Genomic DNA, 58,444 nt, shown 5'->3' on the forward strand with positions numbered 1-58,444 from the left:
TTGTCTCTTTGTTTCTGGGTCGTACTGTAAACACCAGATCTCATCTCCCATTATGATACACTTTAAGAAATTGGTGCTCTGTTTCGCACTAGTCAGCAAATCTTCAAAACAAGCCTTTTCTGTCTTTTTTCTGCTGCTGTGTTAAAATCCGCAGCACAAATTAATCACAAACTTTTTTATTTTTAATTTTCCAATTAAAATTAAGCTACAGCTTTCTTTTTTTTTATCCCAAGCATGTCTGAAAGCTGCTGAGTTGTTTCACGTCTATCAGCTTTTACCAAAGAATGAATTTCCTCTACATTTCCCTCATTTTTTGAAGTTAAAGTGGGGTTCATCTTTCAACGCTTTTGCGCCCAAATTTAAAGCTGTTGTATCAATCACACACTTGTGTTCTTGATAAATATGCATAACCATATACTATAAACTGATGTTCCGAGAGCAAATTTTTAAAGTATTCCTCCCGAGTTCTTAACATGCCTTCGTAGTGTAGTGGTCAGCCCGCTGGTCGCGTATTGCAGAGGTCCGTGGTTCGATTCCCGGCGAGGGCGTTGCTCATTTTTCATTTCTCCTGCTTCCAATTAACCTAATGTCTCTAAAAATTTATCTGACATGTTATAGCACGTCTAACATGTTACAACGTACGAGTTTGGCGTAAGAGATGTCACATAAAACAAGCCTGGCATAGGGAGTCGCCATTTTAAATCTACCCGGAAGTGACGTATTTGATTTATGTCATGCATAACAGATTTTACTTTCTTGTACGAAGTAAAGGAAGTATAATAGTCACGAAAAATTCCGGGTACCATATTTCAACGAAAATATCTGTTTTGATCACTACTGAATGCAATTTGAACATGTTTTTGCGTGACATCTGTACCTAAGGATAGAATAAAAGACTTTTTCCACAAATGATTTATAAAACTGATTTAAAATGCATTCAGAAAAGAATTTTGTTCGTGGCCCCTATATGTACGTATGTATGTATGTATCTCGTATAACTCAAAAATGAATAGCATCAGAACGTTGAAATTTTGTATGTGGGACTGCTATAACATGTAGATATGCACTTCCCTGTTTGGTTGCAATCGGCTGCCCAAAAGCATATAAATATATGTGAGATAAAAAAATATATAAATCAAAATTGTAATTTGGACTGGCGGATGAGCTCTTTGGTTCTTCTGCTCTGTTTTAAAAATTGTGATGACTTCCTTGGATTGCGTCATTTCTGGTTCATTCCAGTTTTTATGGCCTGCGATGACGTGGTGATTGGGAACTGAGGCTTTAACTCAAACATGGCCTTTCTCTTCGTGTGTTTCCATCTTGCATGACTAGGCTCTTCAGCTTCTCTCTCTGCTCTGCTTGGACGTAATTTTACTATGCTGCTTCCTAATAGTGTCAATAGTGCAATAGTGTCAAGTATGTAAATATTCTTGGATGGGCTCGGCTGGAGTGAAGAGCGAAATGTGGCCACAAATGTCAGTTGCAAATAAAATTGGAATTAAAACTGCCTCGACTGCCAAGTTTCTTAGATATTGCCGGGTCAACATGTTGGTGTATTGCGCAATTTGGAGGTCCTTCACCCGGTGTGTCTGTGTCTGTGTCTGTATTGCGTAATCGGACTTCTTCCTCTTCGGCAGGGCTAAAGAAAAAGAAGGGCTAGGTCATCCCTTTGAGGGGGAATGATGCCGACACGAACCCAGTTGGGGAGCAATGTGACGTCACTGGGTTCGTCACCTCGTCTTCAGAGCTTCAGAGTGCGAAAGCTTAAATCTTTACTTCTTATTTCTTTGAAAGAGGTTTCTTTGACTTGAAAATTATAGCTGAGGATATTTTTAAAATAAATTAGTGTTTGTAACGGGAAATTATTCAAAAAAATGGAGCCCTGTGCCGTTGCTACCTGCGGTAATGCGTAGCATAATACGAAACAAACAAACGTGATATTTCAACAATTTCCGTAGAGAAACCTTCAGTAGACGAAAGAATGGTAGCATAGCAAGCATACGTTTTTCTGTTTTTATTATTATTATTATTATTATTTTAAGCTCAAAGGGCTATTAATTTCGTTTTGGCATTCTGCGTTGAATCACTATAAACGCGGTATCACTTTTCAAATTATTGCCAGCAAATGTCAGAAACCTACATTATATTTAAAGAAATTAAATAATGAAGAATTTGCATAAATGTATGTATGTTTCTCACATTGTGATAAAATGACAGTACCTAGAGACATCACATTTTGAATAACGTAATCCTCCACCGAATATGGGCATCTGTAAGCCCTAATTTGGAATTTGTTTATTATCGATTTCATATTTTGTAACACTTTAATGAATTTTTGATTAACAAACTCAACGATCTCCATGCGAGTAGTGGCAACACTGTATCCCCCCCCAAAAAAATATCTCCAGCGCGCGAGAATATGAATCGGAAATTCTAAAGAGATGCTCATTTTTAAAATCCTTTTGCGATATTTCTGTTGAATTGAATTTTATGGTTTAAGAGCAAAGGTGTGGGTCCAGTATTTAATCAGTTCATCATATCAATGTTCAGTTTTCTTACTGAGTTGGCTTTACAAATTTTTTTGGCCCTTTTATTATTAACGTTTTGATGTTTACTTTATTTATCAAACATCCCCTTCTTAGCGCCTCCTACACATAAAATTCGATTCAACAGCAAAATCTCAAAATACTTAAAAACATTTTTCTTTAAAATTTTCGACAGACAGTCTCACGCGCTGCAGATAAAAATGGTTTTTTCCGTACAGTGTTGCCACTGCTTGCTTTGTGATCGTTGAGCTTGTTATTTAAAAAATCATTAAACGTTTTACAAAATATGAAATAGATAATAAAACAAATACGATATTCAAAATTCGAGCTTCCAGGTGGCCATGTTAAGGTGCAGGATTATGTTATTCAAAATTTGGTGGCTCTACGTACAGTTGTTTTTTCACAGTTCGAGAAACATGTATACATTCATGCAGATTCTTCATTATTTAATTTCTATAAATATAATACAGTGTGATAATGTTTGGTGGCAACAATTTGAAACGCATACGCCGTTTACAGTGATTCAACTCAAAATGCCGTATCGAGACTAATATCCCATTCGTGAATAATTTCGGGCCTAAAAATTAATCGAGAAAATGGAAAATTATGGAAAAATGAAAATTTATGTTTTAACCATATATACCGAAATACAAATAACTGCATTAGTGAAACAAAAGCGAATTAAATTGTTTCCAAATGGCACTTCAGAAAGCATTGTAATCAAATGATTATGCGTTAAATTGGAATGCATCCCTTGTGTCGGCAAGAAAAGTTAACCATAAAATAGGTAAATGAAAATAAATCATGTAAACTAATTCATTTTATTGTATTAAAAATAATATTTTATTATTTGGTTTATTATTCATAATGTGTTATGCGATTTATTTTATGCGTTTTTGGTTATTTATGAAACTATACAAAACAAATCATGAAATTCTGCATAGAGATAAATTAGCATTAGAATACATGCTTTTAAAATGTAAGACTACACTATTCATAAGAAAGTATATAAATGTCAATTTAAAATATTTTTATTAATTTATGAGTAATGGACACTGCATAGTAATCCTGGTGATCAATAATAATGCTTTCATAATAGTCATTGTCAAGACTTACAAAATCCTAATTAACTCATTTCCAGTGCTAGTTGAAAGACAAAATTAAATGAAGTGAAATTTGTTTGGATTTAATATATTATGAAATTTGTTGTTAGCATTCATTAGCTTTTAATCAGATGAGTTTGTAAGGACATATTCTGAAAATACGTTTGCATAATTTTATTTGATATTTCTATAACCCAACTTGTGATATTTTAACTCAAAAAGAATTATTCGTAAATATAGAAATGTGTCAATGTTTTTTATCGATAAATTACTATTTACATACATTTCCAAAAATATTGTAGAAAAAAATTAACCATATTTAATGTATATTCAACTTTAAATATTAGTTTAAGGCTTATATTTTACGCGTTTTATAATTTCATTAAATCTACCGTAGCTACATTACTAGGTCAGCTATATATCCATACACATTGTAATTTCATTAGATAAAATCTCTTCCTCATATTATTTACCGAACAGTTGTTCAAAAATTTTTGATTTTCAAACAAATACTCATGAAACCGAAGGTGGTATAAGGCACTCTTCAAAGCAGCAAGCGAACCCATCTACGTCATCACTCTCTTCTTCCGGTTTCAGCGGTGAGGAGCTGATGAGCCAGCCCTTTAGCCCTGCTCTTCGGTATGAATCGACAGTCTACCTGATTATTATTACGCATCAGCAATGTTCCGTATTTTCCTTGCTATTATATATATATATATATATATATATATTTCAATTAAATTTAAATAATTCTCTTGCGCCATTACTGCAAGGAATGAAATTTGAATTTAACAAACATTGTTTATTCGTAAAAAGCACATTTAAAGTTAATTAAATTTGAAATGAAATTGAATTACAAATAAATCATTAATTATTGCTGCGAACTAATCTACAATATCATTTAAATTCTGAGAGCATATGTAAATCAAGTGCAAGCATCAGAATCTATAAATGCATAATATATAATTCCAATAAATTTTTTAATCCTAAAAATTTATAAAAATGCATAAGTGAATAATTGTTGAGCAGGCAACAGACAGACTTACCAAAGCGAAATTGCCTCCAAAACTAATTCTTCCAATCATTCAATTCGTGTTTCGCCATCCATGTAGGCAAGTTTTTTAGTAGTACTTTGATCATTTCTTTGCCAAATAATGGCTTGCACGCCTTTGTACAATTCAGCCATATTGGACCCGTTACCATAACCTTATCCTTGAACATTCTGAATGTCGAGGCTATCATTTTCTAACTTATAAATAATTTCATTTGCTAAAACACTATCAGTTTCGTCTTTTGCTTCTATAAAATCTATAAAGCTTTCTTCAATAAATATGGATTCGTCTTTTATGTACACGTATCTAATAATCTGACACAGTTTCTCATGATGCGAAACATCTGGTGTGCAATCAAATACAGTCAAAAGTCGTTAATCCGGACTCGTCGAGACTTCGGCGATTCCGGATTATAGATCATCAATTTAAATCTGGTAAGATGGCATGCAGAAATTATAAAATTAAAAATATGAAACCGTAATTTATGAAATAAAGAACAATTATGATCTAAAGGGTATCAAAATTTACAAAAAGAAAAAGCTTAATATTTATTTGTTTACTTTATTAAACATTTCTTTCAATGTAAGTTGTTTCAGTTGCTTCGTTTCATGTGATAATACTTTCTCTTTAATTCTATTAAACAGACATAATTTCTTGTTTAGTTACAAAGTTCCGCTGTTCAAGTCGTATAATTGCTGTGTCGATAATACCGACTAATTTGTCAATCGAAATTTTTTCGTTTTCAATAACCTCTGTGTCACTTTCTTAACTATCGGAAACGAATTATAATGACGAGGAACTTGATTTAAATCATATCAAAGACGGAGTACATCGAGATGAAATACTACATTTAGTAAGGAATTATAAGCCAAATAAAATAAAAACATCTGCCCTGAAGATCAGGATAGTGCTGAGAGATCAACTTCCAATTCATTGCGCGCCGCGGCGTGAAATTGATAAACAGATTTCGGATTTCGAAACATAATTTCGCTTTGTAGATCCTTTACATATTAGTAAATATATATCGGAAATTCTATTTGACATAAACCAAAATTCAAGCTTACTTTTATAAAATTGCTCTAACAGTCTTCAAAAAATAATAAGCCGGATCCAATTCGAAGTTAAAGAACAACGCAATCTGCAACATTAACTGAATTAGATAATTTTAGCTTAGCTTATACCGTCTGTTATACATTAAACGTGCATTTGTAAACGTATTTTGCGCACACGTATATTCGCAGCCGTAAAGGTCTTACGCGCACGCGTAAATGCCTATGTGCATGCGTCAACGCGACGCATGCGCAGAAAGTTTGCTAGGTGCAACTTTGCCGGTTTACAACATGATGTCCGAAGGCACAAAACGTGATGAGCACTTGACATGGAGAGAATCTCTGAGGTGAGAAATTTATTCTGCACTATTTGAAGTTGATGTAATTGATTAGGAGAGGCAGAAAGAATAGGTCGGATATAAGTAGTATAAATATGTCTCTTGGTTCTTAGGCTAAGTCCATAAACGCTACCATAGTTCTATTTATATAGGCATCCCAACTGTTGCCATTCACAAGTTACTAAATACTAAATGTGAATGTTGCCACTAAATATTGCACTGAATAGGGTCCTGATTATTGCCCAGTTTCGTGCCTATTTCCATCACCTGGAATATAATTTCTCATGTCAAGCAGCCTGTGGCCCCATTTTTTTTTAATCTCTGACTACTTGTGTGATTGTTCATGTAAATTCTTGGGCCTATAATTGTCGTTCTTTATGTGTGTTATGCCTCAGAACTTTTTCTGTACATACCAAATTCAATTCTTCGGAGCTTGCACAGAACTTTCTCGTAAAATAACTTCTTGTCAGCAGCTCGTTTCATTCTTTGTTTACAATTATACTGCTTCTGTATCAGAAATTTTCGTCGTTATTAATTTTTTTTACATTACCAAGGAAGTTACACCTCGAATCCGAACCCTCTACCTCAAAGATACGATAGGAGGACCTCTACACACCGCGGCTTCTATTAGAAAAACTTCAGTGTAATAATCTGGCAATCTGTCATTGCCGAAAATGTCTGCGAGTTCTAAACGTACTGTTTATGTTGGTAAGAAATCAATATTATTATTTCCTTGTAAGTTATATATATAGATGAAATTATATACATTTTGATAATGGTAAAAACAGAAATTTCTGTCTGAGGGACCATTTCGTTTGAAAGCTAACATATGTAAAGCAATTTCAAATTGAAATTTTGTTTTAGATTGTAGTATGATATTAAAATTCTCACCCACCTAGTGTATAATCATTGTTAATTTAGTCGATTTTCCTTATTATTTAGGTCGGTATAGATCTAAGTACCGAAGACTTAATATCTGTTTACTTTTTTATATCAGATATTAACATTTATTTGATTCTGTGTGTCAATATGTAATATAATTATGACACGTTTTTTGTCGGAGCTGTCGACAGAAGCATTTTATCTCTTCTGCTGATTACCTTGGAGAATTTTACCCGAATTAATAAACCCATTTTCTTTTCATCTTTTCTCTCCTGCAATAAAATGTTTCTTTAGGAAGTCATAGACAGCTTGTTTTTTGAATCTTTCCATAAATTTCGCACAAGATTTTCATCTGTTTATATACATGTGGATATTTCTCATTTAAATGCGCAATATTTAACTTAAACATTTTCCGGTACAATTCTGTTAGAGCGGCCTCAGTTAAAAATTCGCCAACAACTATGCCAAATATCTTGGCTTGAGAATTTAACATTTGAAATATCATTCCTGGCTATTTTGAATATTTTTTATGTACATTTAAAATAATCATGGCACGAGATTTCTAGTTTTCATTTGAAATATCGTCACTAGTTATTTTTTTGGACACTTTTTTTTAGTGCGATGGATTACACAATTTGGCAGTTACCTAATGACGAAGAGGCTGCGATAAGATTCTTTCAGGATAAAGGAATAATTCATAGCAATAGACTTTGTTCTCAAAATCATTCAATAAACTTAACTTTTGACTCAAGCAAAGCTCCTATATGGCGTTACGTATGTTCTTGCCGTGAAAAAAAGGATTGAGAACCACAACATGTTTTGGAGGCTTACGTTTTACTTTCCTTGATGCCGCTCGTTTCATCTATCTGTGGTGTCAAGAACTGATGTCGATTGAATTTTGTAAACTTCAATTAGAAGTGAGCCGTAATACAACAGTAGATTGGAGTAACTACTTTGGAAGTATGTGCAAGTAGTTTGATGTCTCTTAACCCTTTTGCCATCCTCTCCTGTCTGTGAAAATTTCTCCCCATCAGGCCGTCTGTTTTTCGTAGCGTGTAATGTTCTTTTCTCTGTGCATCATAACTTTCCATACATAATTTTTGTAGTGAATGAATGTCAATGAATGTTAAGTAAAATTATAAGGAAATAAAGCATAATTGAAAAATAATAGGTTGATCTTTACATTATGGTAACTTGGCATTTTTTAGGCGAAAATTTGGTGACCAACTCTCCTACAGCAACCCTCTATTTTTTTTTTTCCCGCCGCCATTTTGTCTTCACGAAGTAAAGACATGTTTGTTTTCTTTTTATCTACTGAACACTTCTTCCAACAATCTACTAGCCGAATTACACTTATGCTAGAAATTTTATCTAACAAAACTGCTTAATCATGACAAATATTCACTGCAATATTGGGAAAAAGTGCACAATACCATGCTCCTTACGCGTTTTTCAAAATAACACATACACATAAACCATGTACACGCCGACTTATTTTTACTTAAAAAAACATCTCAGAATTACACAAAAATGGCATTGCGCACACTCTTCACTATATCCACGTACACTGCTTTTTTCTCATAAATTAGAAAAATTTCATGAAAATACATGACAATTTTCTGAATCTTTAAATCCGGTAAAAAGAACATATATGAAATTACCTGATCGCGAAAAAGTTTATACCCTTTCCAAATATGAACATTTCCACATATAAAATAAATAAAATATCCATAAACTTTTACCTCTAAATCATCTATTATATTATACACGTCACCAACGAATTCATACCGCAAGCATTACAAATACTTAGTGTCAAATATTTAAATTATTTCCATGCACGGTTACTTCAACTTAAACATATACCAAATTCCTACAAACATAAAATTCACAAAATAACTATCATTTAATTAAAATATCACTAAACCATGTACACGTCGACTTATTTTTACTTAAAAAAACATCCCAGAATTGCACAAAAATGGCATTGCGCACACTCTTCACTATATCCATGTACACTGCTTTTTTCTCATAAATTAGAAAAATTTCACGAAAATGCATAACAATTTTCTGAATCTTTAAACCCGGTAAAAAGAACATATATGAAATTACCTGATCGCGAAAAAGTATATACCCTTTCCAAATATGAACATTTCCCCGTATAAAATAAATAAAATATCCAAAAACTTTTACCTCTACATTATCTATTATATTACAAACGTCACTAACTAATTCATACCACAAACATTACAAATACTTAGTGTCAAATATTTAAATTATTTCCATGCACGTTTACGCAAATTACTTTAGTTCCACCTCACATTTAGAACAATGCATAAAAATAATATCCTCAAATAATTAAAAATACTAACTTACCTATTCTTCTTCAGAATCTTGATTACGTGTCCGATAAACTTTTCTTATTTCTGTTTCAGGATCTTTAAAATCATACTTATAGTTCACACCAAGGTACCAGGTAAAATAAATAACTTAATAAAACATCTTTACTTCTATCTTGCACAACCTTAAAGAAACACTTATTACTACCCCTTTCAATCCCACTAAATACCCATTTCGAATTCACTTTAGTTAGGGCCATGGGATCCAAAAATTATCGAACACTGTTTCACACAACACAGAATAAAGCCAAATACAAAATTTCCAGATTTTTTCCCAATTTCCCCCCTTTTCCGATTAAAGAACTGTAATTCGTCCATTAATATCACATGACATATCCCATGATCTCTCATTTCCCTCACACAAAATAATGCGTTATCGGAACTGAGTACTGCTCACATTATTACCAAAGTCCCAGGTAGTAACCTTTATCGCCTCCAAAATGTCACCAAACTACCAGTTACCATATTCTAAAGATCAGCCTAATAAATATCTCTGTTTATTTCTAACAGCAGGCTAATTTGATAACATCGGTTCCAGGCGGTCCACTCATATCATTTTGTTGTAATCTTTTACAATTATTATTTTTTTTTTTTTACAGTTCTTTTCCATCTTCCAACATCAATCATCAAGTTATTATGGACAGTACTCATCAAACGTATATCCTTCTTGTCTTTCCAATTCACAACCTCATTTTTTCTCTTTTGCTGCTGAGTAGATGTTGAAGCCCTCTCTCACTGTCTTGTATCTTATGTAAAATGGCGCGAATATTCCTAAAACCCGGGGTAAATTCAATTAGAAATAGATTGCCTGATTACTGCTGCCCTCTAGGAGGTATTAGAACAAACAAAAATAAAAACTCAAACAAGTAAACATTTAGAAAGCATTTTAAAAGTTTTAAAATGTAGAAGAATGCTTGGGGTAGAGTAGACTTGAAGGTACCCCTTGTATTATGGCAAAATTATTGTTTGATTTATCACCCAAGTTGTTGTTTCATTTAACGTAGTCTGAGTAGTTGAATGTTATGGAAACCCTATTGTGATGTAATCGGGTGCATGATTCTAGGAAATTTTGAATCATAAGATGTTTTGTAAGCGTTTTTGTGGTGTGTGTTGGTTTGATTCTTTAGAGGGTAGAATGGCCGAATGTAGTAAGATTAATTTGAAGTTTCTGTACGATTTGGAGCGAAAGGGAAAAGAGCTTTAATTGACTGGTGTGTAAATGAAGGTTCACTTAGTAGCCATTATAAGTGTCCTGGATGTAGGAAGGATATGCGTTTAGTCGAACGTAAAAACCGTTTAGATGGAATTTGAATGGGTTTGTAGGAAGAAAGGTTCAGATGGTCACTATGTGAAGCGTTCGATCAGAAAGAGTACCTGGTTTGAAAAAAGTCATTTGAGTATGATTGATATTTTGATTTTTACGTGGCTCTGGGTATACAAAGCGAACTCGAAAATCATGGGAAGTGAATATTTGCTTTTGGTAGTGCTTAAATGTATAAAATGTTTTTCCTTTTTTATGTAATTTTATTGTTTGGTTTAAAATGTATTTTATTGAGATTATGTATTCTTTGTTTGCCTATATTGTAGAATTTGGTGCTTCTTTGACTTTTTAAGTGAAAATATATCGATGTGTACATGGACAAAGTAAAGGGAGTGCGCAATGTAAGTTTGTGCAATTCTGGGATTTTTTTTTTCAAGTAAAAATAGGTCGACGTGTACAAGGATAAAGTTAAAAGAGTGCGCAATGCCATTTTTGTGCAATTCCGGGATTTTTTTTAAAAGGAAAATAGGTCGACGTGTACATGGATAAAGTCAAAGGAGTGCGCAATGCCATTTTTGTGCAATTTAGGGAATTTTTTTTTAAAGTGAAAATAAGTCAATGTGTACATGGATACCTAGTTTGTGCAATTGTGTTTCTTGTTATTTTGGCTTTGTGTAGCGGCGATTTTTGGCGCAAAAATAACGAGTCAAAGAATTGCACAAAATCAGTATCCATGTACCGCCCAAAATCGCAAAGTTTCACCAAGCGGTACTCTAAACTATACTTTTACCGAATGCTTGTAGTGCATTACGGCCGCCTTGTGGAAGTTTCACTAGAACGTGCTAGACGCATTACGGACGACAAAGAGGTTAAAAGATTAAAATCGGTAGCCAACAAAATCATAGAAATAGACGAAAGTCTTTTTACAAGAAGGAAAAATAACGGACGTATTATTCTGGAACAATGGGTATTTGGTGGTTTATGCTGGGAAAGCAAAAAATTTTTTCTGGTCACTGTTCCTGATCGTTATGGTATGACATTAATGGCTGCCATTCAAACAAACATCACGGATGGCAGCATTATACTTTCAGACTGCTGGAAAGGATATAAGGAAGAAGAAATGCTGGGTATGGACATTTCACTGCGTATCACAGCTGTAATTTTGTAGACCCTGAAACTTGATGCCGTATCCAAACTGTGGTGTGATTGTGGGGCAGTGCTAAATGGAGAAACAAACTGCTTGCCACCATTATTTAGAATCATATTTAATAGAATTTATGTGGCGTCGACTATACTCAAAAACTCAAAATTTTTCTGCAGTAGTGAATGATATTTGTAATTTTATGCCACCTGTTTAGACTGTATATCTTTTTTTAAATTATATATGTGTAGAATAGTTTAAGTTTGCTTATAATGATTATAAATATTATCTAAATATATAATAACCTTTACACTGAATTGTAAACATAAATTGAAATCCTGTTGACAAATTCGTTTATAAAACTATTTAAGCAAGAATTGTTCGTACTGGAAAGCAAACTGTTAGAATATGTATTGTTGAAATTAAGAGTAAAAAAAAATCTGATAAGTATAATTAAAAGAATTAATCCCTCATCACTTACAAGTTTTATATAATACTTTTGTAATCCTTAACAGAATAAAATCTAATTACCTTAAAATTTTTTTCTAATATAATTAACAAAAACGGGTAGAGTAGACTGAAGGTTTACCCTTTGTGTTATTGAAGTTGGTGTTTCGTTTATGGTAATCTGAGTAGTTGAATGTTACAAAAACCCTATTATGACATAATAAGTTGCATGATTCCGGTAAATTTTGAATTATGGGATGTTTTGTAAGGTCTTATGCTATGTGTTGGTTAGAAAATACATTTCTTGATAAGCCTTAAGTATGTGCAAGAAATAGACATAAGTATAATAAATAACTAAACTAATACAATTCAGGCTTAATTGTCTCAGTGCGCGATAGAAGCAAGATAAAATTTAATGGAACAACTTGTCGTTACTCGACAAGCTCATGATGCATAAGCAAATATGTATAGTGAAGACAGCTAAATTTGATGATGATAGCCACTAATTTTAAAGGTTTTTGGATATCGCAAAACAAAGGTGAAATTTTTCAATTAACGGATTTTGTAAAGAAATGTGGAGAAGCGGTAATAAATGAAGATGATATAAAAGAAGTTTTTCATTGTGATGACAATGCTTCTCAATCATCAATCAATTAATGAATGGCTAAATCTGTAGTATGGTTCTAGATCCAGAAAGTACAGCTACTGATAGTAAAGAAAGTGACAGAGAAGTTACTCAAAACTAGAAAATTTCGATTGACAAGTTAGTCGGAATTCTTGAAACAGCAGTTACAGGACTTCAACAATATAGCTAAACAAGAGATTATGTCTGTCTACAGAATTAAAGAGAAAGTTACTAGTACAAAAAATGAAGTAACTTAAATAACTTACATTGAAAGAAGTGTTTAATAAAATAAACAAATAAATATTAAGTGGTTTTTTTTTTTTTTTTTTTCAAATTTTGTTACCCTTTAGATCATAAATACTTAATTATTTCATAAATCATAATTTCATATTTTTAACTTTATAATTTCTATATGTGGACTTTGTTCCGTATATATTTTTTTATTACTACTATATGTACTTGGCCATTTAAACAGTTTGTCCATATAAAATGTACATATTTCAAAACTGTATTAATGTATAGATGAAATTGCTTGTTAATTTTTTCCATTATGTAAATTAAAAATGCTAGCTTAATGTAAAAGTTGTAGTAATAAGTCATTAATTTAATATATTAAGATATTAAAGCAGATAAAATGCAAGCTTAATTCAGCATATTTATTGGCAGACATGTGTGTGAAATTAAATTAAACCAGGTACTGAAATTTTGTTACTATTAAAATTGTTAATAACAACCTTATTCTGAGATCTTATTCTTGTTTAAAAAAGTAAATAACTAAAAAAATTATGCTTATAATTTAAAATTACTATTTTATGTGAATAAAGCAATTTTTTACAGGAGTTGCAGGGTTTGAATTGTTCTGCCCCTTTAAGAATCTGGATATTCATTATTATAATTGTTTCCATTGCTAATTACCCTTACCCTATCACTAAAGTCACTAAAGCTTCATGCAAAATTTCTAAAAGCATTACAAATGAAATCAGTGTTTATATCTTGTAATTTTTCAAAATTTTATTTTATTTTCAGTATCATGATTTTGATTTTTGTTACATATTTTTTTTAGGTGGGCTTGCAGAAGAAGTTAATAAAGATATTATTCATGCTGCTTTTATTCCATTTGGTGAAATAATTGATATTCAAATTCCTTTGGACTATGAAACACGTATCCTTTTATTTTTGCTCACATTATCATTATTTTTCTTTTATGCCAATGTTTCTTCTGATCAAAAACCAGTAATTTTTTACATTTGATTCAGTACTTTCCTTTTAATGACAAAGTAAAAGAAAGAAATACTTTCTTGCTAAGTTGTAAATCATCAAGTTGTAATCCATAAGAAAATTTCACGAACCTAACACATGAAAAAACAATAACTGTTTAAAAAAAGTTGGTGGACTGAAAATTTCACAAAACAGCAACAAATTAATGGAATAAAAAATGCAGCTAACATGCATAATAAAGTACTTAACTTTCTTTTTTTGCTATCTTTTGCCCATGTGAACAGAGATATGTTCTAACTGAGAATTGCACTTATTCAGACAAATATTATCACAGTTACCTAGGTACAGCTCATAAACTACTTCTAAGTTGCAAGATTTCTGTAATAATTGTTGGAAAATATGACTTATTGTAACCTTTTTACTGCATCACCTCTCCTCCTTGAAATGTTTATTAGGCTTAGTTCTTATTTTAAAGTAATATAGTAGTTACTTCTACTTCTTTTTTTCTACTGCCACTGTTTGTGTTGAGAACGGACTGTTTCAACCTAATTAAGATGCAAAAACGAAACGTGATGTTACATCATCTGGAAAGCCGAATTGTGCCGATAGCTGATTGGTTGCCGTGAGACGACGTCATGCCTACTTCTGGTATAAGTATCTCGCATCGCTCTGGCTCACCCTTCTAGTTTCTGCTTTCCTGGCTCTTGGGTGTGCGGTTTCCAGCCCCTTTTGAAGGTTGCGTGCAGTCCAGTGAATAAGTTCCTTGGTTCCTGTCCACAAGATGACTATTCCTGAATAAGCTCCTTGGTTCCTGTATACAAGATGACCTTTCCAGAATAAGTTCCTTGGTTCCAAAAGCTACAATGTGAGTGACTGCCGTGGGCGGCATCCATGTTCTTCATGAAGGCAGCATTTAAAATAAGTTAGCGGCGATTCCTCGTGCTCAACTACTGTAAGTGGAGTTAGGCCGGATTTAAGTGCTTTCAAGGACTTAATTTAAATTTCAGGTGCTTTCTTGACCATTGATCATGGACTTATTGAATATGTAGCCAATTTCATTTGAGACCGCATAATTTCTGTTTAGGACATTTTGTTTGTATTGAATGCCAATATTTTTGGAGATCAGGTAAAATATTATTTGATGAATGAAAGTTTGAAAATGATGGTTATATTATATTTTTTTTCCAAGACTCTGATACTGTTTAAATTGATTCTTTGTGTTTTTATTTTTTTTTATATATTGTTAATAAATTGGTTAAGTTTGAAACCTCTTTATTGTCTTCAATGTCTGCACAACATATAATTTCAAGGAGCTTTTATTGCTACTACTGCTAAATGTTTAATTTTATAAACTTCAAACTTTGCTTTAGCATCATTTTGGTTATGGGCCAAGCCCCTGAGTTATCTTTGGTGCAGACTTTTGAAGTTTAAAGTTAATTTAGGACTTAAGAGATTGGGGGCCGGTTTTTGTTGAAATTCAAATATGGCTACTGTTAATGTTATGCATAATATTGCTAAACTTGAGGCATGTAATTACTTTACATGGTCTAAAGATATGAAGTTTGTTTTAAATGAGAAAAATGCATGGCTTTTGGTCAAAGGTATTGAAAAATGTCCTGATTTAAATGATGTTAAGGGTATTACAAAAGAAATTATTGCCGATTATCAAAATAGAAGTCGTTTGGCATTATCTTTAATTTATATGAATGTAAGCCCTGAATATAGAAACTTAATAAGTGAAATTGATGACCCGGTAGTGGTATGGAATACGCTTGCCAAATACTTCCAGCCAGATTATCGATCTAGACATATGTCCTTGTTTTCAGAGTTCTTAAATTGTAAAATTAAGCCAAATGAAAGTATTAGTTTCGTTTCTTCTGGATTAAAACGGGTAACTGAACAATTAGCTGAGATTAATCAGGCTGTAAGAGATGTATACATATGTTTTCAGTTTCTTAGGTTCCTTCTAGATAAATATGATCAAGTAGTTTAGAATGTTTTGAGGTGGCCAGATGAAAAGTTCATATTTAAAAATGTTGTACTTGAAATACTAGCAGAGGAAACGCATCTTAATTTAAGAGAGATAGATAGGGAAAATTCCAATAAGACTATAGATGTTCAAAGTACTCACTGTGAACCCAAATTTAAGCAGATTAAAAGGCTCAAGTGTTATAAATGTGGCCGTTCAAGTCATATTAAAAAATACTGTAGGTGAAAGGTAATTTTTCCAGATCACATTCGCCTGTTTCTTCTGTTTCCTCAGCTGTATCTAGTAGTAATAAAACATCTAAGTGTAAGAATAAACCCAAGTTGTGTAAAGGTAAAAATAATTCCCATGCTCAATCCCATTTTATAGCTCAAGCTAATGTTAACAACTTGGAGGAAAATGATGATAGTTGGATTTTTGATACTGCTGCATCTCGGCATTTTTGTAAAAATCGTGAATTGTACGATACTTTTTCTCCTGTGAAAAATGAGAATGTGCTAGTAGCTATTGATGGGGTAACTTTTCCAATTTATGGGAAAGGTACTGTTAAAATGAAATTTGGGGATACAGTTATTTTGCTTAAAGATGTTTTATATTCACCTGAACTGAGACAAAATTTAATATCTGAACCTAAGGTGGATATCAATGGAGCAAGATTTTATGGTAAAAATGGGCAAATTAAAGTTACTGATGATGAAAATGAAACCTTGTACAAAGCTAAGTTGATAGGAAGTAACTATCATGTATTCCCGAAAATAGTGAAAAAGGGGGGCAAATCTGTAAAATTTGAGGCATCCACAGTTCAGCATAACAATAGTGAATCATGGCATGGTCGGTTTGGTCATATAAATTATGGTGGTATTGTCAGGGCTAGTAAGAGACATTCAGTTCAAGGTCTTCCTGTGTTAAAGCACTCGCCTAATTTGTTTTGTGAACATTGCCAAATCAATAATCAAAGACGAATCTCTATAGACCCTTAGAAGGTATTCAAGTAAAGAGGCTGCTTGAAAGGGTTTTTCTGATGTATGGGGACCTATTAACATTCCAGGTAGGAATAGTGAACGTTATTTCGTTTCCTTTATTGACGAATATTCTCATTATGTGGTAGTGGAGAAAAGTCAGGTGTTTGAAGTATTTGAAAGACATATAGCACGTGCGGAAAGATCTTTGAACCTTAAGTTGAAATACTTTAGAACTGATAATGGACGAGAATATGATAATGAACAATTCAGGTCATATTGTAATAAAAATGGTGTAAAGCATGAATTTACAGACGTATATACTCCAGAAGAGAATGGAGTTTGTGAGAGATTCAATCAAACAGCTCTCAACAATGTACGTGCAATCTTACATGATAGTGGAATACGTCCTGAATTTTGGTCAGATGCAGTAATGTATTTTGCATATTCATTTAATAGAATTTGTCATAAGGGCCAAGATAGAACCCCATTCGAATTGTATACTGAGCGGAAACCATCAGTACGTCACCTTAAGGCATTTGGAACGATTGCCTATGTGGGAATTCCAAAGGCTAAAAGAAATTCTAAGCTTGATCCAAAGGCAACGAAGGGCCGATTGATTGGATACTGTGTACGAACAAAAGGGTACAAGATTTGGTTGGAAAATGAGCAAAAGGTAGTAGAAAGCTTAAATGCTACTTTTAAAGAGTCAATTGGAATGCAGAAAAGTGGCAGTGGAGCTGCATTGGGCACCCTTCCTGATTTGGAATCTGAAGAAAGGATAGAGTTCCAATCTACTGATACTCCAGTTGGCTATTTTCCTGAAATAGAGGAAAGAACCGATACCAATGTACCTTCTTCTATACCTAGCACTAACACTCAATCTACATTGAGACAAGTAACTTGGCTTCGTAAACCTGTTCCAAGGCCAGACGGCACTCATACAGATGGATGTGTAGTATTTTGAGAGGGGGTCTAATCAAAGACTACGATCACCAAATGATGTAGAAAGGTATTGCACTGAGCATAATATTCAGTATGATCCTATCTTGTTTGATTTCAAGGGAAGCAATACTTATAGTGGTGAAATCGACCCAACTGGCACTCCTTCAACGTCATATACCCAAAATAGCTGACTAGAGGTTTCAATTCCAAACACTTATAGCCAGGCAATGAAATCCACAGAAAACCTTAAATGGATAGAGGCAATGGAAGAGGAAATGGCCAACATGTGAAAGCATAAGGTATGGCATCTTGTTCCACTTCCTAAAGACAAGACTAGGTTGCAGGTGGATTTTCAACATTAAACGTGATGAATTTGGAAACATTGTTTGTTTTAAAGCTTGTTTAGTGGCTCAGGGTTATCGGCAAATTAAATACGATACCTATGATGAAACATACTCTCCTGTAGTTAACTTTTCAGTAATAAGGCTCTTTATCTCTCTTTTAGTTGCACACCTTGGATGGGCAAATATACAATGCGACGTAAAAAGTGTCTATCTCTGCGCTCCTTTATCAGAGGAAATTTACGTGTCCCAACCTCAGGGTTTTGTAGAGCGAGATAAAGAAACTTTTGTGTGTTGTTTAGATAGAGCCTTGTATGGTCTGCATCAGAGTGGGCAATTATGGTACTACGAGTTGGATAGAACACTATGTAACCTAGGGTTTATCAAGTTTGAGTGGTGTAATTGTGTCTATCGTTTTAAAGATTTTGTCATTTTGTTGGTTTATGTTGATGATATTGTTGTGTTTGGAAAAAGTGAAGTTCAAGCTAAAAGGATATTTAAAGTCTGAATTTACATTTTGATTTGAAAATTTTAGGTAAAACAAGAAAGCTTTTGGGTGTGGAATTTGAATATGAGAACAATAGTGATTTGATTCATCAACAATTATATATAGAAGACATAGTTGATCGTTTCAAGTCTTTTAAAATACAAATTACTTCCCTTCCAATAGTTAAAGGTGTGAAATACTCAAAGTCCCAGTACACAAGAAGAAACGACTGAAATGATGAATTATCCTTATAAGAAATGTTTTGGGATGTCTCTCGTTTCTTTGTAATCGTACTCGTCCGAATATAGCTTGTGCTGTTAATATATTTTCTCAGTTCCAAAGCAATCCTGGTAAGTTTCACTGGGAAGGATTACTTAAACTTTTAGGATATGTTTCCAATACCAGACAGCACAAACTTAAACTGGTATGCAAGGAACTGAAGCTCAATATATATTCAGATTCGGATTTTGCTCCAAGCAGGGATGATATGGTGTCTATTGGTGGACAAATAGCTTTGTTGGGAGAATCACCTGTATCTTGGCGTACATTTAAAGAAAGGGGGGTGAGTTTGTCTACTATGGAAGCTGAATTTATCTCCATGACTGAATTAGCAAAAGAATTAGTTTGGTTTAAAAACATTTTGGATGAATGCATTCAGTTTAAAATTGCAAGTAACTATGTTTCAAGACCAATATTGTTTGCAGATAACATGGCTGCTATATGTTTTACAAAATCACCCATTGAAAACTCAAGGACAAAACATATAGATGTAAAACTATTTTTCATTCGTGATCTATTGAACAGGGGAATTTTTTATTTAAAATATGTTCCAAGTAAAGATAATCTGGCTGATCCCATGACAAAACCGCTGACTAAGCATAACCTAATAAGATTTTGTGGAACAATTTTCTTATGAAACTTGTTTTTGTGTGTATGTAAATTAAGAGTTTTGTTTATTTGAAAATGATATGTCTTTGTATTGTTCTGTAACATGTTGGACTTTCTTGTTATTGTAAAATTTTGAATAATGACATAAGATGTTCCCAAAGGAAAATATTCTTAAAAATTTTTGAATTGAATGAAATTGTGATATTTATTTATTCTTGTTTTGAATTTTGTAAAGATACTGGCGTTCAATTTTCTTTTAGGTTGGAGATGATGATGTGGGGGGCATTTTTTGGAAAATATGACTTATTGTAACCCTTTTACTGCATCACCTCTCCTCCTTGAAATGTTTATTAGGCTTAGTTCTTATTTTAAAGTAATATAGTAGTTACTTCTACTTCTTTTTTTCTACTGCCACTGTTTGTGTTGAGAACGGACTGTTTCAACCTAATTAAGATGCAAAAACGAAACGTGATGTTACGTCATCTGGAAAGGTTGCCGTGAGATGACGTCATGCCTACTTCTGGTACAGTCAAAAGTCGTTAATCCGGACTCGTCGGGACTTCGGCGATTCCGGATTATCGATTTTTCCGGATTATAGATCATCAGTTTAAATCTCGTAAGATGGCATGCAGAAATTCTAAAATTAAAAATATGAAACCGTAATTTATGAAATAAAGAACAATTATGATCTAAAGGGTATCAAAATTTGCAAAAAGAAAAAGCTTAATATTTATTTGTTTACTTTATTAAACATTTCTTTCAATGTAAGTTGTTTAAGTTTTGCTTCGTTTCATGTGATAATACTTTCTCTTTAATTCTATTAAACAGACATAATTTCTTGTTCAGTTACAAAGTTCCGCCGTTCAAGTCCTATAATTGCTGTGTCAAGAACACCGACTAATTTGTCAATCGAAATTTTTTTGTTTTCAATAACCTCTGTCACTTTTCTTCGCTATCGGAAGCGAATTATAATGACGAGGAACTTGTTTTAAATCATATCAAAGACGGAGCATATCGAGATGAAATACTACATTTGGTAAGGAATTATAAGCCAAATAAAATAAAAACATCTGCGCTGAAGATAAAGATAGTGCTGACAAATCAACTTCCAATTCATTACGCGCCCGCCGCCGAGCAGCGTGAAATTGATAAACAGATTTCGGATTTCAAAACATACTTTCGCTTTAGATCCTTTACATATTAACAAATATATATCGTAAATTCTATTTGATATAATCAAAAGTTTAAGCTTACTTTTATAAAATTGCTCTTACAGTCTGCAAAAAATAATAAGCCGGATGCAATTCGAAAATTAAGGAACAACGCCATCATCAACATTAACTGAAATAGATAATTATTTAGCTTATACGTCCATTATACATAAAATACGCACGCGAAAACGTATTCTGCACTTGCGCACACTCATATGCGCAGTCGTAAAAGGTCTTACGCGCACGCGTGAACGCCTCTGCGCATGTGTCAACGCGGCGCATGCGCAGAAAGTTTTTAGTTTTGATGTCCGGATTATAGATCATTCCAAATTATGGGTGTCCGAATTAACGACTTTTGACTGTATAAGTATCTCGCATCGCTCTGGCTCACCCTTCTAGTTCCTGCTTTCCTGGCTCTTGGGTGTGCGGTTTCCAGCCCCTTTTGAAGGTTGCGTGCAGTCCAGTGAATAAGTTCCTTGGTTCCTGTCCACAAGATGACTATTCCTGAATAAGCTCCTTGGTTCCTGTATACAAGATGACCTTTCCAGAATAAGTTCCTTGGTTCCAGAAGCTACAATGTGAGTGACTGCCGTGGGCGGCATCCATGTTCTTCATGAAGGCGGCATTTAAAATAAGTTAGCGGCGATTCCTCGTGTTCAACTACTGTAAGCAGAGTTAGGCCGGATTTAAGGCTTTCAAGGACTTAATTTAAATTTCAGGTGCTTTCTTGACCATTAATCATGGACTTATTGAATGTGTAGCCAATTTCATTTGAGACCACATAATTTCTCTTTAGGACATTTTGTTTGTATTGAATGCCAGTATTTTTGGAGATCAGGTAAAATATTTGATGAATGAAAGTTTGAAAATGATGGTTATATTATATTTTTTTCCTAAGACTCTGATACTGTTTAAATTTATTCTTTGTGTTTTTTTTATATTGTTAATAAATTGGTTAAGTTTGAAACCTCTTTATTGTCTTCAATGTCTGCACAACATACAATTTCAGGGAGCTTTTATTGCTACTACTGCTAAATGTTTAATTTTATAAACTTTAAACTTTGCTTTAGCATTAATAATGTAACATCAAAGATAAATTCAAGCTAGACAAATGCTTATTTTATATGCATTTGATTACTTTAATAATGAAAATCAATCTGGACAATATTTACATTTTTACAGCCCGCAGATACACTATTCATCTATCTGCTTTAAAATCTCTTCAATACAGTCTGTTTGCTTTCCCTTCTGACATTTTATTTAAATGAATTTCCCAAGATAACTCAAATAATTTGATCATTTATAAAATATAACTTCATGGGATGCGTATTCCTACACTCTCTACCACTAAGCAAAATGCCATACTTCTGAAAAATTGCAACATTTTCATTTTCATCAGCAAGCAGACTCCACAGTTGCATTATGATCTGCTACTAGAAAAGAAAAGGCAAAAAAAAAAAAAAAAAAAGAAGAAGAAATTCTACATGCTAATCACAAGCAGAAAACACACACACAAAAATAGTGGCAGTATGCCAGCACGTAATGTGCATGCAGCCATTAATGGGTTGCAAGATAAAATACGTTTATGTAAAATTTTGAGTTGCCAACTTTGCCTGATGATTCTTGTTATGATTGATCAGAAAATATGATAGTACTCATATGATTTATTCTTGCTATCGAGTCAAATTTAATAGCCCCTTTAATATATGTATGAATTATTTGACATATAAATGTTTTTCTTTTAATCTTGTTTTTAGCCTCAGTAAGTTTTCTTTTTCTTTTTCTTTTTTTTTTTTTTTTAATGCATCCATTTATATATTTTATTGCTTACATTTACTTCTACAAAGTAGCTTCCTTATAAAATAGTCACTTTTGTATAATGAGTTTTTAATTGAATCTGTTAAAATATTTTCTCATAAAAATACCTATTTTATAAAGTACATTTTGTAAATTCTATAAGTTATTCTTTAAGACCATATGTGTATGTTTTTTGTTTGTGAATGTAGTAGACTTCTATGTTAGTACATTTATATTCCCTTAATATGTGTAGAGAAACATAGAGGCTTTGCCTTTGTGGAATTTGAAGCTGCTGAGGTCTGTAGTTTTCTTTTGCCCTTTCTTCTTATTATGCATATTTGTATATTTTCTTCTAAGGGGAATGTAAACTTTCTAAGCACCACTGTGTACCGTAAACCCTTTGCAGTTTGTTTACCACCCCATGCCAAGTCATGCCACCCTGTTAAGCAAAAAATGGCTTCTTTTTACTATTATGTTTTCCGCGCGCTAAAAGTTTGTTCCTCTGAATCTTTGCTTACCAATGAACTTAATTATTTGAGAGCAGTTGCGATTGACCGTGGATTTTCTCCCGTGATTATTGATAAAGCCGTCAAAAAATTTTCAGATTCCCATCAAAGAAGATATTCCACTGTTAGAAATAATATCAATGACCTTGTCGTGCTTCCATTTTATCCTTCTGTTAGCTATAAAATTGCACGGATTCTCCAGAAATTCAATTTTCAAGTCGGTTTCTTCCCTATTAATAAAATTCACCCTTCGATTCTAAAAGATTGCGTTTCTGTCTTGAATTCTTGGGGAATTTATAGTATATCATGTCAGTGTGGTTTAAGATATATTGGCCAAACAAAAAGAGCGTTGAAGTTTCGTATCAAGGAACATGAATCTTATGTCAGAAAAGGGGAAATTAACAAGTCTTCAATAGCGTATCATAGCTGGACTTTTAACCATAATTTTGATTTTGGGTCTGCAAAAATCATCCAAAAGGCTTCTTCCATAGGCGAATTGGATTTTCTTGAGGCTTTTCACATTCACAAAGATTTAGAAAGTTTAGTTAATGATTTGAAGTCCAATCCAGTCCTTCCTAATGCCTTTAAAATTCTACTGTCTTAATTCAATTATTTTTGCCGATAGATGGCGTTACCTCCTCGCACTTGGTACTACCAGAGGGTATAAAAATCCGTTCAGTGGTTGCTTTCCATTATTTGAAGTTCAGATTTTGAGCGTAATGTGCATTTGCCCCTCGCTCCCTATTTTAACTTCGCTAATATTTCTTTATGCTTGATCAGACAGCCTGGCTCAGTAAAAGTAGGTGGCCAGTGCAACTCTGATTAAAAATCTAGTTATAACGACGTGCAGTGCTGATAAGCACCACGTGTTTCTGTGATTCCTATTTTCTTCTTTCTATGTATTTCTTTCTCCTGATGAGGAGGGACCTTTAGCTGCCCTCGAAATCGATTGAGTGTTTCATTATACCTACGCTAAATATAAGGTTGTTTTTCACGGTTTTGATTGTCACATTAGCGTGTTTCTCTTCTAGTCTAGTTTGTGCTATCAACCGGCATTTTCGAGAATATTTTACTGTTTATTGTTTTACCACGTGCACCATTTTATTTACTTCTTTCCACGTGGCCATCATTTTTTCGGATTTGGTTTATGCTATCAACCGGCATTTTCGAGGTAATTCTATATTTTTTCGGTTTACCACGTGCACGATTTTGACTTTCGTTGCTTCTTTCCACGTGGCTATTGGTTTTTCAGTATTGGATGTTTCTCTCCTTTTGGAATGTTTTTGTCATTTGTTGATGAAAATTGTCTTCATTATTTATTGGTGTTTTTTTTTTTTTTTTTTTTCATGTTATAAGTAATTACTTGTTTGGACTTTCGGAATTACATTTCTTTTATTCACTTGTTTCTTGCTTGTGCCCTTTTCACAATATGTCCACTGACAGGAACCGATTTTGTAAGTTACGCCTTAAGCGTACGAAATTCTTGAATCATCTACAGTTTCTACTTAAATGCAAACATCAAAATTTCATTCCCAAATTTATACATGTGAAATGTAGCCTTAAAGCTTCTGTTCACGTTTCAAAAATTTTGCATAAATTCAAATTGGCACTTCTTCGTCACATTATAAGGGACACACGCAAACGTTTATCTAAAATTGAATTTGAATTATATTACCTCCATTTAAAAATTGCAAATTCCACTGAAAATTTTTCCTCATTTGAACATACATCCTGGTCTAGAACCGATACCGTTTGTCAACGGCATAAAAATGTGCTCATTTCTAAATTCCAAAAACTCACACACCAGTCGGATAGTCCCAATTATCTAGCTGATCTTCCCACTGTAAACGTTAACTCCATCGTTAATATCTCCAATAGGAATCTTTCGGAGGATCATTTTAAAGTATTAAAATATAATTTCAACTTTTCAAAGACATCTAAACCTTCAATTCCTCAAATCATCGCCCCTATAGAGAAAGCCTTTAAATTCTCCAAAATTTCGGAAACGCAGAAGGATACAATCCGCCACCTAATTACTCATAACGTTAATTTTAACAATAAATCTTTGGGTTCTAATCTTAGCAAAAAGGAAAATGAGATCTTACGTGAAATTAATTCTGATACTAATATCATTATCTCTAAAGCTGATAAGGGCGGACAGATCGTTGTTATGGACAAACACACATATATTACTGGAGTCTCTAAATTGATAAATGAAGGCCCATACTGCTCGATCCCTAAAGATCCTTCAACTTCGGACCTCATGAAAGTAAAAAGTGCTATTAAATCTTCCCACATTCTGCCAACTCAGTTGAAGAAATCACTTATTCCGCCTATTACTAATTGCGCTAGACTTTATGCTCTTCCAAAAGTCCACAAAACCGGTATTCCTTTTCGACCAATTGTTTCCAACATAGGTACTGCTTCATATCCTTTGGCCAAATATTTAGTTTCCAGATTTTCTCCTCTACTTGCTAACAATATTCACACTGTAAAAAATTCTGTTGAAGTCATTGATAAACTTAAAAATATTTCCCCACTTCGTTCCATTATGGTTTCATTTGATGTCAAATCATTGTTTACTAATGTTCCGGTCGAAGGAGCACTAAATTGTCTTGAAACTAGGCTTCGGGAATTTCACTTCACACATACTGAAATTAATGAGTTGGTTTCGCTTACTAAAGTTTCTCTATGTCAAACCCACTTTGTTTTCCAAAATGCATATTTTCGTCAAGTTGAAGGATTGGCTATGGGTAATCCTCTCAGTCCGGTACTTGCTGACATTTATATGCACTATTTTGAGATGAAATTATTTGATAAATTATCTTTTCGTCTTTGGATTCGGTATGTTGACGACACTTTCGCACTTTTTGACGGTTATAAAGAGGATTTATCCGAGATTCTATCTATTATGAATTCAATTGATCCAGCCATCCAATTCACTCTTGAAATTGAATCCAACAATTCCCTCCCCTTCCTCGATATTCTTATAATCCGCAATGAAACCGATTTTAGCACCACTGTGTACCGTAAACCCTTTGCAGTTTGTTTACCACCCCATGCCAAGTCATGCCACCCTGTTAAGCAAAAAATGGCTTCTTTTTACTATTATGTTTTCCGCGCGCTAAAAGTTTGTTCCTCTGAATCTTTGCTTACCAATGAACTTAATTATTTGAGAGCAGTTGCGATTGACCGTGGATTTTCTCCCGTGATTATTGATAAAGCCGTCAAAAAATTTTCAGATTCCCATCAAAGAAGACATTCCACTGTTAGAAATAATATCAATGACCTTGTTGTGCTTCCATTTTATCCTTCTGTTAGCTATAAAATTGCACGGATTCTCCAGAAATTCAATTTTCAAGTCGGTTTCTTCCCTATTAATAAAATTCACCCTTCGATTCTAAAAGATTGCGTTTCTGTCTTGAATTCTTGGGGAATTTATAGTATATCATGTCAGTGTGGTTTAAGATATATTGGCCAAACAAAAAGAGCGTTGAAGTTTCGTATCAAGGAACATGAATCTTATGTCAAAAAAGGGGAAATTAACAAGTCTTCAATAGCGTATCATAGCTGGACTTTTAACCATAATTTTGATTTTGGGTCTGCAAAAATCATCCAAAAGGCTTCTTCCATAGGCGAATTGGATTTTCTTGAGGCTTTTCACATTCACAAAGATTTAGAAAGTTTAGTTAATGATTTGAAGTCCAATCCAGTCCTTCCTAATGCCTTTAAAATTCTACTGTCTTAATTCAATTATTTTTGCCGATAGATGGCGTCACCTCCTCGCACTTGGTACTACCAGAGGGTATAAAAATCCGTTCAGTGGTTGCTTTCCATTATTTGAAGTTCAGATTTTGAGCGTAATGTGCATTTGCCCCTCGCTCCCTATTTTAACTTCGCTAATATTTCTTTATGCTTGATCAGACAGCCTGGCTCAGTAAAAGTAGGCGGCCAGTGCAACTCTGATTAAAAATCTAGTTATAACGACATGCAGTGCTGATAAGCACCACGTGTTTCTGTGATTCCTATTTTCTTCTTTCTATGTATTTCTTTCTCCTGATGAGGAGGGACCTTTAGCTGCCCTCGAAATCGATTGAGTGTTTCATTATACCTACGCTAAATATAAGGTTGTTTTTCACGGTTTTGATTTTCTAAGCATGCTAAGAAGTTTAAATATTACAATCATTTGCTTAGTTTAATTTTTTATAGTCATCCATATGCCATCAAATTAATCACGTAAAAGATGAAATTAATATGATTGAGCCTCTGGTAGGTTAGATTTGCTCTACCAATACATCTGATAAATGCTTAGTTGAACTGTTGCCTGAGAAATCCAGAACTCTTATTTCAATGTAATTTAGACATTGTAACATGATGTATCGCTCTGGAATATACTTCTGTAACAAAATATTGTTGAGGAAAAAATGTGCCTGATCTTCAGTAATGTTTAGGTAGATAGTGGATATCAGAGTTTTTTTTAATATATATATTAATGACTGGGCACAAAATTTGCCAACAGAATAATGAATACTTTTTGATTATCTACGCCCTCCTCCAAAAAGTCACCAAATCATTGAGGATTAATTTTCTGATTTGTCGAGGGGAAACTTAAATCTGACCTTTTTAGAAAAAGCTAAAGTCGAAGGTTTATGGCCTATATGTCTTGTAAAATGCCTGCCCCACAAATTGTGCCGAAAATGTTTTACAGCGAAATAGACTGCTAAAAGCTGTCTGTCATAGGTGCTGTACCTTTGCTCAATAACGCTCAGTTTGCTCAAAAAGATTGTAGAGGTTGCAAGTCTTTACCATTTATTACAGTGTCAGTAGTAATGTTAGAATCATTGGTTGTCAGGGATAGAAGATGATGAGAAGCATGTTAAACTATAGTTGCTAAATTCATAAGATTGCATTTACATGCTTCAAATGCTTGCATTAAAATATTGCCCCTAGGAACTGGCCATTTGGCATTTTTCCCGGTGTCTTTTAGAAGTTCATGCAAGGGTGCTTAGGTTTTGGCAGCATTTGCGATGAAAAAAATAGTAGAAATTAAACATTGCTTTGACAGACAGCTTTTAGCAATCTGTTTCGCTGTAAAACACTTTCAGTACAGTTTGGAGAGCAGGCATTGTACAATACATACGGGCCATATACCTTTGACTTTCGCTTTTTCAAAAAAGGTCAGATTCAAGTTCACCCTCGGCAAATCAGAACATTAATCCTCAATGATTTGGTGACTTTTTGGAGGAGGATGTGGATAAGTACTCATTATTAATTGCCGAAAAATGTTGTAACTCTGTAATAGTTTCAGGTTTAGGGAATTTTACTATTGCTTGAATTGAACACATTTAGCTGGGATAGTTTCAATTCATGCTGTCTGAGGTGATGGAAAACATGCCTAAGATGCTTCTTGTGCTACTTCTCATTTGATGACATGATTAGAATATCGTTTAAATGGGGCATACAAAAATCTAGGCCACCTAACACCTGATGTAAATACCTCTGACAAATCTGTCCTGCATTACAGAGGTCAAATGGTGTAAACAGAGGTTCAGGTAAACAAAAGAAGGTTGTTACAGTAGTTTTTTTTTTTTTCCATAATATAACAGTTTTTATATTTAATGAAAAGAGGTTACAAGGATGCATGTAAACACAAGTTTAACTATGCTGCTAACTGATATGCTAATTTAGTTAAAGTTTCTTTAAAGTTACGGTTTTAAGTATATGAACTAATGCAGAGTTAGGTTAGAAGGTAAATAAGAGTTCAAAAGTCATGTTACAATTAAACCAACGCAGATATTTCAAACTGCTTTGGTATGTTATTTTTGTTTTTGAGATTGTTGTTAAATTGATGATTAGATCACACCTATTTATAGATGTGAGTGCAAAAATTATTTATACTCAGTTTACAAACGTACTCAACATAGTTATATATAATCATAAAAATAAAATTAACAAATTTTTATATTTATTTTTAGGAAGCTGCCGCTGCAATTGATAACATGGTAGGTATATTTAATGTATTGTAAATAAATATTACAAACATTTGATTCTTACTTATGAAAGATGATAATTGTAATTTTATATTTAGTTGTTGCCTTCAAAACATTTGTGTAATTTTTTAATTAACATATTTGCCACCCATTCTGAAGTTTACTGTGGACATTTACCTATCATCCTTTGCAATCATTTTTGACAATAAGACCTTCTGTCTCACAGCATGTTGTATTTTCTGTAACATTTAGTTATATTAAAAGGGAAAAAAAAAAAAAAAAAAGGCACGCAATGAACTGGAAGTTGATCTGCAGCACTATCCTTATCTTCAGGGCAGATGTTTTTATTTTATTCGGCTTTTAATTCCTTACTAAATGTAGTATTTCATCTCGATGTACTCCGTCTTTGATATGATTTAAATCAAAATCCTCGTCATTATAAATATCACAAATACACATCAAATAGTTTTCTGGTTGCAATTTTCTAATTTCGTCTATGCATAATGTATGCTTTACGCTTGCGCGCATTGAAAGAAATGTTTAATAAAGTAAACAAATAAATATTAAGCTTTTTTTTTTTTTTTTTTTTTTTTTTTGTAAATTTTGATACCTTTTAGATCATAATTGCTCTTTATTTCATAAATTACGGTTTCATATTTTTAATTTTATAATTTCTGCATGCCATCTTACCAGATTTAAACTGATGATCTATAATCCGGAAAAACCGATAATCTGGAACATATAAAGGCCCTGAGTTATTGTAATACCTCATGCATTTAATGGTTTAAAATTGCAAGTGATAAAGAGCAGATCGGATATTGGTTACTATTTATAAATTTCTTATTTCTATAAAGCCAATACTCCAGCTGCAATTTGTCATTTATAAGTTTGTCATTCATAGATTCTGAAGAGAATAATTTACTGGGATGTAACCAAATGATAAATGCAGATCTATTGCCATATTTGGACAAACTGAGAGTAGATCTAAAGACAATTTATCTTTCATGATGATGATGATATCATCACTAAAGCTCTTGCAGTATGATCATTTAGCAAAAATTACTGCTGTTCGGTTCAGAAGCACCAGTTCACTTTGCACCTATAGACTACCATTTCATTTGATCAATGCGAAACAACTCTGTCGCCAAATCATTCATGATATGGGGATATGAAAAGAGTGTGATGAAGGAAAGACTTTTTTTACTCTAAAATAGAGGAGTTTTATCAATGTGATATAAACTACTGCAAGATAGATGGTAAGAGGTAATACATAATGTGGGCAGCTATATGAAATTGTAGCTACTTTACTTTTTGTATTCTTTGCGTGCCTTTTTCATTAAAAAAATCAAAATTTTTGTACACTCATAACATAAGTCTAAATTAAGCAAAAGTAAAAATGTATAATTGCTTTATAAATGTGCATTTAATTTTCAGAATGATTCAGAACTTTTTGGAAGAACAATAAGAGTAAATTTGGCAAAACCAATGAAAATAAAAGAAGGCTCAACTAGAGCAGGTATAGTTCATACTAGTCTGAAAATACTATATAAACGCTTGAAAGCAAACACTGTTATTTATTTCTGTAGTTGCACATTTTATTCAATATTGTGCATAAATTTAAATTTTAATATGCTAATTTTTGTAATATTTTCCAGTATGAAGTTGTATTCATATATCATAAGTTATGTTATTCTATAATTAATATTATATGAATGATTGAAATATTGATCAGATTTTATGTATGACAAACATTTGTATTACATAATTAAGAGCATAATTTAAGTTCAATAAATGTAACTATTCTTAAGTTTAAAGGCATTCATCTAAATCCACTATACAGTCAAAAGTCGTTAATTCGGACACCCATAATCCGGACCTCAAAGCTAAAAACTTTCTGCGCACGCGCCGGGTTGACACATGCGCTTAGGCATTTGTTGGAAAATATGACCTATTGTAACTCTTTTGCTGCATCATCTCTCTTCCTTGAAATGATTCTAACTTTTACATAAGTTATATATAGAACATCTAGTTTAGTTCATATTTTAAAGGGATATAGTAGTTACTTCTACTTTGTTTTTCACTGCCATTGTTTTTATTAAGAACGAACTGTTTCAGCCTAATTAAGATGCAAAAACAAAACTTGATGTTATGTCATCTGGAAAGCCGAGTTGTACCGATAGCTGATTGGTTGCCGTGAGATGACGTCACGTCTACTTTTGGTATAAGTATCTCGTGTCGCTCTGGCTCATTCCTGCTAGTTCCTGTTTTCTTGGCTCCTTGGTGTGCAGTTTCCAGCCCCTATTGGAAGACGTCTTGCGATGCATGCAGTCCGGTGAAAAGTGCCGTGGTTCCAGTCTACAAGATGACTTTTCCTGGATAAGTTCTGTGGTTCCAGTCTACAAGATGACTTTTCCTGGATAAGTTCTGTGGTTCCAGTCTACAAGATGACTTTTCCGGTGATAAGTTCCGTGGTTCCAGTCTACAAGATGACTTTTTCTGGATTCTCAAAAGAGGCTACGATGTGAGTGACTGCCGTGGGCGGCATCCATGTTCTTCATGAAGGCGGCATTTAAGAGAAGTTAGCGGCAATGTTTTTCTAAGCTGTGATTCCTCGTGTTTAACTACAGTGAGCGGCGTTAGGCCGGTTTTAAATGCTCTCAAGGATTTAATTAAATTTTCAGGTGCCTTCTTGACCATTAAGCATTGACTTATGGTAGTGTAGCTAATTTCATTAAAACCGCATAATTTCTGTTTAGGATATGTTTTTCGTGTATTGAATGCCAGCATTTTGGAGATCAGGTAAATATTATTTAATATATTAAATTTTTGATAATGGTTATATTATAATTTTTAAGTTTCTGATATTGATTAAATTTATTCATTGTGTTTTTATTTTTTTATATATTGTAAGTAAATTGGTTAAGTTTAAAACCTTTTATTGTCTTCAATGTCTGCACAGCACATAACCTTAGGGAGCTTCTATTGCTACTCTTGTTAAAAGTTTATTTTTACAATTTTAAACTTTGCTTTTGCATCAGCGTTTACGCGTGCGCGTAAGACCTTTACGACTGCGCATATGCGTGTGCGCAAGCGCAGAATACGTTTTCGCATGCACGTTTTATGTATAACGGACGGTATTAGCTAAAATTATCTAATTATCTATTTCAGTTAATGTTGATGATTGCGTTGTTCCTTAATCTTCGAATTGGATCCGACTTATTATTTTTTGCAGACTTTAACAGCAATTTTATAAAAATAAACTTGAACTTTCGATTATGTCAAATAGAATTTCCGATGCTGGAGCTCTCAAAGAATCTACAAAACGAAAGTATGTTTCGATGTCCATCAAACAAAAAGTGGAATTGCTGCAAAAAAAAGATAAAGACATGAAGAAGGTGACAGAGAGGTTAGTGAAAACGAAAAAATTTCGATTGACAAGTTAGTCGTTATTCTCGGCACAGCAATTACGGGACTTGAACAGCGGAACTTTGTAACTGAACAAGAAATTATGTCTGTTTATAGAATTAAAGAGAAAGTATTATCACATAAAACAAAGGAACTTAAACAACTTACATTGAAAGAAATGTTTAATAAAGTAAACAAATAAATATTAAGTTTTTTTTTTTTGTGTAAATTTTGATACCCTTTAGATCATAATTGTTCTTTATTTCATAAATTACGGTTTCATATTTTTAATTTTAGAATTTCTGCATGCTATCTTACGAGATTGAAACTGATGATCTATAATCCGGAAAAATCGATAATCCGGAATCGCCGAAGTCCCGACGAGTCCGGATTAACGACTTTGACTGTATATACATATTTAATAATTAATCCAATTTGAAGGAAATGATTAGAAGGATATTTTTTTAAGGTGAAAAACTAATGAAATGAGATATTTAAAAGTGTAAAACTTATGAAAGGTAGTACGCGTTTTGGAAATCAAAAGGTGTAATATGTATATAATTTAATGAAAAATTTTAGATATAATAATAATAATATTTTATGAGAAAAAACATTGCCAAGTCCATTGAAAGATGCTGACTTTTCAAGGGAATTAGTCTCTTTCCATAAAATCACCAACAATTCAATGCAATTGCATTTCATCTCTTGCATTTTTTAACAAAACTCCTGTGCCAAAATGTAAAAATGTAAAATAGCAATATAATTTTTGAATGTAAATCTTTGATTTACAATAAAGGAAAAAGAAATTTCCTGACAGGATGTAAGACAATAAATGATAATAATACTACGGAACAAAAGTTAAAATAAGAATCAATAGTTACAAAACTAAGTAAAAATTTCTGAGTAGAAACAGATTTAATACAACTAAAATACATTTTAAAAAAGTTTAATAAATATTTTTTATTTTTTTTACATATATAATTGCTATGATGTTTAAATGCTTTGTTAAATAAGTTGACACTGTGTACTAAAAACTATAAAAACTTCAGTGGAAACTAAAGTTTTTATGATATGGGCTAGTTTTTATGCTAGGTTTAAACATACTTAAATAATCCCCTTTTTTATATATATTGTTGTATGATTTTTAGCATTTTTAAAAATATGTAATTACTTAAAATGAAATAACATGCCAAACAAGTATTAATTTAGAAGTCAAACAATAAAACTCAGCATTATATTTGTAAATTTTAACAGGACTAGTTTCGATGGTTTTACCAAACCATCATCCTCAGCTGAAAAAGCACAAATGAACAAGATGCAATATAGTGATTAGATAAGATAAGAATTTCTGGACAACCGTTAAGCTGTTTGTACCATTAGGGATGAAATGAGAACTAGGACATAATTTCCTAATGGCTGAAGGCAAAGATGGATTGGAATTAGGGTCATTAACTAGAACAAAAAGATTTTTTTTTAATGTGAAACGCCTCTAGAAAATCTAATTCACCAATAGAATATGTTTTTTGAATAATTTTGGCTGCAGAAAAATTGAAAGTGTGATTTTGGGACCAAATGCTGGGCAACAGAGGACTTCTGTGTTTCCTTTTTTATAATATATGCCCCATGTTACTTAATGCGAAATTTTAAGGCTCTGTTAGTTTGTTTGACCAATGTAAATTAAACCATACTGGCAAGGAATCCTGTAAATACCCCAGGAATTCATATCTGGAATGGGGTCCTTGAGTATGGAATAAAACCTTTTTATCTCCAGCGTGCAGAACTGTGTATCAGAAATTCTAAAGATATGCCCAGTTAAAACTTATTTTGCGACATTGCTATTGAACTGAATTTTATGATTTAAGTGCAAAGAACATGATATTTAATAAATAAATAAAGGTAACACACAAAACAAAAAAATGCCCCTTTAGACTTAATTTAAAATCTGAAACCTTTCAGATTTTTTTTTTTTTTAAAATTATTTTAGATTTTAATGGTTAGCTGTTAGAGGTGTTAGATTATAAGCTGAAAGTTTTAGATTAACAGATTTTTGTATTTATCTTTAATTATTTGTTATTTTGTAAAATATATTTTTATTACAAACTGTGTATTATTACTATTTTTCTAATAGTTAATGATTGTACTATTAAATTGCTTTTGGTTGTATGAAGGATTTTTGTACTATTAATGTACCTTTGTCATGATTCCCTCACTTTTTTCTTTAATTAATAGTTTGGTCTGATGATAGTTGGCTAAAAGAACATGCTGGTGAAACGCTTCAGCAAGATGATGCTGAAGGTAATACTAAAAGAAAACATGATGAAAATGAGGTAATTATTTGTTAAACCATCTGCTAAAAGCTTATTATATGTGCACAAACACTGCCATTTATGTAAATTCTCAAAATTAAAAATATTGCAATTTGAGGAGAGTGGAGAAACTGCATATATTAAATATAACTCCCTATAGTAATTTTCATGTCATGCTTAATCACATAAAAATTGAATTCAGTTGTAATGAAAATTTTTAAACTAGAATTTATAATGACATTGTCCTCTGTTTCTCGTTAACCATCTTAATCAGTTTCTGCAAGACCTTAATTGTGGAACAAACAATCTGTTTTGCACATCTTGCACTGCTTCCTAGAATATTGGTAATCTTACAATCATACAGGTATTCATTAACTTGCGTGTTACTGTTTAGTATCACACATATTGAAAGCACTACAACATCATTTAATTAAATTAGTGATTAGCTATTAATGAATCCATAATCCAGTATGATTACATGAAGAATGATTTTCTTAGTCATAATGCATGCATGCTGACTCCAGCTATGAATTTATGCAAAATCTCAGTGTTGACTGTAGTTGTAGTGATGATAAAAACATGGCATTAAGTAATGAGATATAGCAGAATTCTGTTACACTCTCATAGTTGAAGCTGTCTTGATTTTATACCATGTCTGTTGCCAACTCTCTCCCGATTTTCAACCATTCTCCCTCCAACCCAATTTACTACACATTTCTCCTGACCTTCTCTTATTCTTAAAATTTCTAATGACTTTTATGTAGATTAGTTTAATGCTTCATTATTTGCTCTCCCAAAAAAGTGATTTTTGGTATCTGAAAGCACCTGGTTTTTCTCTAGACTGCATAAAAAAACCAAAGTAGTTTCATCAGTGAGTGAGCACAAAGCAATATTGAGGTTGTTATTTTGTTCATCTTGTCCCTAAGCTGTGTCAGTGCACCTGCTTTCGAGAAATAGTTTAAGAAACTACAATATTTTGTTCTAGTTATTGTTGTGTAAAAGGTAAAATACTGTTGCGTGCGTATGGATTCGTTATGAAGTGAATGCACAAGTCCGATGAAAAATGAACAAAACTTTTTATTATCACAACAAAAATGCTTAAATTTTCTCAAATTATCATGCAGTATTACAATATCTCACAGTAGTTATCTTTTAACTACTCAAATGTACAATAGAACGTAATTCAAAACAGCTAAAGAACGCTAATCCGTGAATTCGCTATAATCAACAACAGCAGTTTTCTAAACAACAACAAACTAAGCATCTACTACAAACTGAGATGTTTTCCTCCTTTTATAAGATTTTAAAATCACACGCTAGAATTTTCCAGTACTTTCTCGAAATCAAAAAGAGATATTTATTTATTTAATGCATGCGCTCTTGTATTTTCAATTTTCCGGCTTAGCTTTCTTTTGATATTCGTCACGCGCTGCACTGCGCGAGAAATAAAACCATTTAATTTATAATTGAACTAACATTAGCTTTTTAAATAGCAAATTCGTAACACTGCCCCCTTCCCAAGGACTGCACGTCCCGGGCAGTACAATCCCTGGACAGGAGCTAAACTTACAACTGTGGCATAAATGCATTAATGAGCATTACATTACAATATTAAACAACATGAACAATAAATGCAATAAATAAAACAAATCAAATGCTATCAAATACAAATCAAACACTAAATGCAAATCAAATACTAAATACAAATCAAATCAAATACACATTTAAAAACAAAATGGACCATGGTCTTATACTATTTACAATTATTTACATTATGTACTATGGCCATAGTAACGAGCTAACCTTGTAAGGATCTTAAGTTTTACTAACGTTTATTTTAAATCTTTACTATCACTTCTTATTTTCTACTTCCGGCCAGAATTATAAGCGTGAAGGAGTTTATGCAAAGTTGTCTGGCGAACGCCAAGTATTTAAGTGTGGCCTTTTTGCCAAGCAGAAGAGAGGAAGCCGTGAGTTCGAAGCAGACCGCTTACCTTAGAAGTTACGCAGTTGCTACTTTGCCTTCCAGGCCAGAGGTTTTAATCCTCTTGATAAATTAAACGTATTGTAGTGTTCACAGTCTCTGTGCTACATACGCTTCCTGTTATTATAAGGCCAATCTTATTCTAAAGTTAAATTAGAGTTTAGTTTTATTTTGATATCTTTTAAGTTAGACCCCGAGTGGAGGGTCATTGTATTCCGAAGTACGGAAGTCATTGTATATAAAGAAAAAAATAAAGGGTTTTGTATACCCTTCGTCTGTATCCTGTCTACTTACTACAATTAGTGAACATAGCTTTAGTAAGCTCTCTGTTCTAGTCAGGTCATTGTATGTTTCCGAAGAAGGTTAGAAGAAACATTGAACCTGATAGTGGCGCCCGACGAAGAATAACCATGGCCGAGTTTCAAGAAGAACCTGTGCTGCCTGCAGAAACAGCTCAGAATCCAGAAATGCCAGCTGCCGCCCTGGAAGGATTTGGGTATATTGTCCAGACCATGCGCGCTTCGATGAAACCAGAAGCAACGTTTAATGGAAACTCACAGGTAACCAGTTTTTTGGAAAAATTGGATGACCACTTCATGCTCTACCCCGTGCACGAGTTTCAAAAAGTTACCTTAGCTACCAGCGCTTTGAGGGGCCAAGCGCTTAACTGGTTCAAATGTATAGACAGAAGTTTCTTGGGTCAAGCAGGAAGTCCCACCTATACTTACGAGAATTTCAAGACTGCCCTAGTAAAAGCCTTCCCTGTCGTAAGGGATCGTGCGAAATTAGAAACAGAACTTTTCAGTATATATCAACAAAGAATGGAAAACATCTCGAGTTTTATTTTAAGAAAAATTCACGTTTTCAAGCTCTTGTATGGAAACCGTCCGGATCCTGAAATAATTCAAGTGATTTTGCCGAGGTTACTACCCCAAGTGCAAGACTTTATTGAATTGAGAAATCCGACTACACTGAAAAAATTATTTGAGCTAGCAATCCAGTTTGAAAGTAGAAGAACGGCGGACGTCGAAAGAAGACGCCAATATCAACAGCGAAACCAATTTGGTACACCAAGACTACAGCAAACTCAAGCACATGGCTACGGAGAAAAAGCGAATCAGTGGGCAAGGAAACCCGAGCATTCAAAAACAGCTGGCGAACGTCGACAGTTCAATAGCAACCCAGGAAAAAAGTCTCAAGGCCAGTGGAGAAAGAAGGAAAGCACCGAAAGAAAAAATAATTTAAACTAAAACGGATTTCTGCTGACGAGAGGATGCGGAAATCCGAAGGCCACAAAAACCCCTCTTCCTACAAGTTAAATACAGTAATGGTGAAAAATTTAACTCTTCCGAAGATTGAAGTCTTGGTAAATAATATCCCGGCCACCGCACTCCTGGATACCGGTAAGGCCACCGCACTCCTGGATACCGGTAGGATTTAAGACAGGTGTTTTCTTTATTAAATGAGGCCGGTCTAAAAGTTAATGTCGAAAAATGCAAATTTGCAGCCCCTGAATTAAAATATTTAGGTTACAAAATATCGCAAAAAGGGATCGAGACAGATGAATCAAAAATAATCGCTGTACAAAAGTATCCGACTCCAAACACGGCAAAGAAGCTCTCTTCTTTTCTAGGACTTTGTTCATATTATAGGTCCTTTATAAAAGATTTTGCGGCTATCGCTGAGCCATTGTTAAAATTAAAAAGGAAAAAGGCAAGATTCTCGTGGACGGCCGAAGCCAATAGTGCTTTCGAAAAATTAAAACAAGCATTAACGCAAGCCCCTGTGTTGAAATTTCCTGAAAAGGATGAAAATTTAGAAATTTCAGCGGATGCTTCGGATTATGCGGTAGGAGCGGTACTTTCGCAAAATCAGCAGCCAGTGGCATTTTTTAGCCGAACTTTAAATCAAACACAAAGAAACTATTCCGCGACCGAGAGAGAGGCACTTGCAGTTCTGTTAGCAGTGCAAAAGTTCCGAGTCTATTTTGGAAAGGCGCCGATAACAGTATATTCTGATCATGCGGCGGTAACTAGATTGTACTCTGGAAAAAATTTATCAAGGTTAATAAGATGGGCACTCAAGCTGCAAGAATATAATCTGGTAATCAAGCATACCCCCGGAAAGGAAAATATCGTAGCAGATGCCCTGTCACGAATTAAATTAGACGAACAGGGTAATATCGTAAAAGTTGCAATGCTGACAGCGTGTACAATAAATTCCCGAGAAACTGTAATAACCGAACTGGGTAAGGATCCTGAGTTTGGAAGTATTTATGAGTATTTGAAGGATCCTGAAAATTTTAGCCACCAAGATATTGTGGCGATAAGAAATAGGGCGGCCCATTACGAACTAATAGATGGTCTATTATTTTATACAAAAACTACGAATTCCAACAACGAATTTCGACCTGTTATCCCAGCTAGTCTTAGATTAAATATCCTGCAGGAGTTGCATGACAGCCCTTTAGCTTCTCATGCTGGTATTCGAAAAACTACTCAACGCGTACGCGAGGCAGTCTACTTTCCTGAACTGCAAAAGTTAACAAGGGCGTATGTCCAGTCCTGCCCAACATGTCAAGCCGTTAATTATATTAATTTCCGCCCGGCCGGGTTTCTAAATAGTATTAAATCCGAATTTCCAAATGAAATAATCGGCATCGATTTATTGGGCCCTTTCCCAAAAAGTCAGTTAAACAAAAGTCGCTATCTCCTTGTTATAGTTGATCATTTTAGTAAATGGACCGAAATTGTTCCCTTAAAACGAGCCTCCGTGAAATTAGTTACCGATTCTATTTTAAATAAATATATTTTAAAATATGGGGCGCCCCTAAAAGTTATATCGGATAATGGTCCTCAATTTGTAAGTAATATATTTGAAGACATGTGCCAAAAACTGGGCATACGTCATTTAAAAATGGTCCCGTATCGGCCGCAATCAAATATAGCGGAACGGGTCAACAGAAATATAGTGAAAATTATCCGTAGTTATGTTAAAAATTTTCATAAAAGCTGGGATAACTATGTCAATGAATTTGCTTTCGCCCTTAGGACCGCAAAACATGATACAACGGGCAAAACTCCTGCTGAGTTATTTCTAGGCAGAAAGGTTATAACACCGTTAGATAAACTATTTTATGTGCAACAAAGAGCCCCAGAATTTAAAATGGGTGATATAGAAAAACTAATAAAAGAAGCAAAAAAGAATACGGAAGTAGCACAAAGAAAACAAAAATTGTATTATGACTTGAAACGACGGGGAGTAACTTATAAAGTAGGGGATGAAGTACTAAAAATTAAGCATTCACTTTCTTTAGCACCAGAAGATAAAACTGCCAAATTTTTTCCACGCTTTGAAGGACCATATGTTATAGAAAAAATAACTCACGCTGTTGTAGTGTTAAAGGCAAGAAATGGTGAAACCTGTTCCGCAAACTTTGACCAGATAAAACCATTCTATGACCGTAATAAAATGCAAATCTTTTCAGATCTTTTGCAGGATCCGGTACGGCAGACACCGCAGGTACAAGTTCCAGAGGTGGGAAAACGACAAGTACAAGGGCAAGCCAATGAGAGACAGAAGCAAGTGAAAAGAAAATTGCCCCGCGGAAAAATTGAAGGTACAAAGAAAAAGAAGCCGTTCCACCGTCCAAAAAACAGAGTTCACGAACACCCCCAGAATGAAGAAGGGAGAAGGACGACGTATGTGGAAAAGACCGGGAGAAAGGACGGCAACTATAACCCGGCTGTGAAACAGAAGATTGACTCATCCGACAGAACTCTCCGCAGCAAAAGTCGCCGAACTGCGGAAGGGCCATCATCGGCGGAGGAGAAAGTACAAGAAAAATTTGAACGGCCAACAACGAGGTCCAAGCAGGATCACGACAAAAGTTTCCCGGTTCCACCAAGACCAGCTGCCTTCAAACGGCCAAGACCACAAGTAGAGCACAAAAGGAAGATGTTCAAGGGTGGCCGTAGTGGTGAAAAACGGAAGCTTCCAGAGGAAAGCACTGAAGGGCGAGCCCGTACAAGAAGGAGGATCAACCAAGCTACGGTCTGCAGCACCTTTGAAGACTGGGCCCAGAAAAGGATGTCTGAATATTACAAAGATAAGTAAAATTTTATGTTACTTTACAAACTTAAGTTAATCTTTCATTCTTACTGCAAGTGGCAGATTTCAAGAAGTTTTACCTCATGCGAGGTCTACCTTTATCTCCAAAAGGGCGAGAAATGAGTTGTGACCGATTTTCTTATTATGTTTTTCAATTACTCGCGCGTAAAACTAAAGTTGATGTATAATAGCGTTGTATAAAGACTTAAATATTGTAAAAAGTTATTGTATAAATTTTATTTAAAACATTCTAACAAGAAAGAAGTTTTAGTCTGAAAGACTTTTTGAAATGTAGTATTATTTCAATGTAGAAAGAATTGGCACTTGCTTTGAAAAGAATAGAAGTTAACAATGTACTACTAATGTATGTTTTCAAATGTGTAAAATTAACGGCATCTTGATATGTTCTTGTATACATGTGAACTGTTATTTTGAATGTTTAGAAATACCGTGATATGGTAAAAGTGAAAGTAATGTTAAAAAATTTGTTATTCGTGTGACTGTAAAGATTAAATCATGGTGAATATGTGTTAAAGGTTGAATGATGTAGTTAGGCTCTCTGACGCTACACTTTAGAGTTAGCCACTTTCAGAATAGTACCTCAGGGTCTAGAGTTGAAATTAGGGTGTGTTAAGAGGTCTCGTATGTTGAATTTTAACACGTTAGTGTTTTGATTGTAGGAGGAAGTGTTGAACACATAGACAGAAACACATTCGTGTTTGGTGTTTTTACAACACATGTCAGAGAGCACGGGGAGAGATAATTAAAATAGTCATGAATGAAATAAGAATGTTAAGAAAAGTCTTTCTATATGTTATTTGCAATGTCATTCTGTAACATTTCATTAAACTAGTTTTCCTTCCAGATCTCTGGAAGGAACCAGAATTGAATAAAGCTCCTGTTTTGATGCAGTACAGATGAAAAAGAAAAAAGATTGTTGTATATTCCGGGAGCTGCTATTGTAACAAATTTCTTTCTTTTAAAATTTTCTAGTTTCTAGCTAAGTTATGATTGTAAAAGGTTGGCCTCGCGTTAGTTTCTAGAGCTAAAAGTTTTCAACAAGGTCGTTTTAGACCTCAGTTTCAAACTAATTAACTCTGGCGGGAAGTATGTAAGGATCTTAAGTTTTACTAACGTTTATTTTATTTTAAATCTTTACTATCACTTCTTATTTTCTACTTCCGGCCAGAATTATAAGCGTGAAGGAGTTTATGCAAAATTGTCTGGCGAACGCCAAGTATTTAAGTGTGGCCTTTTTGCCAAGCAGAAGAGAGGAAGCCGTGAGTTCGAAGCAGGCCGCTTACCTTAGAAGTTACGCAGTTGCTACTTTGCCTTCCAGGCCAGAGGTTTTAATCCTCTTGATAAATTAAACGTATTGTAGTGTTCACAGTCTCTGTGCTACATACGCTTCCTGTTATTATAAGGCCAATCTTATTCTAAAGTTAAATTAGAGTTTAGTTTTATTTTGATATCTTTTAAGTTAGACCCCGAGTGGAGGGTCATTGTATTCCGAAGTACGGAAGTCATTGTATATAAAGAAAAAAATAAAGGGTTTTGTATACCCTTCGTCTGTATCCTGTCTACTTACTACAATTAGTGAACATAGCTTTAGTAAGCTCTCTGTTCTAGTCAGGTCATTGTATGTTTCCGAAGAAGGTTAGAAGAAACATTGAACCTGATAACCTGTCGTAATGAACGACTTTAGGTTTAGAGTTCGAAGACTTCCGAATCTGAACCACGACGTCATTCAGCCTGTTTAGAACTGTGTACGGGCCATCCCAAGGTGACTGTAATTTCGAACAAAGTCCTTTCCGTCGAGTCGGATTCCACAACCACACCTTGTCTCCTTCGTGGAATTGATGTTCAGTAGCTCTTGTGTCGTATCGGGCCTTCATCTTCTCCGTCGCTAAGTTGACTCGCTCTCGTGCAAAGTTGTGCATCACTTCAAACCGGGCCTGGAGATCTTGAATATATTTCTCAGACGATGAAGGAGCATCTGGAGGGCGGCCAAACAATAGATCACAAGGCAGACGAAGGTCACGACCGAATAGCATCTGTGATGGAGAATAGCCGGTAGTCTCGTGGACAGCACTGCGGTAAGCCAGTAAAAACAGCGATAATTTCTTGTCCCAGTCCTGCTGGTTTCTGGAAACCACTAATGAGAGGTTATTAAGGATGGTTCGATTGAATCTCTCTACCATGCCGTCCGACTGGGGATGTAATGGCGTCGTTTGGGTCTTGTCAATGCCGAGTAGTTTGCATAGTTCTGTGATTACTACCGAGGTAAAATTCCTTCCCTGATCGGAATGTAACTGAAGAGGCACTCCGAACCTGGAAATCCAGTGCTGTATCATTACCTCAGCTACTGTGACAGCCTCTTGATCAGGAATAGGATAAGCTTCAGGCCACTTGGTGAAGTAATCAACGACAACGAGTATGTATTTGTTGCCATCAGCAGTTCGTGGCAGAGGTCCCAGGATGTCAAAGGCGATTCGTTCAAAAGGCGCCCCTACGTTGTAACGTTGCAGCTTGCCTCGGCTGCGTCTCTTAGGTCCTTTCCGACCTGCACAGGCATCGCAAGATCGGCACCACTTTTGCACGTCATCCTTTGCATTATTCCAGTAAAAGCGCTCACGAACTCTCTGTAAGGTCTTCATTATTCCAAAGTGACCTCCAGTAGGGCTGTTATGTAGTTCTTTAAGGACATCCGGAATGCGGGATCTTGGAAGTATCAGCTGCCATCGGAACGTCTTCCCATCATCCGATTCGAATTTCCGGTATAAGACGCCGTTTCGAATGTGAAGTGAATCCCAGAGAGCCCAATATTGTTTGGTTGTAGGACTACAGATAGAAATGTCCTGCCAGGTAGGTTTTCTGTTTGACGACTCCATTAGATCAATTATGGGTTTAATGTCGCGGTCTTCCAGCTGGTCTTTCCTGACTTCATCATCACTCCACGGTTCTCGATCAGCCGATGTTGATGTTGTAATTTGTCTTGCGACCGGAGTCAGCAGCTCGTATTTCGCTTCCACCCTGGAACAATATCGACAGTTTTCTTGGCAAGGTCTTCTAGACAGGGCGTCGGCGTTTCCGTGTGATGATCCCTTACAATGAAGGATAGTGATGTCATATTCTTGGAGTCTCTGTATCCACCTGGCTATTTGACCCTCAGGATTCTTGAAATTTAAAAGCCAGGTCAATGATGCATGATCGGTGCGGAGCAGGAATTTTCTGCCGTATAGATAGTGATGGAACTGTTCTACAGCTTTGACTATGGCGAGCAACTCTTTCCTGGTGACACAATAATTCCTCTCCGGTTTAGACAGGCACTTGCTCCAGTACGCCACTACACGTTCTTGGCCATCTATTTCTTGGGACAAAACAGCACCAACACTTTCATTGCTTGCGTCGGTGTCGAGAATAAATGGTCGGTTGTGCTGAGGATACGTCAGGATTGGAGCAGATGTTAAAGCCTCCTTTAAGTTGTTAAATGCATCGTCGCATTCTTTTGTCCACAAGAACTTTTGGTTGCTCTCTGTCAGCTTGTGAAGGGGTCTTGCGATGGAAGAAAAGTCCTTCACGAATCTCCTATACTAGGTGCAAAGCCCTAGGAAGCTTCTCAGCTGATGGACATTTTCGGGACGTTTCCAGGATTTAACCGCTGATACCTTTTCAGGATCCGTGCGCACACCTTCTGCAGAGATGACATGTCCCAGGTAAGTCACTTCCTTTCGGAACAATTTGCATTTAGCGGGACTCAGCTTTAGATTGTTTCAGCTTTAGATTGAACTCAGTTTCTGAAGCACCTTTCTAAGATTTTCTAGATGCTCTTTAAAACTCTTTCCGACGATGATGATATCGTCCAGGTATATCAGACAGGCTTCATAGGAAAGTCCTTTCAAAACAGTCTCCATGAGGCGTTCGAATGTTGCCGGCGCATTACACAGTCCAAACGGCATCACCTTGAATTGCCAAAGCCCTTGTCCCGTAGTAAATGCCGTCTTTTCTTGGTCATGAGGGTGTATTTCTACCTGCCAATACCCACTCTTTAAATCAAGTGTTGAGAACCACTTGCTTCCAGAAAGAGTGTCTAGAATGTCGTCAATTCTAGGAAGAGGGTAACTGTCTTTCTTCGTAACCTCATTCAACCGGCGATAGTCAACGCAAAATCTTGTTGAGCCGTCTTTCTTTCTGACGAGAACGATGGGAGATGCCCATGGACTTGTTGAAGGCTCGATGACATCGCCGCCTTCCATATCTTTTAACAGTGTTCGCACCTCTTCCTGTTTAGCAAACGGCAGACGCCTTGGATGTTGCTTGATCGGGGTATGATCGCCGGTATCTATTCTATGTTGTGTCAAACTAGTTCGACCCACGTCAAAAGACGAGCGGGAGAAAACAACTTGAAGATCTTTAATGACGCGATCGGCAGCATTTTTCTCTTTATCGTTTAATTGTGCATTCTGCAATAACTCCGATGTAATGCTCTCTGAGGACACGGATTCTGGGATGTTACTCTTTCTTTCAACACTGGTTACTGGAGTACATGTTGCAACCACTTCACCTTTCTTAATAACTCTCGACTTTTCAGTTACATTGGCGACTCTCACCAGGATAACCGTTCTGGATAGGTCGACGAGTGTTGAGGCTACTAGTACTCCTTTTGGGATATTACAGTTATTGGGATATTCTATGATGCCGTAGCAGAAATTTCTATTTTCGGCTATGGATCCAGGAAGTAAAATTTCTGTTCTTGCCGGTATTGTGATATAGTCTTGTGCTATGATTTTATGCACAGATTTAACTTCTTCATCATTAACGAGAAATAACGCTATGTCCTCAGATGTAGAATGCAATTCGTTATTTTTAAAATCCAAGGAAAAATTGTATTTCCTTAGAAAGTCCAATCCGAGTATGCAAGAATCAGTGATCTCTGCTATATATGTCGTGTGATGGTAAGCGGCACTTCCAAACGTGATGTTAACATTTATTTTTCCGTCGATGTCGATCTTCTCACCGGACACAGTCTGGAGGGTAACGCAGGGTGGCGTCCAGATAAGTTTGTTTCCTAGTTGTTGAGCCAAATCTTTTTGGATGATGGTGACGTTGGCTCCTGTATCTATAGTCATATTGCACGGAACTCCATTAATATGTCCTATTATGAAAAGTCCATTACTGCTGCCTCTCATTGCAAAAATCTGAAGTGCTTTAAAAGGGGGCTTTTCATTATCTGGCAACCTCCGCCCCGCGAGATGGCCACTAATTGGTTTCCCTGCTGCTTGTTAGAAGCGGTCTTAACATCAGTACCCTGGGGTGTTTTGCAGTTTCGTCATATGTGTCCTTCAGCACCACAGTTCCAGCACTTAACGGTCGGTTTCTTCTCACCAATATTCCGTCTCAAGGCGTTCAGTCGTCTAGTTAAATCGTCAAGTCGAGCGGTGACTTGATCCCCTGGCTCCTGGACTTGAGCAGCTCTGACTGGGTGGCGGTCTCGACGAGTGGCTTGCTGGGCTGCCTCAAATTTCATGGCGTACACTAGAGCACTTTTTAAATCTTTTACATCCGCCATTCGTAGAGCTTTCTGTATTTCAGTATCTCGGATGCCGTCGATAAAGTATTGCAAGGACAGGATTTCCCTTGTTTCTGTCGGGCATTCCGAAAAGGCGAGATGGGACAGCCTTTCAACATCCGCGGCGAGCTCCTGAAGTGTTTCGGTAGGCTTCTGTTGACAAGATTTTAATTGGAGCCTGCTGTAGTCTTTTAAACACTTCTCCCCAAAGCGCAATTCCGAGACGCCGGACAGAGCTTCGAAATCTAACCTTTTGTTTTCGGGAAGAGTCTGAAGGATATCCGCTGCGTCGGCTCTTAGAGAAGCGGCGAGATGACAGGCCTTAGCTTGGGAATCCCATCCATTCGCATCCGCCACGATAGAAAATTGTGTCTTATACACCTGCCAGGAGGTCTTCCCATCATATGTGGATAGCTTCAGAGGTGGACGAGTAGGCATTGGTAAGAATTTAAAATCATCACTCCTGCACCCTGCCGACGCTACGAATTTCTTTAAAGTATCCATTTCTTTGGCAACTGCAGAAACTCTCTCATCAATTTGTTGTTCGATTTGGTGTTGGATGGCACAAACTCTTCCTTCAATTCGTTCCTCCACAGCAGAAACTCTCCCTTCTATATGTTCTTTTACAGAAGAAACTCTTTCTTCTATTTCTTCTTTCACCGAAGAAACTCTTTCTTCAATTTGATCTTTTACAAAAGAAACTTTTTCTTCAATTTGTCCAACTTTATTTTCAACTGTGTCAATTCTGCCTTCCATAGCTTCAAATTTATTTTCTATTATGCAGGTAATCTCTCTTTTCATTTCTTCTTGACCTGCTTCAATCTTTTCTTGACCAGCTTGAACGGCTTTTATTTCGTCCTTAACAGATTCCTGGCCCAATTTCATTTCTTCCTTAACGGAGTTGACGGCCCCTTCCATCTTTCCTTGGCTAGATTTCATCTCTTCTTTCATTTCTTCTTTAAACGAGGCAAAGGCTGTTATCAATTGCCTTAACTGCTCTTCCATCGCTCTTGTTATTGGCATTCAAATCCCACTTCTGACACCAAAAATTGTTGCGTGCATACGGATTCGTTATGAAGTGAATGCACAAGTCCGATGAAAAATGAACAAAACTTTTTATTATCACAACAAAAATGCTTAAATTTTCTCAAATTATCATGCAGTATTACAATATCTCACAGTAGTTATCTTTTAACTACTCAAATGTACAATAGAACGTAATTCAAAACAGCTAAAGAACGCTAATCCGTGAATTCGCTATAATCAACAACAGCAGTTTTCTAAACAACAACAAACTAAGCAACTACTACAAACTGAGATGTTTTCCTCCTTTTATAAGGTTTTAAAATCACGCGCTAGAATTTTCCAGTACTTTCTCGAAATCAAAAAGAGATATTTATTTATTTAATGCACGCGCTCTTGTATTTTCAATTTTCCGGCTTAGCTTTCTTTTAATATTCGTCACGCGCTGCACTGCGCGAGAAATAAAACCATTTAATTTATAATTGAACTAACATTAGCTTTTTAAATAGCAAATTCGTAACAATACTAATACATTTTGAAAATTGTATACAGATGACTTTCTTTATGTTATTTCCTCAAGGAAATATAATACATTTGTGGTTTTTTTATTTTGCGCGATAGAAAGGCCGATGTTCTCAAATATTTGTGTACACAAAAACACAAGAACAACATAAGTTCTATTGAAAAAAAAAAAAAAAAAATTAATTTTTTTTGTGGAACCAAAGGAACAAAAAGGTATTAATACAAATTGCACTGTTTGGATTTAAGAATTAGTAACTGAACTTTTCAGATATCAATCAGTAATTCTTTAAAGTTAATTCATTATTAAAAAGTATATTTTTATCATTTAAAAATCTTTTTGTCCTTGCGAAAAATGTGATTTCTTAAGGAATTCTCCCGATTTTTGAATGTCATAGGTTGCAAGTATGCTATTGTAAATAACAACTTAAGCCCTCCTACAACTGGATCCTGTCACGTATTATTTATCCAGATATATTTTAAAGTATTTTGTTTATACTGTATTTATAGGTATCCTTTTTTGCATATTATACTGTTTCATTACAGGATGAAGAGCCTGAAAAGAAAAGACAGAAATCTAACCCTACAGTATATTTAGATATTGCAATTGATGGAGAGGAAATTGGACGTATTCAAATAATGTTGAGGAAAGATATTGTTCCTCTTACAGCAGGTAAAATTAGAAATTATTATCAGCTCATAATTTAAAATACGTGAGCAGAAAATCCAAAAGGAATACATTTTGATAGATTATATGCTAGTTACATAGAGCAGCAGAAACTGCATTCAGTGTTCTGTCTCCATTTCTAATAATTGTTTTAAACTGTGATCACAGAGATGACAATAATTACCACTTAATTCATTTCCTGTACACATTTCTCTACAGTGTCCTGTTCTATCTTTTCCCAAATTGCTTTTGGGTATTTTATCATAATTAACCAATTGACTGGGTTATTTTTTAAACATGAAACAATAGGTTCATGTAACACAACTTGAGACTGTTGGAATATGTGCATTTATAATTATTGTATACCATACTAACATCCAGTATTATAATACCTATATTTTATATAGCTTGGAAATGGTGGTTTTTGTCTTCAAAGCATTAACAAATGATACTCTACAGCAGCTCTTAAAAGTGTGATCCTTGGATCTTGAAGAATCAAACAGGTGATGAGGAGTCTGCAAGTGACTTTTCAAGCTAATATTTGATTATTTTGAATCATTACAAAAATTTAATAAAAATACTATCCAGTCACAATTAATCTTTCATAAAAATCTTCCTGTTTTTGTTTTATCTTTTATGTATTCCTCAAGTGTCATTATTTCGAATTTATGTTTTAAAACTTATTTTTATAAATTAGACATTATTTTTGGAAATCAAATGTTATAACTTGAAACTATGGAATAGGTCAGCCAGTGACCTGTAGGTCATTAGTTGCCGTAGCCTGATATAAATAGTCCATATATCTCTAAGAGTATAAATTTGATAGCTGGGGCTTTGTATGAATTTATTGGTAAAGTATGTGAAGATTTTTTATTTTGCATATCACTTCCAATTCAATTTCTGATATATGTATATACATATATAATGAATCACTTCCAATTCAGTTTTTTATTTAGACTTCTGATTCATATATAATAATTATATCACATCACACATTTGGCTTGTGCACATGTTAGATAATTACATTAAAGCAAATGGAATAAATGATGTAAAAGTATGATAGGACTTAAGTTATGCATGGAGCAATGTGTCATCTGATTAATTTTGTTAAGCTGAAGCACTACTTGTCATTTTGACACATTGTGTGTATGCTACAAATTTTTAGCTGCAAGGTTTAAGAGCAGCTTCAAAGAGATTATTTTTTGTAGTACACATATCAAAGCTTATAAGTTGAATTCCTCCCCCTGAAAGATTTTTTAATTTTTTATTGAAATCTGTTGGAGAAATTAACACTGTTTTGAATATTAAATTTTCGTTGAGAAAAAGACATTATGCTGAAATGAAGACAAGCATAAAAGTATAAAATTATTCCTCACAATAAACTAAACTATGATATAGAAGTTGTTAGCATAGATTTTTAATACATTTGCTAGGCTTACCATAATATTTCCTGTTCAGACCAAGAAAATTTGAAAAAAAAAAAAAAAAAAAAAAAAAAAAAAAAAAATTAATCTTACTGCATAAGTACCTGTGATTTGAAACACTAAATAAAGTAGTTGTTTACAAAACAAAACAAAAAGTTGTTAAAAGAAGTTTTTAATAATGCAACTTACGGCCTTACAATATTCAATAACAAGGATGTGCTTTCGACTGCCGGTGTGCCTGGTATGCTAAAAATATATTCCTTTGTTTGAAGAAGCTTGAGCTACTTAATGTTTTTTATTTGATGTGACCCATTTTTCTTCACAACTTTTTTTTTTCCAAATTTCGTAATTATCTGACCAAAAAACTTTTGCAATTATTACTTCATTAAAAGGTTTATCTATGTTTAATTTATGCTTTATTGTATAACTGGTGACAGTTTCGTTTATTTTTTTTCACCTGAAGCTACAGTTTCAAACCATGTTAATTTGATTAATTTAACATGGTTTGATTAACATAGTTTTATTTACATTAATGTAACATAGTTTTAGTGGAGCAGAAGCTTTTACCCAAATAAAAGTTTCTGTTCTACCAAAACTGATTTCTTATAGCCCAATCTAAAAAGATAGTTGTCATAAAATGCTGTTGTAGGATTGTATTGATATTGATAGTTTCATTATTTTCTAGTGTCGTAACATTTTTTTTTTTTTTTTTCTTTGAGGCATAAATTTATTATCATGTGTTTCCTCAAGTTTTGTGTTTAATTTTCCAATTTCACCTACAAGTTTAGTTCCACTTGCTTTTGTACTTTCTATAGTCAAGATAACTTTGTTAATAATTTGAGTTTTCCTTTAGAAAACCACATATACATTTCACCACAATCATTATCAAAAACTGTTTTATCATTACTAGACATAAATATTCTACCAATATCTGGAAGTAGCACCCCAGTATGCTGTACTGTAAAGGCAAAATTTCTTGGTGTATATACTCTTCATCTACAGAGCTCTTAGCTTAGATTTCCGGTGTTAGAATCACTGTTGCTGTTAAATTTCAACAGCTTTTCTGTATTTTTCCGTATATCATACACAATGGTATCACAATTCCATACAATTCTGCGATAAAATGCACCTGTCTCCATCTTTTGCAGAATTTGCACTTTTTGCTTTACCGTCAATGCAACGTACTTTTTTCAATTACTTTTTTCAATGTTGCAAGCAGTAAAATTATGAGTGCTTTTCTTATCTGTAATTGCATTAAAAAGGGCTGAAATTTAAAATATTCTTAATTTATCCACAAAATACCCGGATAAAAAAAAGGCAGCACTAAATAATCTCGTGAAAAAGCAAAGCTCATAAAATACAACAACATGAATTGTGAACTTGAAAGAAGAGTTGAGTCAAGCGTCTGCTTTTTTACCTCGATGCAGATTAGAGAGGAAAAAACTTTATCATAATGTCAATAATTTGGTATTTCTGTTATGACTCATTATTATTCGGTAATTATGACGTCTTTATTCGGTCAGTATTTTTCTTTCGATATTTCGTACTCAATGTTGCGGTTTCCGGAACCAATAAACTGAGTGTTTACATTTTGAGAGGCAACGAGGATTTCAGGTTGGCGGATTTTCGGTATTTGACTGTATGTGTAATGTGTGCAAGAGATGCTTTCTGTCATGAATAAAGTGGCTAACTTCAAGTTTTATGTAGCACAAATTAATATAAAAGAATAAAATCATGGAGCTGCCTTTTTTAAGAGTCCTAAGCTATTAGATTAACACATAAATTGTATAAAATTTTCTGTATTTCTTTTGAATGCTTTGCTGTTGTATATATGTAAATACACTGACTACCAATAAGTATTTGGACACCTGTGATAGAAAAGAAAAACTAACTTTATTCAAAATCAATAGTTGGTAGAGCCTCCACGAGAGGTAATTACTATGTGGACCCTCTGGGGCATACTTTCCACAAGTCTTTGTATGACAGCTAGTCGTATTTTCTTCCCCTCGGCTTGGAGAAGACATAGAAGTTCCTTCACCGATTTTGCACGGGTAGCGCACCCCTGAATTCGGTGATGCAACTCGTCCCAGAGGTTCTTGATAGGGTTCAGGTCTAGACTTTGGGTAGGACAGTCCATTCGATGAACTCCATTGGCACCATACCAAGCCTTGGTTAACGTCGAAACATGACAACTGGCATTGTCGTCCTGAAAGTAACAGGGGTCCCACCTGTAAAACTGCCACAAAGTAGGAAGCACATTGTCATCCAAAATAGTGCAGTAGGCATCGGAGTTGAGCCGACCATGAATGGGGACCAAGGGTCCCAGCCCATACCAGGAGAAACACCCCCAGACCATAATTCCACCTCCTCCGAACTTGACTGTTGGCACAATGCATTCTGGCAGGAGATGTTCTCCAGGTAGACGCCAAACCCAGACCCTGCCATCCGAACAGTAAAGGCTGAACCTTGATTAGTCACTCCAAAGAACCCGTTTCCACTGATCTACGGTCCAATTTTGATGTGCTTTGCACCACATTAACCGAGCAGCGTGGTTTGACTTTGTGATCAAAGGCTTATGGGCAGCAGCACGACCATGGAAACCAAGCAGGTGTGCTTCCTTACGGATGGTATTCATTGAAACAATGCACCCGGATGCCTGTTGAAACTCCTCGCGGTTGAGGGCCATCGGTTGGGTGCGGTTCTTCCGAATTTCTTAGGACAGCACTCGTCGGTCTCTATCTCCCAGTTTCGTTGGTCTGCCGACTCGGGGCACATTCCGACAATCACCGCTCACCTTCCACTTTTTAATCACATAGACCACTGTCGATTTTGGGTACTTCAGATTGCTAGATATGTCTCTTAAGGATCGGCCACATTTGTGATACCCGATAATTATACCTTTCTCGAAATCATAGAGCTCCGAACTGCGAGGCATCTTGCATGCGACTAAAGCCGATGTTGTTTCCTACACAATATATACCGGCGGAGTCCGTGACGTACCTTAGGACCGCAGATATCGTCATTTGCATAGGTGTCCCAACACTTATTGGTAGTCAGTGTATATAATGTATTGCTGTTGTAAGTATATATAAATTACTAAAAGTGTAATTGTTAAATTGAAATTCACTTAGACATAAATGATGGAAAAGTTTTGCTGAATATTTTTGCATAATATTTTTTTTTTTTTTTTCAGAAAATTTCCGTTGCTTGTGTACACATGAGAAAGGCTTTGGATACAAAGGCAGCACATTTCATCGAATAATACCACAATTTGTATCCTTTATTTTATAAGCTGATATTTCTTTATTTTATTTTATTTTATTTTTTTTTTATGTAGTACTATGTAGAAAATTAATGTTAACTTATAGAAAATTATATGTTTTGTTCTTTTCTTGGAGCCAATTTTTATTATTATAGTTTTAGTTGAAAACAAGATATTTTTTGTTTATCATCTGTAAAGTCTGCCAGTGGCCAAATAGTTAAGCTGTTGATCACTTGCAGTTCATCCTAAGTTTGTTTCTGAGCATGTAAATGGGTTAGGTATATATAGTTTACTGTTTTACCATGCAAATATGAGCTAGTATAAATTCAGTAAATATTTTTATTAATAAGAAATTTTTTAAATGTATGAACAGGGCACCTATGTTTATAATAGATTTTACATGAAGAATTTGTGTGAAAGTCACCTGATTAGATCCTTAAACTGCAAGATTCTGTGCTGGTCTGTTCTGAATAAATAAATAATAAAAATCTGAAAGCTTTCAGATTTTATATTATGCTCAGAGGGGCTTTTTTTTTCTCGCCCGCTGGAGGTAAAAATGATTCTTTCCGTACAATGTTACTGTCTTACCATATAGTACTGGCTTATCACCAAATACCATTTTTTGTTTTGTAATACTTTGCATAATTAAGTTTTGAGAACTGTTTTTAAATAATTTTTAGTTCTGTTACTTGGAAATTATTCGTAAATCATATGTTGACATGAACAGATAAAATTTTGATGCATACAAAGGAATTTTTGGTCATTATGAAGATTTTATAAATCTTGTATTTTTAAAATTTTCCTGTATTTCCAATTATTGTTTTTCTTTGAAGTAAAAGTGGGTTCCATATTTTTCAGCGGTTAGTATTGTATATAATTCCTTAGCTACTTATAAAGATGTGTCAAGGTGGAGATTTCACTAATCATAATGGAACTGGGGGAAGATCAATTTATGGCAAAAAATTTGATGATGAAAATTTTACACTGAAGCATACTGGCCCAGGTAAGGTATGGATGAAATGAAAATTAAAAATGTTTTAGAGAGGGTAGTGTAGTCTTTCTGTTATATCAAGATAGTTTCCACAATAAATTGCTTATTAGTTAATGTTACCTACTTCGCAAATAATTAAATATTGATGAAAATTTGCATTTTTCAGGAATACTTTCTATGGCAAATTCAGGTCCCAATACTAATGGCTCTCAGTTCTTTCTGACTACTGCAAAAACAGAATGGTAGGTTTTCCAGAGATTTATATGCTAACAAACAAAATTAAATATAATGTTTCAAATTGTTTTAAATATTATATACATTTGTATTACATTTCTATTTTAAGTATTTAATTGATTCTTATTCAATATTTTTGTGAAACGAAAATACTTTCCTGAAGGGGGAAAAAAAATAATGAAGTGATCATAATATGTTATTTAAAATTTTGTATGATTTCAGCATATAACATTATTAATAACTACATATTTAAAGTCTTTTATAATAATAAAATGCAGCAAAAAAATTTAGTATTTAACTAAGCGCAGAGCTTTAAACTTAGTTGAATACTGGATAGTAGTTGGGTTTCGGATAGTTAGTTTTGGACAACTGGAATATTTTGGAATTTTTATTCCAAAAAGTTATGCAAATGAGAGATTTGTAATTATTTTTTGTATGTTTGAAGGATATTTTTCATACTACTCAGAATTTCCCTTATAACATCTAAAATAGGAATACAATTGCACATCTCTCTTTCAGAAGATGTTTTTAACTCTCTACACCATTGTGTCTATCGTATTGTTCCAAAAATTTGTCCTTGGAACTAGGCACTCTTAACAAACTAAAATTATTGCCAGATAGTATGATTTAGTATCACTGATTGATAAGCATGTCATCACAAACAGTTAGGAGATCTTCACCTTGCTTTTACGTAAAACTGATTAATTCTTGATAAGCCAGTTTAGTTTTTGTAAAGAAGGACTTAAATTAATTGCTGTCTGTTCTTTCCTTGCATTTTGAAAAAAAAAAAAAAAAAAAAAAAAAAAAAAAAAAAAAAATTAATTAATTGGAAACCTACCTTTTATAGAATGACATGAAGTGGAGAATTTTCAAAGTTACAACATCCTGACATCAAGAAAAATAGCATTAGTGGTCATGATATGTTACTTTATTTGAAATTGAATAAACAAATGCAAGGCATTGTGAAAAATTATAATAAGCAATTTAAGTTTTTATATGCTGTATCTGTAAATTTTATCTATTGATTAACTAAAATAAAAAGCAGGTTGGCTTTAAGTTTGGCAGCATCTTTGCCAATTTTCATGGTCAATGAGATTTCATAATTGGTGAAGATGTTTTATAAAAATACATCAAATTTTATGTCTGATTTTTTTTAAATCTTACATAATCTTAATTGTAGGCATTTGATAACAAATAAGTAACTGTTTTATAATTTTAGATCGGAAACTTCTTAAACTTTCATTCTTTAGAAAATTTAAACCACAGCTTTTCTGCCACAATTGCATTTTCATATTTTCACATACAGCATTTTCCAAGCTTTTATAATAATTTTAAAATTCTTTTTGTAATTATCATAGAGTTTAAGCAGTGATGGAAACCTGATCTAATGACATAAGGATTTTGAAAAATGTATTAGATGGAACAAAGTGTTAAATTATGTTTTTATGATTTAACTTCTTTAATTACATAGTATTAGAATACTTTTATAATGCCTTACACTAAGAGCAAAACTGAGCTGAAAGTAATGTTACATGATTCAATGAATAGTACACTTTTTTAACATCATTAAAGTAAGGTTTGTTAAAATATGTAATGTATTTTGTTGAAAAACAGTTCCAATTACAATTTTGACAAGCAACAATATCTCAGCATACGAGTTTAATTTATTCCACAACCGACCTCATAAGCCGATCTACTCATATCCTGAAAAATGTTCCCATTTAAATACCATTAACCCCCTCACTGAAGAAATAACCACCTAATTTTTTTTTTTTCGTTTTGTTTTAAAAAATGCATTGTATAAAAAGTAATAAAAACTTTATAAAGTATAATATAAACCTTTTAAAGAAAATGTAAAGAAATAAACTGTTTTTTAAAGTTTAATTATGATGTTCTATTTATGTACATTGTGCTGGCATTATTATTCTTTTCTGGTTTTTGGTACTTTTTTCTCCCTTACCAAATTTTTATCTAAACTGCATTTCAGTAGAAACTTGCCTAAGGAAAAAGAAAGAAAAAGTGTTTCATAAAGTTTCTGAAATGTATTGAACAAATGTCACTAAAAAGTCCTGCTGCATGACATGTTGCAATTTTTCTGTTCCTCCCGCAAAAACTTTTTATGCTTCTCAATCTGTAGTTCATTTAACTCGGTCTGAGTGATCTTCAACAAGTTCTCTGACTGCCTCCAGCACTTCCTTTGAGTTTGAATCCTTCAAACTACCTTTCAGATACAACCTGAGGTCACGGCTTCTTCCGAGCAAAATTCAATGCTGTTCTTGAGTTTCAGACTCATGTCTTTGTGACGATTTCCTCCAACACTTTCTTTGAGTTTGAATTGTTCTCCTTTCAAACTCAAAGCTTCCAAGCAAAGCTGCTTTGCCTAAACTCAAAGCTTCTTTGCCACAGCTTCTTCCAAGCAGAGTTCAAGCCTCCCCTTGAAACAACCTGTCATTCATTGTTAATCCTATTTTAAACTTATTGCAATGTTACCCTGATCTTTTCAGAACTTGTGAATAGTTCTGTCCATCACATCAAAGCAGTGGCAAAACAAGAACTTTTTAAAGGTCCTGCTGTCCTGAGGCTAGATGATATGGGTCAACTGTTGGGTGAAAGACGTTGATGCACTGTAACTTATCAAATATGTCACCTTCAAGGTTCAGTGAATGCACAGGAGCATTGTTGAGTATAAGAAGGGCTTATAGACATAGGCTATTTTCCACTAAATATTTTTTTTTTTAATAACAGGACCAAAGACCTGGTTGATCCATTCTACAAAGAACTTCTGATACAAACACAGTGGTATAACAAAATAGATCCACCAAAATAGGCTCTAGTTAGGTCTAAATAGTGTAATTTTAATTATAACTATTCTGTATCAAGCATCTGCAATGTATGCTTGTAGATATGTCTGTTCATGCATGTTTAGAAAGTATTGTACGTTTTTTTTATAAAAATTTAGATTTTAACTACCATTTTCTAAAATGAAATTATTTTCAAACAATTGGACTTTGTATTTATTCCATATTAGAAAATTTTTTGCCTTTCATATATTTAAGCAAATTGAACAGCTTTAAAAATTCGTGTACTTCTAATTACAAAAGTTATAATATTACTTTATGCTATTTTTTGTTCTCAAGGTTGGATGGATTTCATGTAGTTTTCGGACAAGTAATCAGTGGCATGGAAGTTGTAAAAAGAATGGAGGTATGAATAAAATTATATCTAAATATATTTATTAGTTGTAATGTCTGAAAAATCTAGTCTTATTTTTCACTTATTTTTATATGTGTTGCATTTCTTTTCAGAAATGTGGCACTAAAACTGGAAAACCAACACAAAAAGTAGTAATTGCTAATTGTGGAGAGTTATCTTGATAATATGTTATGATAATAATTGTGTAAATAAATTTTAGCTATCAATGTGTGTTATATTTTATGAAGAGCATAATCAACAGTTATATATTTAATGTGTCGAGGGAACAAATACACAATATCGATGTACAGTGTAAATTGCTAGCTTTTTAAGAGAGGTGTTATTGGTTTAAATTAGTAAATATCTTGGCTGTCACAAATAAAGATCATAAACATGAAAACATGCTGTTGCTAATCGATGAAAGATTATATTTCTCACTTATTTTCAGTTTCATTATATTGCTTGTTAGTGAAAGAAAATTATTTATAAAGTTTTTTTAATAGCATTTTGAAAAAGATGTTGATCTTTTGTCTTTGATTCATAACCCTATCTTTATTAAATCAATGTTGAAGTATTGCCATAAGGGTTG

At 34.1% G+C, this 58,444-nt stretch overlaps 1 protein-coding gene across 2 annotated transcripts; it reads left to right on the top strand.

The window, feature by feature from the left end:
• The first annotated feature begins 6,671 nt into the window (after nucleotides 1-6,671).
• cyp33 (peptidylprolyl isomerase cyclophilin-33) lies at nucleotides 6,672-58,082 on the top strand. Of its 2 annotated transcripts, none has more exons than XR_015038731.1 (12): nucleotides 6,672-6,796; nucleotides 13,904-14,002; nucleotides 22,927-22,970; nucleotides 29,155-29,181; nucleotides 30,604-30,685; nucleotides 34,804-34,901; nucleotides 48,632-48,758; nucleotides 53,370-53,449; nucleotides 54,336-54,446; nucleotides 54,596-54,671; nucleotides 57,801-57,867; nucleotides 57,969-58,082. XR_015038731.1 is itself a non-coding variant. In XM_035373836.2 (12 exons), exons 1-12 carry the CDS (start codon nucleotides 6,763-6,765, stop codon nucleotides 58,035-58,037), a joined length of 909 nt encoding a protein of 302 aa, XP_035229727.1. In that variant the 5' UTR covers nucleotides 6,681-6,762; the 3' UTR covers nucleotides 58,038-58,082. The 2 variants fall into 2 exon arrangements, 1 of the variants encoding a protein (XP_035229727.1); XM_035373836.2 differs by having other exon boundaries at nucleotides 6,681-6,796; nucleotides 54,336-54,441.
• Nucleotides 58,083-58,444: the final 362 nt, after the last annotated feature.

Source organism: Stegodyphus dumicola, chromosome 1, assembly GCF_044657685.1.
Source record: "Stegodyphus dumicola isolate Sdum_Otavi_A_Nest chromosome 1, ASM4465768v1".
NCBI lineage: Eukaryota > Metazoa > Arthropoda > Arachnida > Araneae > Eresidae > Stegodyphus > Stegodyphus dumicola.

What these genes read in the sequence shown, in the direction of transcription:
- cyp33 (XM_035373836.2), top strand. Translation starts at nt 6,763, where the DNA reads ATGTCTGCGAGTTCTAAACGTACTGTTTATGTTG. An exon ending in TAAACGTACTGTTTATGTTG is followed by an intron (nt 6,797 to 13,903) that starts GTAAGAAATCAA and finishes TATTTTTTTTAG; the next exon opens with GTGGGCTTGCAGAAGAAGTT. An exon ending in ATCGAATAATACCACAATTT is followed by an intron (nt 53,450 to 54,335) that starts GTATCCTTTATT and finishes CTACTTATAAAG; the next exon opens with ATGTGTCAAGGTGGAGATTT.